Source organism: Microcebus murinus, chromosome 32 (assembly GCF_040939455.1).
Source record: "Microcebus murinus isolate Inina chromosome 32, M.murinus_Inina_mat1.0, whole genome shotgun sequence".
NCBI classification, from domain to species: Eukaryota; Metazoa; Chordata; class Mammalia; order Primates; family Cheirogaleidae; genus Microcebus; species Microcebus murinus.
In genome coordinates this window covers 4,480,535-4,552,623 of record NC_134135.1, presented here as the reverse complement: position 1 = coordinate 4,552,623, position 72,089 = coordinate 4,480,535, and the positions used below count along the sequence as shown (strand labels likewise).

Sequence of the window (72,089 nt, the reverse complement as noted above, 5' to 3'; positions counted from 1 at the left end):
CCACCAGCATTCTTTACAGATCTATAAAAAATAATTCTTCACTTTGTATGGAACCAGGAAAAAACTCGTAAAGCCAAAGCAATCTTAAGTAAAAAGAACAAACTTGGAGGCATCAGTCTTCCTGACTTCAAGCTGTACAATGAAGCAATAGTAATTAAATCACCCTGGTATTAGCACAAGAACAGAAGTATCACTATTTGGAATAGGACTGAGATTTCAGAGATGAAACCATCTGCATATGGTAACCTAATCTTTAATAAAGCAGACAAAAATATACTATGGGGAAAAGATACTCTCTTCAATAAATGGTGCTGAGAAAACTGGATAGCTACATGCAGAAGAATGAATCAGGATCCCTACCTCCCAGCTCTCACAAAAATCCACTCAAGATGAATAACATACTTAAACCTAAGGCATGAAACCTTAAGAATCCTAGAAGATGATGTTGGGAAAACCTTTTCAGATATTGGCCTAGGCAAAGAATTCTTGAAGACCCCCAAAGCAATCGCCGCAGCAACAAAAATAAACAAACGGGATCTGATCAAATTAAAAAGCTTCTGCTTGGCCAAGGAAGATATCATTACAGCTAACAGACAACCTACAGAATAGGATAAAATATTTGTTTTCTACACTTCCGATAAAGGTCTGATAATTAGAATCTATCTATCTAGAACTCAAAAGAATTAACAAGAAAAAAATCAAACAACCCCATCAAAAAATGGGCAACAGAAATGAACAGAAACTTTTCCAAAGAAGACAGAATAATGGCCTGCAAACATATTTAAAAAATGCTCAACATCTCTAATCATTAGAGAAATGCAAATCAAAACCACAATGAGATATTAACTAACCCCCGTGAGATTGGCCTGTATCAAGAAATCCCAAAACAAATGCTGATGAGGACATGAAGAGACAGGAACACTTTTACACTGCTGGTGGGACTGCAGATTAGTGCAACCTTTGTGGAAAAGAATTTGGAGATACCTCAAAGAGGTAAAAATAGAAATACCATTCGACCGAGCAATAGCATTACTAGGCATCTATCCAAAAGAGCATAAGACATTCTACTATAAAGACATTTGCACCCAAATGTTTATGGTGGCACAATTCACTATTGCAAGGATGTGGAAACAATCCAAGTGCCTGTCAATTCATGAGTGAATTATTAAAATTTGGTATATGTTTACAATGGAATATTACTCAATTCTAAGAAAAGACAGCAAGTTAGCACTGCTTATATTATCCTGGATTGAGTCTAAGCCCATGATCCAAAGTGAAGTGACACAAGATCATAAAAATGGACTCCACATGTACTCACCATCAAATTGGTACTGACTAACACTATGGTGCTCAAAGGGTAGTGGTGTACACCAGGGATTTGGAGGTTAGGGGACTAGACCCACATCTTAGGGATGTGGTGAACATTGTAGAGGGGAAGGGCATACCTTTAACCCTTGCTAGGAAGAGGCAAAAATATAAAATGTAACCAAAAAGTTAAAAACACATTTATTGGCCGGGCCCGGTGGCTCATGCCTATAATCCTAGCACTCTGGGAGGCCGAAGTGGGCAGATTGCTCGAGGTCAGGAGTTCGAAACCAGCCTGAGCAAGAGCGAGACCCCGTCTCTACTATAAATAGAAACAAATTAATTGGCAAACTAATATATATATAAAAAAAATTAGCCAGGCATGGTGGCTCATGCCTGTGGTCCCAGCTACTTGGGAGGCTGAGGCAGCAGGATTGCTTGAGCCCAGGAGTTTGAGGTTGCTGTGAGCTAGGCTGACGCCATAGCACTCACTCTAGCCTGCGCAACAGAGACTCTGTCTCAAAAAAAAAAAAATACATTTATTGGGTGTCAGACAGGTGAGGGGGGAGGGATGAGTATATACATACATAATGAGTGCCATCCACAGCATCTGGGGGATGGACACACTTGAAGCTCTGAAGCTCGGGGGGGGGAGGCAAGGGCAATATACGTAACCTTAACATTTGTATTTGCTGAAATAAAAAAAAAAATACACATCAGTATACAGACATACCTTGGAGATATTGTGTGTTCAGTTCCAGACCACTGCAATAAAGCAAATATTGCAATAAAGCAAGTCATGCAAATGTTTTAGTTTCCAAGTGCATATAAAAGTTATGTTTAGACTACATTGTAGTCTAGTAAGTGTTCAATAGCATTACATCTAAAAAACAATGTACACCATTAAAAATACTTTGTTGCTAAAATATACTAAAAAATAAAATAAAATAATCCTAGCTGGGCACGGTGGCTCACGCCTGTAATCCTAGCACTCTGGGAGGCTGAGGCGGGAGGATCGCTTGAGGTCAGGAGTTCGAAACCAGCCTGAGCAACAGCGAGATTCCATCTTTACTATACATAGAAAGAAATTAATTGGCCAACTAAAAATATATTTAAAAAATTAGCCAGGCATGGTGGTGCATGCCTGTAGTCCCAGCTACTCAGGAGGCTGAAGCAGAAGTATTGCTTGAGCCCAGGAGTTTTAGGATGCTGTGAGCTAGGCTGACGCCACAGCACTACAGCCAGGGCAACAGAGTGAAACTCTGTTCCCCCAAAATAATGATATGTTGAGGTTGCTAATATCTATAAAAATAAACCTCTACCTCTATGTATTGTGAAGAAAAAAGAATTTTTTGCTAATTTTAGTATCACACCTCAAATTGCAACACTATGGCTATATACATATGGTCTGGTAGCATCCATGGTGTCAGGAATCCACTGGGGTTCTTGAAACATATTCCTCATGGATAAGGGGGCACTACATTTGTAAGGTTTCTCTCTATCATGGATTTTCTGATGATCTCCCAGGCTTGAGCTTTGAATAAAACCATTATCACATGTACCAGATTCATCCTGATTCTTTTCAGTATGTTTTCTGGTGTTCAGTAAGATGTAAAAGTTGCATAAAGGCTTTACCACATTCATTACATTTATAAGATTTCTCTCCAGTATGGTTTCTTTTATGTTTAGTTAGGCTTGAACACACAGTAAAGGCTTTGCCACACTCATTACATTTATGAGGTTTCTTGCCAGTATGTATTCTCTGATGTTCCACAGGACTTGCATTTTGGATAAAACCCTTACCACATTCACTACATTTGTGTGGTTTTTCTCCAGTATGAATTCTCTGATGTTTCATAAGGCTTGAGATTTGAATAAAAGCTTTGCCACACACATTATTACATCTGTATGGTTTCTCTCCAGGGTGTACATTCTGATGTTTGGTAAGGTGTGAGCACTGCTTAAAGGCTTTGCCACATTTTTTACATTTATAAGGTTTCTCCCCTGTATGAATCCTTCAGTGAATCCTGAGGGTAGACCACTGTCTAAAGACCTTGCCACATTCAATACATTTGTAAGGTTTCTCTCCAGTATGAATTCTCCCATGATCCCACAGATATGAGCGTTTGGTAAAACGCTTACCAAATTCATTATATTTATAAGGTTTCTCTCCAGTATGTATTCTCTCATGATGCCAAAGGTCTGAACATTTCATTAAAGCCTTACCACATTCATTACATTTGTGGGGTTTCTCTCCAGAATGAATTCTCCAATTATTCACAAGGTGAAAATTTTGATTAAAGTCCTTGCCACACATATTACGTTTACATGGTTTCTCTCCAGAATAGATTCTATGATGTCTTGCGAGGTTTGAGAACTGCTTAAAAGCTTTACCACACTCATTACATTTGTAAGGTCTCTGCTCAGAATGAATTCTCTGACAACTCATAAGAACTGAATATTGGCTGAAAGTCTTCCCACATTCATTACATTTATATGGTTTTTCTCTGTGTTTTCTGCTGCTGAGTAAAGATTGAAGTATTCACAAAAATCTTCTCATATTTATGACAAATGTTGGTTTTGACACTAGGAGGAAATCTTTCAAGTGGTGAAACTGAGGAATAATCTTTAATAAACTGCTCAACTTCATTAAATTTATAAATTTTCTCTTAATTTTGAAAACTCTGCAGATGTGACTGATAGCTTAATCCAATCCTATTTTCAAAACATTTCATATACTTGTTTCCTGCACAGACTATGTTATTTTTTATTTTTAACAAATTTTTTAAATATGACTTCCCATGCTTATAATACAGAGTTGTAGTTGTTTTAAAGGTAAATTAATCCATGATTTGCTGTCTTGATGATCTTTTCTACCACTCAGGTTTATGTTATCAGTTGTGAGCATTCCTTTGGGATTTCCTTCCTCATACCCACACTTATTCTTAAATTCATACATATTTACCCAAGCTTCCTTGAAGTCAAAATCCTCAGTGTAATGGTTTTCATGTCTCTCCAAGAGAACTGGATGATATAATTCTCCTTTATTAATATTCTCTTTTGCTAAAAATTCCTTGATCACAAATCTAGCAGAGATATCTGAGAGATAGAAAGAACCACAGGCTTCAAATTAAGTTGTAAGATAAAAATCACACTAAAAGTAATAGTTATATTAAAAAGACATAAAGGTTCTTGAAGTCTACAAATGTTTAGGAATATATAATGAATAGAATTCTTTAATTAAGGATGATTATGTGTATTTCAAATTACCTTAAGGAAAGTCTACCTTCAAACAACATATAACCAAACTACTCATATAAACCTTGAAAACTCACATCAAAATGTACCAATTGGCAGTAGGTAAACAGGTGTCCCATATTTAAAGAAAAACTTATAATACAAATGCATACTTACTGCATTATTATTACCTGCAAATAAATGCTACAGTACAGTATTATATGAAGTAATAGTAAATAATTCTCCAAAAAGTTACATAATAAGATAAATATGGGAGGGGGGGGAGGATCAAGATGGCGGACGAGAAACACCACCAGACAAAGTGTCTCCGCAGAAAAGACAGATTCTAGCAGAAATTAGAAAAAAGAAGCAAGAAGACTAGCATACAGAGGACGAGAGCCGGAAGGAGGGGTACCTGAGACCCTGGGAGACTCCACGGGAGGAGGTTGCGGAGGAGAACTGGAAGCTGAGACTGCCGGAGCAGCCCGGAGAAAAGTGGGAAGGGTAGGTGGATAGGCTGTTTCCCCTCCCCTGCATCTCAGACTGCTGGTGGGCTGGCCAGCAGGTGGAGAGACCTGCAGACACCAGCCCAGAGACGGTAACCGACACCGAGTGCTAAGCCAGTAGCAGACGCGGGACCAGGCTCCCAACTCCCTCCCGGCACCTCCGTGTGCACAGACCCCAGCCACACGGCAGGTGCCATATTGCCTGCTTCACCCCTCTGCCGACTCTACCCGTGGCTGCCCAGAGAGACAATATAGCCACCAGACAGAGGCACCTTCAGAGAACAGGACCTTTCCTTTTGGGAACCCACAGCTGACTAAGGGGAACTCAGACAGTGAGCTCCCTAACCGCCACCCCTCCCAGGTGCTGCTGGCACGGTGATCCCAGGAGAACGGTGCAGACCCTGAGGCTGAGACATAGACCCAGCTTGGGCTCCCTGTGGGTGAATTGGGACCGGCACTCCTCTCCCTGGTGGGGATATACTTTGAACTCTGGGACCCAGAGGTCAGACCTATGACCAGATCCTGTGCACCGAGGTCTCACATTGCCCGGGGCACAGAAAGGATATACGTGAACAGCCTACTGAAGTGTGTGTGCCTTCAGGGGTAGATCAGCGTCCTAGAGAGTAACCCTCCTCCCAAAAGGAGGCCGTATACCCAGCCCAGGTGGTGTTCCTGCGCAGGGAACCTCCCCGTCAGCATCACAGTATGGGAAGGCCTGGTCCCGTGTGGTCTAGCCTGCTGACAGAGGCCCAGGAGTAGCTGCGGAGTTGGGGAGGGTGGAAATAAGCGAGGCTCGCTCCAGACTGCTGGTCTCAGACAGCCCTACCCCCACATTCAGACTTTCTGGCTGAGCGGGGCCATTCCAGCCCCTCCCTGACAGCTTTTCCTGGAAGCAGAGAACAGAACTTTGACCCCTGCTAACAGCATTGGTGGTGCCTGAGGGCAGGCTTACCCAACCCAGCTCCGCCCAGACTCTCTCCTAGACCAGTCCTCACTGAGGGGGAGGAAAGGACACACCTAGAAGTCCCAGGGCCCCACCAACCACCTGAGGCACTAGAGTGCCTCCTTACAGGAACAAGAGCTGATAACAGGACACAAAAACAACAGCATAGCCTGTTCCTCTAAGCAAGCGCCACCTACTGACAGGGAGGACATCCTGCAAAGCCTTCTCACAGCATCTATTGACTAACTATACAGGGAATGGTCGAATCTCACCCGCAGACACCACCCACCGGCTGAGAAACTAAATAAGGTATGTGAATACCCAAACAAAAACCTAAAGGAAAGAAACAACAACTGATCGACGTGGGAGGAAATCAGCGAAGGAATTCAGGAAATATAAAGAACCAAACGGAAAACACACCCCCAAAGAGGAGCACCAGCCCCCTAGAAACAGACACCAACCAAAATCAGGCAACCAAAATGACAGAAGAGGAATTTCGTATGTGGATCATAAAAACACCGAACTGCAAGAACAACTCAATAACCAACACAAAGAAACCACAAAAAGCCTCCAGGACCTAGAACAAAAGTTCAATAAATATATAGACACAATGAAGAAAAGTTTAACCAAATTCCTGGAAATAAAGAATCAATTCAGAGAACTACAAAATACAGTGGAAAGTCTCAAATACAGGGTAGATCAAACAGAAGAAAGAATCTCAGAGCTTGAAGATAACACCTTCCAGCTAAATAAAACCATCACAGAGACAGAGCAGAGAAACAAGAGAAAAGAGTAAAGCCTACAAGAGATGTGGGATTATGTGAAGAAACCTATGTGAGGGTCATAGGGTTACAAGAAGGGGAAGAAGACAACACTCAAGGGTTGGACAAGCTGTTTGAAGATATAATAGAGGAAAATTTCCCAGGCCTTGCTCAAAATCTCGATATACAAGTTTAAGAAGCTCAGAGGACCCCTGGGAGATTCAACGCAAACAGGAAGATGGCACGACATGCACTCATCAGACTGACCAAAATATCAACTAAAGAGGCCCTTCTAAGAGCTGTAAGACGAAAGAACCAAGTAACATACAAGGGAAGGCCAAATTGAATAACACCAGACTTCTCTAATGAGACTTTACAAGCAAGGAGAGACTGGGGCTGCATTCTCACTCTTCCGAAACAAAACAATGCCCAGCCTAGAATATTATTCCCTGCAAAACTAAGTTTCATATATGAAAGAGAAATAAAGACATACTCAGACAAGCAAAGGCTCAGAGAATTCACCAAGACAAGACGAGCCCTACAAGAAGTACTCAAAACAGTGTTACACACGGAACACCATAATAAAAACGCATGAATATAAAAACAACCCAAACGCAAATATTAAAGGCCAGATAATACAATGGGTCAAGAGAGAAATCAAAGCAACAACATCCAAACCAACAGAATGAACAATAATCTACCTTACCTATCAGTTCTCTCAATAAATGTTAAGGCTTAAACTCTCCACTCAAGAGACATAGGCTGACTGAATGGATAAGAAAATACAGGCCAAGTATATGCTGTCTTCAGGAAACACATCTAACCTGCAAGGATGCATATACACTAAAAGTAAAAGGGTGGAGATCAGTATTCCAGGCAAGTGGAAGCCAAAAGAAGGCGGGCGTGGCAGTTCTAATTTCAGACGATTTAGTTTTTAAACCAACAAAAGTAGTGAAAGACAAAGAGGGTGATTATATAATGGTGAAGGGCACAATTCAAGAGAGATAACAATTTTAAATATATATGCACCCAACTTAGGTGCACCCAGATTCATAAAGCAAACCTTACTGGAGCTAAGCAAATGGATTAATAGCAACTCCATAATCACTGGAGATTTCAACACCCCACTGATGACATGAGAAAGATACTCTAAACAGAAAATTAATAAAGAAATAATGGACTTAAACAAAACTCTGGAACAATTGGGTCTGACTGAGATTTACAGGACATTCTACCCAAAATCCACTGAATATACGTTCTTCTCATCAGCTCACGGGACATACTCTAAGATTGACCATATCCTAGGACACAAAGTAAACCTCATGAAATTTAAAAAAAAGAGAAATCATACCCTGTATCTTCTCAGATCACAGTGGAATAAAAGTAGAAATCAACCCTAACAGAAACTCACATTCCTACACAAAAACGAGGAAATTAAACAGCCTCCGACTAAATGATTACTTCATAAATGAAGAAATCAACATGGAAATTTAAAAATTCTATGAAGAAAATGACAATGGAGAGACAAGTTATCAAATACTCTGGGAAACAGCTAAAGCAGTTCTGAGAGGAAAGTTTATCTCCATAAGTGCCTATAACCAAAAGTCAAAAAGATCACAAAGAGACAATCTAATGAAACGACTCAAAGAGCTGGAAAAAGAAGAAAAGACCAGCCCCAAACTCAGCAGAAGGAGTGAAATCAACAAGATCAAATAAGAACTAAATGAAATTGAAAACAGGGAAGCTATTCAGGAGATTAATAAAAAAAAAAGTTAGTTCTTTGAAAAAAATAAACAAAATTGACATGCCATTGGCTAAGCTAACGAAAAGCAGAAAAGAGAAATCTCTAATAAGTTCCATCAGGATCAAAACAGGAGATATCACAACTGATCCCAAAGCCATACAAGATATAACTTATGAGTACTACAAAAATCTTTATGCACACAAACTGGAAAATGTAGATGAAATGGACAAATTTCTAGAAAAATACAGCTGTCCTAGGCTCAACCAGGAAGAAATAGATTCCCTGAACAGACCAATCTCAACAGCTGAAATAGAAACAGCAATTAAAAATCTCCCTAAAAAGAAAAGTCATGGTCCAGATGGCTTCACACCTGAATTTTACCCCACTTACAAAGAAGAACTAGTACCTATCTTGCAGAAACTATTCCACAACATCGAGAAGAACAAAAACCTCCCCAACACCTTTTATGAAGCGAATATTACTCTGATATCAAAACCAGGAAAGGATGCAACAAAAAAAGAAAACTACAGACCAATATCCCTAATGAATATAGATGCAAAAATTTTCAGCAAAATCTTAGCTATCTGAATCCAGATACTTATCTGAAAAATAATCCATCATGACCAAGTGGGCTTCATCCCAGGGATGCATGGATGGTTCAACATACATAAATCTATAAATGCAATTCACCACATAAACAGAAGCAAAAACAATGACCACATGATTCTTTCAATAGATGAAGAAAAAGCTTTTGACAAAATTCAACACCCTTCCATGATACAAACACTTAATAAAATAGGCATAGAAGTAACATACCTAAAAATAATACAAGCCATATATGATAGACCCATAGCCAACATGATACTGAATGGGGAAAAATTGAAATCATTCCCACTTAGAACTGGAACCAGACAAGGCTGCCCACTATCTGCACTTCTACTGAACATAGTGCTGGAAGTCCTGGCTACAGCAATCAGACAGGAAAGTGGAATTAAAGGTATCCAAATAGGGGCAGAAGAGATCAAACTTTCACTGTTTGCTGATGATATGATATTATATTTAGAAAACTCCAAAGATTCAACCATGAAACTCCTAGAAACGATCAATGAATTTAGTAAAGTCTCAGGATACAAAATCAATACACAGAAATCAGAGGCATTCATATACGCCAACAACAATCAAACTGAGAACCAAATCAAAGACTCAATTCCCTTCATAATAGCAACAAAGAAATTAAAGTACCTAGGAATATACTTAACTATGGAGGTAAAAGACCTGTACAGAGAGAACTAAGAAACAGTGAAGAAGGAAATAGCAGAGGATGTAAACAGATGGAAATCCATTCCATGCTCGTGGATCGGCAGACTCAACATCATTAAAATGTCTATACTACCCAAACTGATCTACAGATTCAATGCAATACCTATTAAAATCCCATCAGCATTCTTCACAGATATAGAAAAAATAATTTTATGCTTCATATGGAGCCAAAGAAGACCTCGAATATCAAGAGCAATTCTAGGCAACAAAAACAAAATGGGAGGTATTAATATGCCAGATATCAACTATACTACAAAGCTGTAGTAATTAAATCAATCTGGTATTGGCACAAAAATAGGAATATTGACCAGTGGAACAGATCTGAGAATCCTGATATAAAACCATCCTCATATAGACATCTAATCTTTGACAAAGCAGACAAAAATATATGCTGGGGGATAGAATCCCTTTTCAATAAATGGTGCTGGGAAAACTGGATAGCCACTTGTAGAAGGCTAAACCAGGACCCACACCTTTCACCTCTCACAAAAATCAACTCACGCTGGATAACAGACTTAAACCTAAGGTATGAAACCATTACAGTTCTAGAGGAAAATGTTGGAAACACTCTCCTAGACATTGGCCTAGGGAAAGAGTTTATGAAGAAGTCCCCAAAGCCAATCACAGCAGCAACAAAAATAAATAAATGGGACATGATCAAACTACAAAGCTTCTGCACAGCCAAAGAAACAGTCATGAAAGTAAACAGACTACCTACAGAATGGGAGAAAATTTTTGCATCCTATGCATCCGATAAGGGACTGATAACTAGAATATACTTAGAACTCATGAAAATCAGGAAGAAAAAATCAAATAACCCTATTAAAAAGTGGGCAAAGGACTTGAAGAGAAACTTTTCTAAAGAAGACAGAATGATGACCAACAAACATATGAAAAAATGCTCAACATCTCTAATCATCAGGGAAATGCAAATCAAAACCACAATGAGATATCACTTAACTCCAGTGAGAATGGCCAGTATCAAAAAGTCTCCAAATAACAAATGCTGGTGTGGATGCGGAGAGAGAAGAACACTCCTACACTGCTGGTGAGACTGCAAACTAGTTCAACCTCCGTGGAAAGCAATATGGAGATACCTTAAAGCAATACAAGTGAATCTACCATTTGATCCAACAATCCCATTACTGGGCATCTACCCAAAGGATCCAATGACACTCTACAAAAAAGACACCCAGGCCGGGCGCGGTCGCTCACGCCTGTAATCCTAGCACTTTGGGAGGCCGAGGCAGGCGGATTGCTCAAGGTCAGGAGTTCGAAACCAGCCTGAGCGAGACCCCGTCTCTACCAAAAATAGAAATAAATTAATTGACCAACTAAAAATATATATACATAAAAAATTAGCCGGGCATGGTGGCGCATGCCTGTAGTCCCAGCTACTCGGGAGGCTGAGGCAGTAGGATTGCTGAGCCCAGGAGTTTGAGGTTGCTGTGAGTAGGCTGACGCCACGGCACTCACTCTAGCCTGGGCAACAAAGTGAGACTCTGTCTCAAAAAAAAAAAAAAAAAAAAGACACCTGCACTCGAATGTTTATAGCAGCACAATCCATAACTGCAAGACTGTGGAAACAGCCCAAGTGCTGACCAATCCAAGAATGGATTAATAAAATGTGATGTATGTATTCCATGGAGTACTATTCAACTCTAAGAAACAACAGAGATATAGCACATCTTATATTTTCCTGGTTAGAGCTGGAACCCATACCACTAAGTCAAGTATCCCAAGAATGGAAAAACAGCACCACATATACTCACCAGCAAACTGGTGTTAACTAAGCAGCACCTAAGTGGACACATAGGTACTACAGGAATAGGGTATTGGGCAGGGGAGAGGGGGGCGGGTATATACATACATAATGAGTGAGATGTGCACCATCTGGGGGATGGTCATGCTGGAAACTCAGACTTGTGGGGGAATGGGGGGAAAGGGCATTTACTGAAACCTTAAAATCTGTACCCCCATAATATTCCAAAGGAAAAAAAAAGTTTAAGTTAGGTTAACCACATTTGTCTTGCTGATCAGTGGGGAGAAACAATTCAGTAATGCTTGATAAGCAACAGCACAGGAATTTGGAGGGTCTGTCTTTGTGAACAAGAAGGCTGTCCCTCGACATACTGAAGTACAGTGAAATGTGGTTCTTTTCAGTGAGCTGTTTCAAGAGAAACAAAAGGTGGTTGGGAGGAAGGGGGGCTGTGGTAATTCTTTTAACCTTTCCTATTTCCTAGGATTATAGGGGTTGAGTAAACTTCAACATATCACCATCTACTGTAACATGAAGCAAAATTCACGTTATAGTTGACAAACAGAACATGAGAAAACATAAACTAATAGTAATAGCAACAAACATGCCCCATGCCTCAGTCTTTGAATGGCACTGAAGGGCCCTGAGTGTTCATTTGTCTCTGTGGTGTCTGTTCCCATCACACATAGGAGGCATCATTAATTGTTAAAAGATGCAGCTGTAAATCTCCAAAGTCAGGGGGCGGCATGACTGTTAAATTGAAAACCTAGGATTGTATTAAGAAAAATATTTTTCTTTTCCATTTTCCTGCTGATCATAGAAAAAATACATTCACACAGTTTCATGAATTTACTCATAATTAGACAATACCAGCAGTAATCAAAATGTAACATCCGTGTCATAATCCAAAATTAATCTAAATTTTCCTGACATCCCCTCTACCAGCCAAACCCCGTGGAAGACCACGAAGAGGGGAAGTTTTCTATCTCAGAGAAATAAGCTGATGAAAATAAAGTATCTTTATAAACATGATGAAAGTTCTGTTGTTTTCTGCGACCTGGGAACAAAAGTTGTAGATGAATTCACAATTCAGATTAGGTATATAAACAATGAATATAGATGTGAATGAATATATATTACTTTAAAATTTTTTGTATCCACCAACCTGGTGAAAGGTCTTCATATAATCACTCCATGAGGGATTAACTATTAACTAGGAGTTAGTATATCTAGACTACCAAACACAAACTAGTAAATCACAACCTGATAATATCCAGTAAATTACCCAAGAAATGATCTTTATTTCATTTCAAAAATTTTGGGAAAATATAATTTTTAAAAAAATCTACAGCCGATCCAAAAATCCTCTACACAAAAGTAGTGAGGAAAGAAAACAATTTTATTAATGAATAAGCATTAAGCCAGAATGTGATGGGCAAGAGAGACAATCTGCTAAGAGCTGAAACAGGAAGAAACCTAAAGCTTCTGTACAACCCATTACGCACTTTTTTCAAGATAAACACTAAACTTTAAGTAAGAGGACTTCACAGCACCCTTGGGCACACATAGTTCATCTTGACTCTATCTGGTAATTGGGGTGACTGTCTATGTTAATTAGCTTTGGCCAGAAGGATGGGGAAAAACCTTGACCTACATGTTTATGACAGGTGGTAGGTTTCCAACTTGGAGCCAGGTGCTCACTCTAGTTCGGCTCCTACAATCCCACAGAAACTGACAGTTACAGTGTTATCTCCTTTGATGTTGACATATCAAATCGATGGCCTTTGGGCCCTTCAGAAAGACATCCCCAGGTTATTAGGCTCAAGAAGATTCATTTAGTTCCTAAAAATAGATATTTCATGAGAAAGTACTCACATTTACAAGTTTTCTCAGGTAAATGTTCTGAGAAAGAGGAAAGTGTCTTTCCTCATTTTCAAAGGAGGACTGAAGCCTCTTATTTGTAATTTGACTTGTCCTGAGGATGCACACATAGAATATTTATCGATGACCTTAATGTAGGCCAAAACAAAATTTCAGCTCATGGAAAAATTAAGTGCCACTCAAATTTATTTCAAAGACATAGGAATGTATCATTTCCCTCCAGTGTGAAGCAAGGAGCTTTGCATTCCACCCACTAGTTTCCATCCTGTGCAGACCACTCAGGACCTTGCTTAATTAAATGAGCTCTTGTAATTGCCAGTTCCCAGAGGCAACCACCGCCCCACTGGGACCCTTCACTGACACCACTGCACCCCCTCCACCCCCACACCCTACCCTGGGAAGAGTCCTACTCATCTCACCTGTTGGACCCGTCTTCACCTTCTCACAAAAGGAGCTCTTCATCAAAACTGTTTTCACTTTCATTGGAAAAAATAGCTCAGCATTTAATATAACCGGACCTTTATAACTCTAATCTTTGCCTTTCACTTGTTTGAAATGTTAACTTAAATAGGCAGTAAGGCTGACAGAGGAAAGACCTCTGAGGATGGGGGCAGAGGGAGCCCTGGCCCCAGCCCTCCCCAGGCCCCACCCTGACTGCTGCTTTCACACCATGCCAACCCTCCATTTGCCCAAGGTTTAGGCCCCACCCTTTGCTGGCCATGGCCCTGCCACGGATCCATCCCCCAGTACTGCCCACAATTTTCTACAGAGCACAGAGCTCATTCAATGTGTGTGGGTTTCAGACTTTGGGGCTCAAACCCACGCTTTGAAGCACCCTCGTCCAACCACACCTGGAATCCACGTTCCTCCTGGACATTGTAAATCCCCACTGGTGCCTGTTAGGGATCAAATCTGCAGGTGGCAGGCACAGGCCAGGAGGGCAGTTCCTAGGAACAGAAAAGCCAGAGGCCAACCAGGGAAAGTGCATGAACGAAAATGCACACCTGACAATCATGTTTTTCAATCATCTGATAATATCACACATTCCCCGCAACCCCATCCCCAAACCAGGTCAAAAGGAAACCACCTGGGAGACCTTGATGTTTTTCTGCACACGTGGAGACTGACCCAATTCTCTCTGGAACATATTTTTCACTCTGTGTAGCTTTCTTCCTTCTTTTCTATAATGAAAGTTGTTTGTATGTTTGCTTCTTGTCTAAGTTCACTTCGTTGCACCTGCCCTGCTGGCAATTCTTCCAAACAATGGAGAAAGACATGAAGACACATTTCATGAATGCAGACACGCAGGGCTAATGTGCAAAGGAAGTGATTTACAACATTGCTATGTCAGGTGTCAGTAATCAGTATTTTCTGCCTCTTCTATGTGGATCCATGTCTGTCTTCAGAAATAATTTAAAATAAGGCACTCCTACCAAACACTCCAATGTGTAGTAGGTGATGTGTCTTAAGAGACTTGTAATTGTTTCTACAAAGTCAGTCAATGGAATACAAGTTTTTAAAATATACTTCACTCAAGTTTGCGTTGTCATTATCACTACTGATGAGTTAAGTACAGGTCTGTGAATTTTGACTTATGACTCACAAACTTGTATGTCAGGGACCATCCATATTTACTGCAAAAATTGGATAATTATTCATGTTTTTTGCAGTGTTTAGATGACTTCAGAGCATTTCCTACAGGGCAGGACTAGCAGTGACAAATTCCCTTAGAGTTTGCTCGTTAGGGAAAGATTTTATAGCTCCATCATTTGTGAAACTTAGTTTTGTAGGATATAAAATTCTTGGCTGATATTTATTCTGTTTAATACTAAAGATGGCACACTTTCTGGATTGTGAGGTTTCTGCTGAGAAGTCTTCTGTCAGTTAGATGGGTTTTCCTTTTTAAGTTACTCGATGTTTTTCTCAATCACCTTGTAGGATTTTCTCCTTTACCCTGACTTTGGCTAGAATGATGACTATGTGTGGTAAGTCTTCAAGGAGTTCACTGACATTCTTGTATCTGGATGTGTAAATCCCTACAAAGACCAGGAAAGTTTCCTCCGTTATTCCCTCAGACAGACTTTTCCACGCTTTCTGTATTTCTTCTCCTCCCTTGGGAACACCTATGATTTTTTTATGTTTCGGGTTTCACAGAATCACATATTTCATAGACATCCTTCATTTCTCTTAATTTTTGTTCATTTTTCACTGTCAGGGGTAATTTGACAGCCTTCCCTTCAAGCTCTGAAATTCTTTCCTGTGCTTGCTCTAGTTTGTTCTTAAAACTTTCCACTGTATTTTAAAATTCCTTCACTCTTCATTTCCACAAGGTCTATTATGTCTTTTAAAGCTTTATCAATCTTAGTAAATTTCTGAATTTTTTTTCTTTTTGGGTTAGTTTTCAACTTTCACATTGCACTTACTTGCCATTTATAATTTGAAATTCATATTTGACATTTCTTTGGAGGTGTCAAAGGATTCTGTTTTTTCACATTGCCCCAGCATTCCTATGCTATGCTGGTTCCTTCTGATCAGGAATCTTCCCTAAGCTCAAAAGATAGGTTTGCAGTACACCAGTACTCTGTTCCTCAGTGTAGAGGTGCACTGCCTTTTTGTTCATACTGGTCAATATCCACTGCAGTGTTGCTGCCAACTTGGGATAGTGAAAGTCAGACCTCTGGGAGGGTGTGCAAGTGGCAGTGGTGGTGGATGAGACTAGGTAATCCCGTTCCTGGGTCCATGGATGGGGTTCTTCCATCCTACTGTGGAAGAATGCTCAGGCACTATGTATCTGTAATACTGGTGCTCTCCGGCATCTCCCCATTCTCCTGTGGTTGTCACAGTCCAAGCAGGTGCTAAAGGAAGTTGCAGAGGCAAGTTGCTTCCTAGTCCACTGCTGAATACCCATGCAGGGTCAGAGTGAGTCGCTCTCTGAAGGGGCAGTGGAGGTGAGGGGCTCTGGGGGTTTGATGGATGCTGGGTACAGGGTCAGAAGCAGCAGCAGCAGCAGCAGCAGCAGGAACAGGATACATACCCCAGTGGCAACAAAGAGGTACCGTGATAGTGGGAGTTTGTCTCCATAGGTATCACAGTGGCAGAGGCAGCAGCTGTTCTAGGCCCCAAACATACAGAGTGGCCATCCTCTGTACTTAATCTTTGGCCCAACAGAGGTGATGAGCAGGTAACACTGGCAGAGCTGGCCCCCAAAAAGACACGGCGCTCTAGGGCTAGACTCTCAGGATGATGCCAGGTGCATCACTCAGGGCTTGGCAGCTTGTGGGACACCGCCGTGCCACTCTCTGATGAAATGATGCTGTGCAGCCTCTAGGCAGCTCCCTGGGTTTATGTGGAGGCCCAAGGGGGTAGAGGAGGAGTGTGGAGCCCTAAAGGCCTCTCACCCCCCCCCCTTCCTCACATGAGGGAACCACCCTGGCTACCGCTGATCCAAACAGGTTGCCTTGCTGCCCTCGCCTTTGCTTTTGGTGCCTCCCACACTTCTTTATTAAATCCCAGTGCTATCATACATGATATAGTTGAAAGGAAACATCTACTCACCATTTTAAATCCTCTCCCTGAGACAGGCATGTGCCAGTTGATTCTAGTCCACCAATCTGTCCCCTCCCCGACATCACTTTTTTTCCTTGAGACAGGGTTGCACTATGTTGCCCGGGATAGTTTCTAACTCTTGGCCTCAAGCCATCCTCCTGCTTCAGGCCCCCAGGTAGCTAGGATTATAAGTGTGCCACTGTACTCAGCTTGAAATTATTAAAAGAAAATGTATTTATTAAGTATTTTTAGATGCGAACAAACCTATCGGCTATTAGTATTCATGGTAACCCAAATATGTTTTCCTGCAAGATTCTCACTGTGAATAGAAATGACAGCCAGTGGGGGGGGGGGGCACGATGGCCTCCAGCAATTCAGCAATAGAGATTATCTCCTTGTCACAAAGTAAAGGTGAATCCTGGGTGATTTCCCCTCTTATTAAAACAGTTCATTTACCTCTCCAGATGCCAATTAACTTCCATGTTTGATTTTGAAACAACTGATCTTACATAACTCCCCAATTAAGAGATTTCAGTTTACCATTGTATTGTCCCAGCACTTTCACTAAAGACTTACAGGGGCAATGTGTTTACATATTTATAGAGATCATAGTTTTTACCACCTACTGTCCTATATGTATACACAAGTCACTAAAATGTGTCTGCAAGCAATACCCCCCATTTAGATAACCCCTAAAGTAATCACTAGAGTAATACAGGGAAGAAATATATTAAACATACACACTGGCCTACAATGTATAGAAGATGAAAGAAACTGCAAAAAGTAATCATATAGGAAAACAAAAAATAATGACACTTGAAAATGAACCACAGTATATATTAATACCATAAATCTGAAAATAGCATTACCACTGTTGTAAAATTGCTCTTCCAGTAAAATTCTTACTCATATTTATTATATATTAATCATTTCCACACAATTTCATTCAGCTACTATAAAAAATAGTTTAAGCAATGTAACTAAGTAGTATTTCACAAATATTTTCAACACTCAACAGTCACATTTTGTGATGCGACTTGTGAGTGCATCAAAAAAAGGAATGTACTAAGATATTAACAAGAGGAACGCTAGGGTCTTTCCCAACGAACTCAGGAGTTTCAAGAGAAAACAAGCAGTGTTGTACTAAAGAGTCAGACTATGTTATGTGATACTTTAATAAAACTTTTCACATCTCTTCATTCCCTCTTTCTATTCTGCTCACCTGGTCAAGCAGACAATAAAGCCTGAGTGTTCCCATCTTTGGCACCATCTGGAAGTTCAAACCACATGTGTATACCCCACATGAGCCCCAGCCTTTAACAATCATAACAACCCAAGCCAGTCACATATACCAGGTCACTCAAGCCATTTGGGGGCCAGCTGTGGAAGTCAACTATGCTTTCCTCAGAAAGTCTCACTATGCAATTAACATTCTCCTAACACTTCAGTGTATACATCATCATTCCCAATATCTAAACGTCAGGTACACTTCAATCAAGTTCCAGTAGGGCAGTGATGTTACCAGGGTGACTATAATATTGTAGTTTTTAGTTTATCTAGCAAAACAAAACAAAATTCCCATTCTCTATGTTTGTTCATAAATAGAAATGCATAAACATTACAATTTTGAATTATGTCACTTACTGCAAGGAAAAAATACATGGTATTATTTTTATCCTTATACCCACATATTCTTTTCACAATTTCCATATATTGCTATATGTGTACTTTTCTTATAAAAATGAAAATACATGCCATGGGTCCTATTTAGCATATGAGAGAAGCATGTAGAACTATAATATAGTGCATGTACATCAATAATAACATACATTTGAGGTTATAAGTGTGTGAACTTGTATTGCTATGACATTTTCACTGTACTCACATATGTACCCTACAGCAGCATGTACAAAGAATGATTCAAGTACTAAGAATGATTACCAAAAATCATACTTACCTAAGTATATGCACCCAAAAGTGTATGTTGTTTGATTTCACCAAAAAAATCCTTCTAAATGGATCAACCTTAAGGGCCTAATGGTGCATTATTACTGTCTGTTATGAAGGATCCTCCTGAGGTGGAATAAAACAATGTTGGGAGAAACAATGTGATTCATTTATAGTTACATTACTACAAAACTAATAGTTAAAAACATTACATTTTATTCGTTAAAATTGAGAACTATGATATATTCTGAATAAAACACTTGAACATTATTACAATGCTAATAGGTAAATGTGAATCATGTGGAAGAACAGTCTATAGTGGTAGCTTTCATTAAACTCTTTAATACAACTTTTCTCTCTTTAACTTCAAAAACAGGACTCATTTTTCATCAATCCTTGCTAAATAACTACTACCATTGAAAAAAGAAAGTGATTGCCATTTCCCATGCATTATTTCCACCACATCATTAGTCACTAATAACCTATTACTAACTTCCCATAAAAATTCCAGTGTCTCTAGATTGTATCCTGATCTATTTCAGTGAATCAGTGGGATATTTCTTTCCTGTAACCCACTATGTCCTTCTTTCAGGAGAAATGTGAGCTGAATGTGTTAAGAATGATGACTGATATCATAGTTTTGTTATTCTCTGCCTGCTGTCATCCTCTCTGTATCAGTAAATATTTACTCTCAGAGAAGACATGGTAGCTCATATCTACATACCAGCACTATGGAAGACAGAGTTGGGAGAAATGCTTGAGTCCAAAGTTCAAAACTAGCCTGGCAAACATATTGCGACCTCATCTCTAAAAATAATTTTTTTTAATTAGCTGCACCAGGTGGTGTGTATACCTGTTGTGCCAGCTATTGTTAGGGACCGACCTTTTACAGCCCCACCGGACAGAAAAGCAGAGACATCGAGGATGTAATTACACAAGAGGAGGTTTATTTTTTGGCTAGCCAGGGTCCAAGCCCCAGAGCACCAACGCAGTGGTCACTCTTGCAGGCAAGGACCCCGACTGGGGTTGCAGCGTGCCTTTTATCCCTATGGTGCATACGCTATGCAGTGGCTGATCACGCGTGGTCATGCATTGACCTTTAACATGATTGGTTGGCTGGCAGCCCCACTATACAGGGGTCCGAACAACGCAAAGTTGGCACAATCAAGCAAGCAAGCAACGGTTTCCATGGCAAGCAAATAACAATTTCCAGAAGCCGGATGTTAGTTTCGGCTTCACTGGGGTGTGGGCCTTGCAGGTGTGCAATGTCTCGACCCCTCACACTATCCTCAAGAAAGACAGCTTCAGCCTTTGAGTGTGCAATGAGCTATGATCACATCGCTGCACTCCCTGGGCAACAGAACAAAACACTATCCCCATTTAAAAAAAACAAAACACAACACATACATACATGAAAGGACTGTCGGAAAGTACTCATCCATTATTAATATAATGAGAACATATTACATGGCTGGATACTTTCCAGACAGACCTTGCATTTATCTCAAAAGATAAACAGGACACAAATGATCCTCAGTAATCAATTCAGACCCCCCCCCCTCAAGACACTACAGTGAAACCTCGGTAAGGAAAGCACAGGAAGAGGTTTGAAAGTTCAGGTTGAAAAGTCTTAAGGAGTCAAGCAGCCTTTTGAAAGAACCCCAAATAATCACATATTGCATAAACTAAATACAACAAACCATTTGCACATGTCCTTTCACCTTTGACATACATCCTGTTGCAAGAGGAAACACATTTGACTTGTAATTATTCCCCAGCAGGTAATATCATGGATTATTTCTTGTATAAATCCTTGATGTTCTAAAGCAATGGTCCATGGGTATTAGTATTTGCCTCACCATAAACATTCGCATGGTTTCATTCAAGATGTACATTTTGATGTGTAGTAAGTGGTGAGGCATGGACAAGAGCCTTTCCCAAATGCATTTCATTTCTCTTTAGTATATGTTCTGTGATGTTGGTTAATACTAGCACTCATGATGAAAATCTGTCATACTCCTGAGCTTGTAAGGATTCTCTCATAAATGAATTCTCTGATGCTGTGCAAGGTTTGAACTATAAGTAAAAAGCTTACCACACACATTACATTTGTCAGGTTTCTCTCCAGTATGAATTTTCTGATGAACTGTAAGGCACATCTTATACCTGAAGGCCTCTCCACATACATTACATTTGTAAGGTTTCTCTCCAGTATGAATTTTCTGATGAACTGTAAGGGATATCTTTTGCCAGAAGGTCTTGCCACATTCATTACATTTGTAAGGTTTATTTGTATTATGGATAACTTTATGGATATCAAGGCTTCAACGCAAATTAAATGCTTTGCCACATCCATTACATTTGTAAGATTTCTCTCTATTATGAATATTCCGATGTCATGCAAGCTGTGAACTGCACCTAAAGACCTGGGCACATTCATTACATTTGTAAGGTTTCTCTCCAGTATGGATTAGCAGATGAGTAGTGTGGCTAAACCGTGTACGAAATGCTTTGCCACATTCACTACATTTCTAAGGTTTCTCTCCAGTATGAATACTGCAATGTTTTGCAAGATATGATTTCACCCTGAATGCCCTGCCACATTCATTACATTTGTAAGGTTTCTCTCCAGTATGAATACTGTGATGGTTTGCAAGGAGTGATTTGAGCCTGAAGGTCTTGCCACATTCATTACATTTGTATGGTTTCTCTCCAGTGTGAATATCGCAATGTTTTACAAGATTTGATTTCAGCCTGAAGGCCTTGCCACATTCTCTACATTTGTAAGGTCTTTCTCCAGTATGAACGGTCTGGTGTGATGCAAGGGTTGTACTATATTTGAAGACCTTGCCACATATATTACATTTGTAAGGATTCTCTCCAGTGTGACTTCTGTGATGAACTGTAAGGGATATTTTGTGCCTGAAGGCCTTGCCACATGCATTACATTCGTAAGGTTTCTCTCCAGTGTGACTTCTCTGATGAATGGTAAGGGATGCTTTGTGCATTAAGACCTTGCCACAAGCATTACATTTGTAAGGTTTCTCTCCAGTATGAATTTTCTGATGACCTGTAAGGGATTTCTTGTGCCTGAAGGCCTTGCCACATTCGTTACATTTGTAAGGTTTATCTGTATTATGGATAACTTTATGGATATCAAGGCTTGAACGAAAACTAAATGCTTTGCCACATTTACTACCTCCATTATGAATACTCTGATGTCGAGTAAGGTATGAATTGCAACTGAAGACCTTGCCACATTCATCACATTTGTAAGGCTTCTCTCCAGTATGGATTAGCAGATGAGTAGTATACCTTGAACGTGCACAAAATCCTTTGCCACATTCGTTACATTTGTAAGGTCTCTCTCCAGTATGAATACTCTGATGTCGAGTAAGGTATGAATTGCAACTGAAGACCTTGCCACATTCATCACATTTGTAAGGTTTCTCTCCAGTATGGATTAGCAGATGAGTAGTATACCTTGAACGTGCACAAAATCCTTTGCCACATTCATTACATTTGTAAGGTTTCTCTCCAGTATGAATACTGCAATGTTGTGCAAGAGCTGATTTCACGCTGAATGCCTTGCCACATTTGTGACATTTGTAAGGTTTCTCTCCAGTATGAATGCTGTGATGCTTTGCAAGGTGTGATTTGTCCCTGAAGGCCTTGCCACATTCATTACATTTGTGAGGTTTCTCTCCAGTATGAATACTGTGATGCTTTGCAAGGTATGATTTCCGACTGAAGGCTTTGCCACATTCATTACACTTGTAAGGCTTCTCTCCACTATGAATTCTCTGATGTTCTACAAGGGTTGAATTGCGTCTGAAGGCCTTGCCACATTCATCACATTTGTAAGGTTTCTCTCCAGTATGGATTAGCAGATGAGTAGTATACCTTGAACGTGCACAAAATGCTTTGCCACATTCGTTACATTTGTAAGGTTTCTCTCCAGTATGAATACTGCAATGTTGTGCAAGAGCTGATTTCACGCTGAATGCCTTGCCACATTTGTGACATTTGTAAGGTTTCTCTCTAGTATGAATGCTGTGATGCTTTGCAAGGTGTGATTTGTCCCTGAAGGCCTTGCCACATTCATTACATTTGTGAGGTTTCTCTCCAGTATGAATACTGTGATGCTTTGCAAGGTTTGATTTCCGACTGAAGGCTTTGCCACATTCATTACACTTGTAAGGCTTCTCTCCACTATGAATTCTCTGATGTTCTACAAGGGTTGAATTGCGTGTGAAGGCCTTGCCACACTCGTTACATTTGGAAGGTGTTTCTCCAGTAAGCATTACTGGATCAATATTAAGGCTTGAAGACACAATAAAGGCTTTGCCATGCTCCTTACTTCTGTAACGTTTTCCCCTAATGTGTGCTTTCTGTTCTTGTGTAAGTAATGGAGAATCAACAAAACCATTCCTATGTTTATTAAATATGTGGGTTTTGATATTAAAAGGAATGCTTTGTAGAGGTGAAAATAAGGAAATATGGTTGATAGACTCCTCAACTTGATTACATTCATAGATTTTCCGTTCAGAATGAAATAGCTGCAATTTGGGGAGATGGAACTGAAAGCGTAATCCAACTTGATTTTTAATAGGCTTGTTTCCTGCATTGCTTTCCAACACACAGCTCCTCCCTGGGAAAAAAAGAAGAGAATGGAACTTGAATTTATGAATCTGTCATGTCTAGGGCCTGGGAGAAAAGACTAGAATCTACCTCTCCTCACTTGGACACTGCAAACGGTATCAGCACATTTTGTTTATCACATAGGCAGTAGTGAAAATGAGGTGAGGTGAGGCACTGGAACAGTGGGGGTCTCCAGGAGCCAGGAGGATAAAGGGTCAGAGGATAAAGGAGAGATTATAAGCATAGAGATAGAAGATAAATCTAAAGCTTCTGAAAAAAGAAAAGCACAGTTCAGCCTCTCAAGGAAAATAAGACATTTAAAGGAAGCTTTTTAAACATCAGTAATAGAACATCAAAAAAGCCAGGGAAGATACACCCCTAGAAAAGGAATGGGTGCTCTTTGATCCTTTAAAATAGGCTCGGAGAGGTGGCTGTTTTACCAATACCCAAACCTAAACTAAAAATTGCAACATCTACAAAAAGACAGGGAAGTATAGCCAAATAAAAGAAACAATGCAAAACAAAAACTAGTGTAAAATATAATTTCTGGAGCTGCAATACAATAACTGAATTAAAGATTCACCAGGGGTTCAACAGGAGACTGAAAAAAGCAGAGGAAAGAATGAGCATATTTGAAGATACTTTATTCAAAATTATATTCTCCAAAGAGCAAAAAGAAAAGCTCATGATGAAAACAAACAAATCTTAATAGATTTCTGGGATACTACCATATAAAACAATATACAAACTATGGGAGTTTCATAAAGAGGAGAGAAAAAAATCAGAAATTGCAACTGAAGAAACAATGACCCAAACATCCCAAATTTTAGGATAGAATTGGATATACAAATTCAAGAAGCATCATCATTATATCTGAAAGTACCCAACAACACTCAAAAGAGACACGTTATGAATAAATTATCAAAAGTTAAAGAAGAAACAATCATGAAAGTAACAAGAAAAAAGAGACTTGTCATATATAAAGGAAACTAAATAAGACTGCATTTTTCAACAGAAACCTTGCCTGCTAGAAGACCAGGGGATAATATATTTAAAGTGCTTTTAAAAACTGGCAAGCAAGAATATATATTTAGTGAAACTCTCATGCAAAAATAAGAGAAATTTAAAATTTCCTAGAGAAATTGCTGAGAGATTTCATCAGTACTCTAAACCTGTTGCTCAAGAAATGCAAATTTGAGTCCTTCAAGATCAAGGAAAAGGTCCCCAGAAAGTACCTCTAACCCTTATGAAAATATAAAGTTCTCCATTAAAGGTTAATAAAAGATCAAATACACAAAGAGGTAGCAGTGTACTTTTCACTTGTAAATTGACATTTAATATTTTCCTAGTATTTGAAAGATAAAATTATGTATTTATATATTAATTTATATAAGTATAAATAGTAACATAACATATAGAAGCAATTCTGACAGCCATAATGTGAGAGCAAAGCTGTAAAAGAATGCTATTGTACATAACTGAAATTAAGCTGTTAACATTTTAAAATTGAATGTTATAATTTTACCATGTTATGTGCATCTGCAAGGGTAAATATAAAAAAAACTATAGAAAATACATTTAAAAAAGGTGAGATAGGAATCAAAGCATGTCATTATGAACAACAATCAACAAAAAAACACAGAAGGCCATAGGAAGAAATGAAAGACAAAAAAAATCTAGATGTTACAGGATGTACAAGTAATATGTGACAAATTAGCACTAGTAAGGCTTTCACTATAACCAATTACTTTAAATCTAAAGGCGTTAACTTTGCAATCAGAAGAAAACAGGATCCAACTAAATCTTGTCCAAAAGAGACTCCCTTAGACTATAAGGACATACACAGCCTGAAAGTGAGAGGATGTAAAAAGATAATTCACGCAAATGGTAACCAGCAGAGAAGTAAGGTGGTCACAGTAACATTAGAGAGGATAGAGTTTTACTAAAAGACAAAAGTTATAAAACAATGAAAGGGTCAATTCACCCAGAAGATATAACTATTATAAATATATAGACATTAAACATCAGAGCCCCTAAGAATAGAATGGAAACACTGACAAAATTCAAGGGAGAAATAGACACAGTCACAATATACTAGTAGACTTCAATACCCCATTTTCAAAATGGATAGAACCAAAAACTAAACAGAAGAAAACATAGGACTAGAATACCTTTGTGGACAATTGGACAAAACAGACTCACAGACAACACACTACCTAATAACAGCCGAATATAAATCTCTCTAAAGTACCTGTGGAACAATTTCCAGAATACCCCTCATGTTAGGACACAGAACAACTTTTTAACAACTTAGACTGAAAGTATTTGAATTCATTTCCACAGTAATGAAATAAAACTAGAAATTTAAATAAGGAAAACTAGAAAAGCCATATACGTACGCAAGTTAACCAACACATATAAAAAACCTATTTGTCAAAAAAGAAATCACAGAGGAAATTAGGAAACAGCTTGATACAAAGGACAAGGAAAACATAACATACCACAACTTATGAAATACCACAAAAATCGCTGGGAAAGATATTTATAACTATCTATGCTACATTAAAAATAAACAACATTCATATATAAATAACTTTATACCTCAATGCAATAGAAGAACGAACTAAACACTATGGTAGAAGAACGGAGGAAAGAGTAATGATTACAAAACAAATGAAATAGAGAATCCAGAAGCACTAGAGAAAGTCACAAAACAAAGAGATCATACTTGAACAATGAAAAGACTGACAAACCCACAGCCAGATTAACTAAAAAATAAAAAACCAGAAGACTCAGGTGACTAAAATGTAAAAAAGGAAACATTACAGTCAATTCTGTATAAATGAAAAGGAAATTAAGGGAGTAAGACTGAACAACTGTATGACAACCAATTTGATAACCAAAAACAGAAAAGGATCAATTTCTAGAAGTATACAACTTACCAAGACTTAAGCACAAAGATGAAAATCTAAACACACTAATAACAAATAAGGAGACAGATTCAGTGATCAAATACCTCCCATCAAAGAAAAGCACTAAACCAGATGACTGTAATGTAAAATTTTACCAAATAGTGAAAAAAGAATTAACACCAATACTCCTTAAAATCTTCCATTAGTTGACAAAAAGCAAATACTTCTAAACTCAATCAATAAGGCTAGTATTACTTTGACAGCAAAGATAAAGGCCCTAAAGAAAAGCAAACTATAGAGTAATATTCCTAAATAATCTATTGCAAAAATCCTCAACAAAATGTGAGCAACACAAATTCAGCAGTACACTGAAATGGATCAGGCCGGGCATAGTGGCTCACGCCTGTAATCCTAGCACTCTAGGAGGCCGAGGCAGCTGGATCATTTGAGCTCAGGAGTTTGACACCAGCCTGAGCAAGAGCAAGACCCCGTCTCTACTAAAAATAGAAAGAATTTAATTGGCCAACTAAAAATATATAGAAAAAATTAGCCAGGCATGGTGGCACATGCCTGTAGTCCCAGCTACTCGGGAGGCTGAGGCAGAAGGATCGCTTGAGCCCAGGAGTTTGAGGTTGCTGTGAGCTAGGCTGATATCACGGCACTCTAGCCTGGGCAACAGAGTGATACTCCGACCCCTAAAAAAAGGAAAAGGATCACACATCACAATCAAGTGTGGGAATATATGCGTCAACTGATGTTCAAAAAGGGTGCCAAGACCATGCAAAGGGGAAAGGGTAACTCCTCAACAAATAGTGCTAAGGAAATTGGATATTCATATGTAAAGGAAGAAAGGTGGACCCTTACTTTACGCCATATGAAAAAATTAACTTATCATGGATTCATGACCTAAATAATACAAGAACTAAAATTTAAAACTCTTAGAAGACATTACACATAAAGAGCTTTATGAGATTGGATTCAACTGATTTCCTGGATATAACACCAATACACAGAAAACAAGGTAAAAATACTAAGGCATTTATTTTCAAAAATAATAAAAAAGAACATCAGAAAAGAAGTGTTGGCGAGAATACAGAGAAATAAGACTTGAGCCCTGTTGGGAATGTAGAATGGTGCAACCACTATACAAATAAGTATGACATTTCTTTGAATAATTCAAAATTGAATTATCATATGAGCCAACAATTCCACATATAGGCATATATTCAAAACAACTGAAGAGAAATGCATCAACAGATATTTACAAACCCATGTTAACAGCACCATTAGTCAAAATAACCAAAAGGTAGAAGAAAGCATAAAGAAAATGTGGTATGTACATAAAAATGAAATGTATTCAGTCCTAAAAAAAAAGAAAGAAAGAAATTCCATTACATGCTACAACAAGGATAAACCTAGAAGACACTACGCCAAGTGAAATAAACCAGATGTTAAAGACAAATACTGTATGATTCCAGTATATGAGAGACCTAAAATAGTCAAATTCATACAAGCAGAACAGAATGAGGAGGGGCACAGAGGAAAATGGGGTGTGGGAGAAGTGAGTTCAAATATTTGTGGTAATCAAACTGATGTAAATTTAAATAATATGAAAAACATGATCTATTTTAGCTCTGCTATGCTCATACAAAGTAAAATATGATAAAATTTCTTTGACAAACAAAAGGACATGATGTCAGGAATCCCACTACTTTACATATTAGTAGATGCAGAGTTGTGTTTGTGAATGAATGAAAGCGTATGTGCACATATTTAAAGTGAATAAATTTGATTTCATAATTATCACCAGAAGAACACAAATAACCTGAGCCACAGTGGACACGGCTCGTACTGAAGGGCACTGTTAGGAGCAGCAAAGAGCAGAAACATTTCCTGGCAGTGGTGTGAACACCCATGGACAAGGTCATTAGCAATATAAGCAGCAAATAAGAGCCACAGCGCAGCAGGACAGCACCAGGCTGTGAGTTACCAGGGATCAGGTGAACATTACAGGAAATTCACAAGGAAAGACGGGGAACAAAACAGTCCTCATATGTTAACTCAAGAAAGTAACTCCCAGAATGTTAGAAATTTTGCAAAGTAAAGGTGATCTAAAAAAGGACCACAGGATATTCGACAAAGGACTATGTTGCAAGAAATTGGGAAAGTTTCCAAAAAGAATGCTATGACATATTTAAAAATTAATTTGGGGCCGGGCGCGGTGGCTCACGCCTGTAATCCTAGCTCTCTGGGAGGCCGAGGCGGGCGGATTGCTCAAGGTCAGGAGTTCGAGACCAGCCTGAGCAAGAGTGAGACCCCGTCTCTACTATAAATAGAAAGAAATTAATTGGCCAACTAATATAGAAAAAAAAAAAAATGAGCCGGGCATGGTGGCGCATGCCTGTAGTCCCAGCTACTCGGGAGGCTGAGGCAGAAGGATCGCTTGAGCCAGGAGTTTGAGGTTGCTGTGAGCCAGGCTGACGCCACGGCACTCACTCTAGCCTGGGCAACAGAGTGAGACTCTGTCTCAAAAAAAAAAAAAAAAAAATTAATTTGGTATACCAAGTTGGACACGAGTGTGTGTGTGTGTGTTGTCATGTATGGTTTCTAACTTATTAAAGCCAGTCAGTCAGAGTTCCTGAAGGCTACCCTTGTGAGTGCTGACTGAAGTGGGTGGCAGTCTTGGAGACTGAGCCCTCAACCTGTGGGACTAACACCATCTCCAGGTAGAGTGACAGAATTCAATTGAACAGCATCCAGCTGGTGTCTGCTGCAGAACTGATTATTTGCTGATTGGTGGGGAGAATCCTTTGCATTTGGTCAAAAAGTATTGTTCTAACTGTTGTTGTGTGGTGGAAGATGGAAGAGCAGAAGAAGACACAGTTTGAGTTTTTCCCATCAAATGTAATAAATTATACTAAGTCAATTTTAATGATATTTCTGGGACTAAGAGATAAACAATTTTGAAAGCATATATTCTTGGTATTAACAATTCCCAATGTAGGCCGAGCACGGTGGCTCACGCCTGGAGGCCGAGGTGGGAGGATCACTCAAGGTCAGGAGTTCAAAATCAGCCCAAACAAGAGCGAAACCCCATCTCTACTATAAATAGGAAGAAATTAATTGGTCAACTAAAAATATATAGAAAAAATTAGCCGGGCATGGTGGCATATGCCTGTAGTCCCAGCTACTCAGGAGGCTGAGGCAGGAGGATTGCTTGAGCCCAGGAGTTGGACGTTGCTGTGAGCTAGGCAGACACCACGGCACTCTAGCCCGTGCAACAGAGTGAGACTGTGTCTCAAAAAAAAAAATAAATAAAAATAAAAAGACAGAAGTATACTTTAATACTGGGTATGAAGTCAAGTAAAACAAAAGAAAAATATTTACATTATTTATTCAAAAACTTTTGTAGTATAGGTTTTAGAGAAACTGCTACTGGGCAACACTCTCTGTAGTAAACAATGAAATGTTCTAAAACATGTAAATCAATAGACATTCTTGGACACGACAGCCCCACACACCACAGACAGGAAAAAATGAACACAAAGAGTATCATAAAAAATAGGGAATGTATAATTAATAAATAAACACAAACTGAGTTCATTTATAACATGGAAATGTACAAGATGAAAGTTGCAGTGGCTTGAACAAGCCATGTTGGACTTAAAACCAGAGATATCACTCCAGTGAGCTGTGCTCCCACGTGCAAGTGGGGATCCCATAAAGCATCTTGCTGCTGACTCTACTGAGACAACTGACTCCTGTCACATACATGAGTAAAGTTGGATAAAACAGAATTGAAGAAAGGCCGAGAGACCTTGTGAAATAAGAAGAAATACATACACTGGTCTCCTCCCCAGATTCTGACACAGACTCCTAATAACTTGGAATTTCCGGGTTGAGAGGCCTCGATGGAAGCTGGTCACCAGAAAGACAAGGCAATGATTAGAAGCCTGAAACTTTAAGCCCCAAGCACCATTTTCCAGGAAGGGGAGAGGGACTGAAAACTGAGTTGACATCCATCATGCCTACGTGATGAAAGCCCCATGAAGAACCCTGAATGATGGGGCTATGACAGCTTCCAAATGCTGAACACACAGATGTGCTACAAGGTGGCACACCAAGTGAATCTTCCAATGCGCCTTGCCTGCCCTGTGATTTCTTCATCTGGCTGTTCATCTGTAGCCTCCGAAATATCCTTTATAATGAACCAATATACATAGAAAGGGTTTCACAGAGCAAATTAATCAAACCTGAGTGGGAGGGCCAAGGAACCCCCAATTTATAGCTGGTTGGTCAGGACATGTGACAATCTACTACCTGTGATCAGTGTCTAAGGTGGGGGGCAGGCATGGGGACGCAGCCCTTAGCCTGTGGGATGTGCCTCTAACTCCAGGTAGACAGGCTAACAAATGAATTACAGAAAACACATTTGATGTGCCCTGAAAATCAGCTGTTGGTGGGGAGAAATCCCTACACATTTTAGTGACCAGAAGTGACGCATTCTGTGTTGAATGGCAAGTGAAGGAGGAAAAACACTTTGCCTTTTGTTTATCTCAAAAAGAACTAAACAGGCAGAGAGGGCTGGAGACAGCTCCATGCAGTTTCTGGGCCCCAGATGCAAAGGAAGAGCAGCCAATGTTTTCCGATCACCTGATTAGGTCTTCCAAGTACAGAAAATGGGGTGGAACCTGAATAGCTCAAGGTGTCAGGTCTATGGAGGCCTCAGCTCTGACCTATACAGAGAACTGAGCACCAGATGGAATTAAGTACAGGAGGAGACACCGCAGGAAAAAGAGAACCCTTAGAAATGTGCCACACAGAGTGAGGGGACCAAAAAGTTCACAGAAGCCAGGTGACAGGGTGTTGTCTACTCTGATAAAGACTTTGCTTTTATCTTTGTTTGAGCTGCAGCACCACTGGAGGGCAACAGGAAAAATTATTAAAAATCAAAAGAACAGAATGGTAAGTGGGGGCAAAGAAAGATTTCCATTCAGGGCTCACAGTCCTTAACACTTTTCATTGACCACAGAACTTCCCCGCTTGCAGAGTTTCCCACACACTGGCTAATGGTGCTGCTTCCACTGTGCCCACCTGAGCTCTTACCTGAGTTCACACCTTTGGTCCATTGCCCCCCATCCGGGTTTCTTGCTGTTTTCAGTTCACTCTCCACAGTCCAGGGCTCTTTCCCTTGTTCGAACATGGAGATAACACTCAGGTCAAGAAGAGAAAGTCCTGCTTATAAAAAGAAAGACTCAAGAAGTGCTGTGGCTTTTCCTAAATCTAAGGCCTATATTTAGGTAGGAAAGAAGATATTATAAATGGACCAAGAAAAATATTTCACATATAGTACCACAAGATGTACCACGAAGGGGGCATAGTATTTGATGAAAGGGGACATTTAAAGTCCAGAAAGCATCATGGAGCTTTCATTTCTGAGGCAATAAGACTTCCATCCCAGTCAAGCAATGCAGGGGCTCCCAAGGAGCACACAGAGAAAAAGCAAAGACACACAAGGCAGATCCCGATGTCAAGAGCCACGTTATCCTCACCCAAGGAGACCAGGTTCCTGTAGTTCTCCAACATCACGGCCCTGTATAAAGCCCTCTGAGCAGGGTCCAGGCATTTCCACTCCTCCTGAGAGAATTCTATGGCCACATCCCTGAATGTCAAGTGTCCCTAAAAGGAAAAACATATTTCACCAATGGGATATGAAAAGAATTCTTTACCTCACACAAAAGAGAAGAGAGTTTTAAGGATTGATTCATTTGAAATGAGCATTCTCACAGATCCACATTAATGTATTTTTTGAGCTAGTTATGTGTCTGTAATTGTGGTTTTTTTTTTCAAGCTTTTTCCTTTTCCTTTTTTTTTTTTAAGAGCAGCTCAATGATTTGGGGGGTTGGTTAATACAATACAGAGAACATAAGGGAAGAGTACAAAATGGCACTTAACACCAATGCCAGTACTTATCTCATTATGGTTATAACTAAGGATATTATTATTTTTTGTATTTGCTTTTCTTTAGAACATAAATCAAAGCCATTAACTTGAACGTGAGGTATATACACAATACATACACAACCTTATACAAAATACTTTTCATAAGTAACATTACATTTTAAAATATTGGAAACTGAATATCTGTGCTGATTTGTATTTTGACTTAATGGAACAAGAGAACATTCAACTAGGGAGGGTTATACTGATAATAAAGCTCTTAGTTCAAAATGTCTTCCTCTCCCTTTTACTTACCATTGGCTACACAATGTCCTGAGAGGATTCATTATGAGAAAAATTTCAATCACAGCTTTAATAACTTACTTTGGAAGGAACTAACGAGAAAGCAAATTGGAAGGTGAGACTTCATCTTTGATTTCAAATAAGTGGTCTTAATTTTTCTTCTTATAGAAAAAGTTTAAATCAGTTTATTATAAATATATCTAAACCATTAATTTTTGCAGCTTTCAGGTAAAGTCCAGCACTTCGTTTATACAAAGTCTATGAGAAGAGGTCAGTAGAGATCATCTAATTTTTTTTTTTTTTTAAAGTTTTACTTTATTTATTTATTTATTTATTTATTTTTTTTTTTTATTTTGGCATATTATGGGGGTACAGATTTTAAGGTTTCACTAAATGCCCATTCCCCCCCTCCCCCCAAAAGTCTGAGTCTCCATCATGACCATCCCCCAGGAGATCATCTAATTTTAAGTCGTGACATAATCCATTCAAGTCCTTGGCACAATCCTTCGCCAGTAAGAGCACAGCATGCCTGGATATGCCACTGGTGATCTTTGATAGAAGTTAGCTTCAAAAACTGGGAGATTTCTGCTACAGTCATACATTCTTTAACATCTTGTTTATTAGCAAAAATCAGCAACCCAACTTTCCTTAGGTCCTCATGTGCTAACATTTTATAGAGTTCTTCTCTAGTTACAGAAATCCTTTCTCTGTCTGTACTGTCCACAACAACTATTACAAACTCCGTGTTAGTATAGTAAGTGTCCAGGAAGAACGAAGAGATTCTTGGCCACCAATATCCCACATTAGGAAACGTGTATTATTAACCACTATCTCTTCTACATTACTTCCTATCGTGGGGGATGTATGCACAACTTCATTCATAGAAAATTGGTAAAGTATAGTAGTTTTCCCTGCATTATCCAGCCCAACAATGATAACTTTGTGCTCCTGGTGACTGAACAGTCTCCATATCCTGGTGAAGAGAATTCCCATTCTGGGGCAGCGGACGCCCCTCCAGCCGCCCGGGCCGCCTGGCCTCCCCGGCTCAGGCTGAGGGGGAGGAGAGAGACGCGCCGGAGCCTCCGCCTCTGCTGCTACTCCCGCGCTGGCGCCGGCCGCTTCCAGGGAACCCGAGGGAGGCGAAGCCCGGGCCGCCCTGCCGCGCGCGAGGCCCCGCCGCCGCAGCACTCGCCGGGCTCGCGGGCATCGCCCCGCGTTGTCTGCAATGAGCCTCGCGGGCCACCGTCCTCCCCAGCTCTTCTCGGCGGCGGCGGTGGCCTGTGATTGGGTTTTATTATAATTTTCCACAAGATATTATGATATTCTCTAAATTAGTGTGGATTTCTCATTTTTGTGGACATTAGAAAAACAAAAATATGAAAAGTTAACACAGGCGTGTCTCTTCATCTCCATAGAGGTGTTAGACATTCTGTTTGAAACACAAACAACATTCAGTATCTCTCTGAACTGGAATATCAGTGGTATGTTCCAGACGACTGTGTCCACAGCGGCTTTAAAGAAAGATCAGGGCCGGGCGCGTGGCTCACGCCTGTAATCCTAGCTCTCTGGGAGGCCGAGGCAGGCGGATTGCTCGAGGTCAGGAGTTCAAAACCAGCCTGAGCAAGAGGGAGACCCTGTCTCTACTATAAATAGAAAGAAATTAATTGGCCAACTAATATACAGAAAAAATGAGCTGGGCATGGTGGCGCATGCCTGTAGTCCCAGCTACTCGGGAGGCCGAGGCAGAAGGATTGCTTGAGCCCAGAAGTTTGAGGTTGCTGTGAGCTAGGCTGACGCCAGGGCACTCACTCTAGCCTGGGCAACAAAGCGAGACTCTGTCTCAAAAAAAAAAAAAGAAAGATCAGAATCTAAAAACTGATGATGGCAACAACAGCCATGCCAGAATTTTTTTGAACACTTAAAATATGCTAGGAATTATTCTAAATGCTTTATATGTACTACCTGCTGCAACAACAGCCCATGAGAGAAAGAAAGATCTGTTCCCATCTAAATGAACAGGCAACTGTGTCTCAGTCACTCCATGAAACTGGCATCAGGTCTAAGGGCTAAAAATTCCAGAGTAAGCACCAGATTCTAGTTGTCAAGATACCAGATTCCAGTTGTCAAGATACTAGATTCCGGTTGTCAAGATATAACAATCAAACCAAAAGGATCAAACAGGCTGGGTGTGGTGGCTCACGCATGTAATCCTAGCTCTCTGGGAGGTCGAGGCGGGAGGATCACTCAAGGTCAGGAGTTCAAAACCAGCCTGAGCAAGAGCGAGACCCAGTTTCTACTAAAAATAAAAACAAATAAATTGGCCAACTAAAAATATATAGGTCTCAGCCGCCGCCACCGGCCAAGCCCCACCGCTCCCGCGGCCGCCATGCAGTTTATGTTGCTTTTTAGTCGTCAGGGAAAGCTTTGATTGCAGAAATGGTATGCCCCGCCATCACACAAAGAGAAGAAAAAGATTACAAGAGAAATTGTTCAAACCGTTTTAGCACAGAAACCGAAAATATGCAGCTTCCTTGAGTGGCGCGATCTGAAGATTGTTTACAAGAGATATGCTAGTCTGTATTTTTGCTGTGCTACTGAGGATCAGGACAATGAACTAATTACCCTGGAAATAATTCATCGTTATGTGGAATTACTTGACAAGTATTTTGGCAGTGTGTGTGAACTTGATATCATCTTTAATTTTGAGAAGGCTTATTTTATTTTAGATGAGTTTCTTTTGGGAGGGGAAGTTCAGGAAACATCCAAGAAAAATGTCCTTAAAGCAATTGAGCAGGCCAACCTACTGCAGGAGAAAACAGAGAATATGCATCATAGCAAGAGTTTCATTGGGTGTAAGAAAGCGTACTAGAATACGTGCTAGAGTACAGACATGCATCAAAATGTAGTAGGATATATGAATTCAGTTTGTAATATTATTTTGTCAAGTTTGTTATTTATGTTTTAGCATTACCTGAAAAGTCCATAATTACATTAAATCCCAAGGGATCATCCCAGTTACTTCATTAAATTGATGTTTTCATAGGGAATTTTGCTCCAACAATGATCCATCATCGGGGCTTATAATTTGTTTTTTACATACAATATTGAAATATGTTCAGAGGTTCGTTGACAAAAAAGTACTCATTAAATACTGTGAATTGCTAATACCATTGATAAAGAAGTAGAATTTTCCTATGAAAATGAGAGCTTCTGTAAGAGAATGAAGCATTTGGGAGTTTAATTTATTATTAATAGCATTATTTTAACTTCTTCATTCCACTATAATTTATTCTGAGAAGGGAAGAAAAAGGGCAACTGTCTCTTTTAAAATGTTTGGGAATTACTGAAAGGGTACTCACCCTAACAGTTATCTGAGGATTAAAATTTAATTGACTTTTTTCCTCAGATACTTTTGTATTTAATGGTTGTATAAGTTTAGCGATCTATTAGATTTGGGGGGTTTTTTTTGGAACAGTTTATGTGATTTTTTAGCTCAAAATTTAAAAGTTGCAACTTGAATAAATATTAAAATGAGAATACTTTTAAAACACTCAAATAAGCAGTTTTAAACTTTTGGAGTCACAAACCTTCTGGTTTGAGGGTTATAATTCCTTTGAGAGTCTCAAGGGTGACAAGCCCTCTCCGCAGGAAAATTTATACGTAATTTTGCCTCAGATTTCAGGGAATTCTTGGAGACCATAGAAGTATATCTGTAGACACTCTAGGGTCACCTTACCAACCTCACCTCAGGTTACATTTTCTTCCTTGTTGATATGAGAAACATCTTGTTAGATATATTTGTAGGCATAGACATTTAACAAATCTGTTTGGAGAGTTCTTTAAAATCTATGTTGAGGATTTTACAAAAAGTAATATCCTTAGTCTCAAAGTCACACTCTTTGGATTTTTGGTTTTTGTAGCTCTAAGTGAACAGTTAAAAACTTTCATTGCTACTCAAAGTACCACATGGGTGACTACTTCCACTTTTTCTCTAGCATCTCTATTTCATGTAATAAAATCCTGATGAATGTAATATTCATCAGGTGGAAGGGAATATTCTAATTGAATTTTCAGTTAACTCAATACTGACCAGATAACTTACACTGAAAATCTTTTTAGAATGTTTTTAGTAAATACAGTGTTTCAGGATTTTGTAGGATTTTTGGAGGACTTGGGTCATCATTTTGTTGACCCTCATATACAGGAAAGTTATAAAAGATGAATCTCAACTCCTGGGCATTGTCTAGAAGTAAAATATTCAGTTATAAACCAAAGAACAAAAGCAAACAAAACCTTAAGCTTTATGTAACTTTAGGTACTGTGAACTAAATGTCCTAGAAATTTGATTGTATCTATGTCAGCTTGTACACTGTGTGTAAGAATATATGTATTTCTTTTGTAGCCACATCATGAATATTTTAATGTCCCTGTGTACTAAATGACTACTCATCAAGTATGCAGAATTTCACAGAGGAAATAGAGTGCTGATATGCATATGAAAGAAAATGTCCTCAGCTTGGTGACCGATTATCTTGTATGATAATAACAGAATATTTCAGAACCAGTAAAAAAAAAAAAAATTATATATATATAAATTAGCCGGGCATGGTGGCGCATGCCTGTAGTTCCAGCTACTCAGGAGGCTGAGGCAGGAGGATCGCTTGAGCCCAGGAGTTTGAGGTTGCTGTGAGCTAGGCAGACGCCATGGCACTCTAGCCCGGGCAACAGAGTGAGACTCTGTCTCAAACAAACAAACAAAAAAGGAAATTGACAGAGAATTATCTCACTGAGAAAAGTTGAAACCAGTTGAAGGACAAAAACATGCAACTGCATAAAAAGGTCAGGTATATACATGTATGCTGGTAATATGTTACTATTCCTACTATCAATGAACTAACATTACAGTGTAGCATAATTTTAAGGTCATGGAAAATACGTAAAACTGCAATTAAAAATAATAAATATATTTTCTGATTATTATCATGAGCTATAAAACAAATCAATATCAGATATTCTCCCAAATAAATTTTCAGGATTCATTTGGGGCAAAAAAAAAAAATTCCTATGAAATGATAATGTGCCTTTGATAAGAACCACAGGCTTGCTCATGCATGCCTGCCTTCACACACATCACACATACACACCTATACATGTATGTGTATACTGATACATATCCACCATATATGTATACTGATACATATATGTGTATACTGATACATGTCCATAGGACATGTCTCTGTGGAAAGAAGGTCCTCTGCTGCCCACTGCACTAGGAGGTTTCAGGGAAAATAAACTCCTAAAGGAAGACAAACTAGTGAGTCTATGACCCCTTTCACCAGAACTCGCTCCCCTCCTGGTGAAGCCCACACTCACGCCGCAGCAGGGGGGAGCTGGGCTGGGCGGAGCTCCCCTCCAGGGCACAGACCCACCCTGACCAAACCTGATGCAGAGCACAGCCCCCCTCACCCCTCCGTGGATCACAGACAGATCTCAGCCCTCAGCAACGGAGATACCATATGTTAAGTACTAAATGCTAGACAAAGATTAGTGTGGAATCCCTTTTTTGACAGGGATATGTTCCAAGAGCCACAGACCATATCTGAATCCGCAGTTAGTACTGAACCTTATGTACTATGTATGCTGAATATCAATACAATATTAAAAAGAAAAAAATAGATGGTTTGCTAAATGACACATAAACCTATTATGACATTATTACTTGTAAACATAGGATCTTTTTTTTTTTTTGAGACAGAGTCTCGCTTTGTTGCCCAGGCTAGAGTGAGTGCCGTGGCAGCAAACTCAAACTCCTGGGCTCAAGCAATCCTCCTGCCTCAGCCTCCCCAGTAACTGGGACTACAGCCATGCGCCACCATGCCCAGCTAATTTTTTCTATATATATCAGCTGGCCAATTAATTTCTTTCTATTTATACTAGAGACGGGGTCTCGCTCTTGCTCAGGCTGGTTTTGAACTCCTGACCTCGAGCAATCCGCCCGCCTCGGCCTCCCAGAGAGCTAGGATTACAGGCGTGAGCCACCGTGCCCGGCCTAAACATAGGATCTTGAGCTATAAAATATCACAAGAAAACATTTACTGATGAACTTTTGCCAGCCAGGCATGGCGGCTCACACCTGTAATCCCAACACTTTAAGAAGCTGAAATAGAGGGTCGCTTGAGGCCAGGAGTTTGACACCAGCCTGGGCAACACAGTGAGACCCCATCTCTACAAAAAAAAAAAAAAAAAAAAGGCCAGGCGCGGTGGCTCACGCTTGTAATCCTAGCACTCTGGGAGGCCGAGGCGGGCGGATTGCTCAAGGTCAGGAGTTCAAAACCAGCCTGAGCGAGACCCCGTCTCTACTATAAAAAATAGAAAGAAATTAATTGGCCAACTAATATATATATATAAAAATTAGCCGGGCATGGTGGCACGTGCCTGTAGTCCCAGCTACTTGGGAGGCTGAGGCAGTAGGACTGCTTAAGCCCAGGAGTTTGAGGTTGCTGTGAGCTAGGCTGACGCCACAGCACTCACTCTAGCCTGAGCAACAAAGCGAGACTCTGTCTCAAAAAAAAAAAAAAAAAATTAGCCAGGCCTGGTGGTATGTGCCTGTAGTCACAGCTATTTGGGAGTCTAAAGTGAGAGGCTCATTTGAACCCAGAAAATGGAGGTTGGGGGCCAGAAGAAGGCGTAATCTTAGGGGAGAAAAAAAAGAAAGATTCCCTGCAGGAACACCACAGTTTGCAAAATCCATATACTCAGAATGGCTGAATGAATCTCCTACTATCAAACATCTATGTTGACTTCTTATTTTAACATAGATGATGGAATAAAACAATCTCTCTCACAGATGTCTCTCTGTAATACTTCATTCTATTTCTAGTCATTAAAAATTTGGCATCAGAAACACAGTGATTCACTTGTTTAACTTCAAATGCAGTATAAAATCAGGCAGAAAAAAATCTCCCCATATAGGTCTCCTTTTCCAGAATTTAGCAGAAATCAGTGCATGTTAACCTGAGACGTCCACGTGCAGTGTCTCTAATCCTGGTCTACAGAGAGCTGACAATACATCCAGACATGGCTCTAAACAGTCCCTGCTGCCCAAGAGCAGTGATGCCACAGGGCCACACCTGTCTCCAATCCACGTCTGGGTGCAGAGCCCTTCCCTGGACCATGTCCAGTGGAGCCTCTTTCCAAGGTCATGTCACTGGGTTACCAGGAGATAGAATCAAAGTGGAGATGAGAAGAACTCACCGAAGACACGGGAGAGTGGGAGCAAACATGTCAGACAGGACACCTCAGAGTCGGAGAAGACCAGCAACTCCAATGCCCGGCATTTTCTGGAATGAAAAGGAGACTCACAACTTCCACTTAGAACATCAGTTTACCTGAGTAAGATCCATCCCTGACTTATTTCCTTTCCTCCTCCTCCTCTTCTGGGTTTCTTCCTCACCCAGCATGAGTCTTCAGAAGTCAATCCTGAACATCAAAAATATGTTGTTCAATATTGAGAATCAACATACTCCCTTTCATGCCACCATTACATGAAGAAGAAAGACTTCCATGTAAAAGACAGTCCTCTGCTGTTCATAACACTAGATGAGATGTAGGGACAATAAACTTCTACAGGATGAGAAACAAGTATGTTTTAGACCTGTTTCATCTGAGTTCACCCCCTTCCTGGTGAAGCCCACACACACACACACACACACACACACACACACTCACACTCACACTGCAGCAGTGGGGAGCTGGGCTGGACTGAGACTCCCTCAAGGGCACAGACCCACCCTGAAAAAACCCAATGCATAGCACAGCCCCCCTCACCCCTCCACTGATCATAGACTGAGCTCAGCCCTCAGAAATCAAAGGCAGAACCTTGATACTCCACCCTGAAGACAAAATAATATCAACTCTAAATATTACTGAGCATGGGCCCAACCTGTCTATGTGAGTGGGAATCTCTGGTCAGAGGGCACCAGAGATGTATTTGCAAAAACCCTCCACTCAGAGTGGAAGTCCAGCACACCTTCCACCTCCTATTCCCTCGGGCACATCTTGTTACCAGTATCTAGACCTTGGAAAGTGGAAGAGGAGAAAGGAACATGCAGAGCAGCCAATATGGACCAGAGTTAAGGGTGTGAGTGTAGCTGGAATGTTACACGGAGGTTAGATAACAGAAGGCCCCACCTAGAACAGGGTATCAGAACAAAGACCTGGGGAACAAAAGATACTTGTTACCTACAGCTGAGGAGCCAGAGAGTTCTAGAAGACAGACAGCCCATGTGGAAGCCCTGAGGCAGGAGCCACCTTGGCCCCAGGAAAAGGGAAGAGGCCTGTGCGCTGGAGCAGAGCGAGGACACAAGCAGGAGATGAGGCCAGAGAGGTCCTGGGGGAGCAGAGCAGGGAGGGCCAGGTCTGCACACGTTTCTCTCCCACACCTCAAGAGAAGTTTGGAAATGATGCACTTCCTCACCCTTTAGGTAAACTTTAGGTAAACATGTAATTTTTTCTTTAGTTTATACATGAACACATTAAAAATATAATTTTATATATATTAAATATATGACAAGAAGTCCCGCAAAGCACCAGGAATTACAGGGCTACCCCCACCTGAAAGGTGAGGACTGCAGGGAAACTCATTTGGGGCAGTTCAGAAAGTCCCTTTTGGACATATGAAGGTGGAGACGCCTGTTGGACGGCCCAGCATAGACACGAGGACACAACAGGACACATGATTCCAGGCTTTGGGGGAGAGGTCTACAGAGAAAATGGAGACATGTTGGTGGGATTCAACCCGTAAAATGAAATGATAAAGAAACACGGTGGGTGTGGACAGAGACAGAAGAGGATCCAGGACTTAATGGTGAGACATGGCACCATTCAAGAAGACACCTCTCAGGAAACACCAGCAAAGAAAACAGGCCACACAGGAAGATGCTGACAAAAATTTAAAACACAGCAATTTTCAACATTTAGAAAGATGTCCTCCAAGCCAAGAACAAAGGGAAGGAAATGATCAGCTGTGCAACAAGCTGCAGACAGGAAAAGAAAGACGAAGACGGGAAATAAAAAATTGAATTTAGGCCGGGCGAGGTGGCTCACGCCTGTAATCCTAGCTCTCTGGGAGGCCGAGGCGGGCAGATTGCTCGAGGTCAGGAGTTCGAAACCAGCCTGAGCAAGAGCGAGACCCCGTCTCTACTATAAATAGAAAGAAATTAATTGGCCAACTAATATATATATATACACATATATATATATATATATATATATATATATATATATATATATATATAAAAAATTAGCCGGGCATGGTGGCGCATGCCTGTAGTCCCAGCTACTTGGGAGGCTGAGGCAGAAGGATTGCTTGAGCCCAGGAGATTGAGGTTGCTGTGAGCTAGGCTGACGCCATGACACTCACTCTAGCCTAGGCAACAAAGCGAGACTCTGTCTCAAAAAAAAACAAAAAAAACAAAAACAAAAATTGAATTTAGAAATGGGGAGGTCACTAGTGACTCTGAATAGACAGGATCAGTTGACAAGGTTGACCAGAAGGGGCAAATAAAGAACTGGAGGCAAGAACTAAAGACAGAGAACAGAAACAAGATTTTAGGGTTTGTGCTCTTAAATAGAACATAGAAGAGGGCTACTTACTATGGGGGGAAAATGTAGTTATCAGGGTACTTTTTGCCTGAATGATGAAAAAGTAGAAGGAAAACAAAGACTTTAGAGTATGTCAGTGCATGTGTTTTAAAGGATAATGCAACAATTAGGATACGCTGATGGAAAAAATTTCTTAGAAGGAAAATGGGTGATGCAGCATAGGAAGAATGTCATGCCATGCTGACACTATCAGTGGTGCACAATCACTGGGCCAGTGATAGCCAAGAGCAGGGACAGACCATTCCCAGTCACTACTTATTAGAGATCACAGGCCCTGAGACAGGGGCATGGAGCTGTTGTGAATGTCTTCCATTTATTGTTTGAGATAGGAAAACTCTACTCATATTCAATAAAGAATATTTCACCTTTAGTCACCAATGTGTGTGTGGTTTTTCCCACATTCACCAGGTTGCTGGGACACCCACAGTTGGATGGCATAGAATTTAACTCAATTTTGATGCTATAATATCTACCTGCCAATAGGGTCAGACTCTCCTGAAGGACTGAGTCCCAAAGACTGTTCCTCCCTTCACATGTAGACAAAAATAGTGGTTTCCAAAACCCTCTTCTAGGTTTTGATTAATTTGTGAGAATGGCCCCTGCTTCTGGCTGTTCATCTATATCCTTTGCATAATAATATCCTTCATAACAAATGAGGAAACCTAAATAAAATATTTCTCTGAGTTTGTGAACAGGTCTATTAAATTCATAAAAAGTGAGGAAAAGGAAACCCCCAATTTATAGTTTTTCCGTCACAAGTTCAGGTCCCGACTTGGGACCTCGGACTGGCATCTGATGCAGGGCAGTCTTGTGGCACTGAGCCCTAACGCTATGGAGCTGATCCCATCTCCATGGAGACGAGGTCAGAATGGAGTTAAACTACAAAACACAGGTGGCGTCTCATGAAGAATGGCTTATTAGTGAAGAGTAGTTCCCACACGTTTTGGTGACCAGAGGAGAAGTATTCTGCTTTGAGTGTTCACCAATATATTGATTGTAGGAACAGGAAAAACACTTTGGTTTCTCGCATGCACTGCCCTACACCCTACCCCATCCCAGGAAAAGGGAAGAGAGTGACCCATAGTTGAATGAGCCAACTCACTGCCACCTGGCAGAATAGGGACGGCAAACAGAAGCTAGCCCCGTGATGCCAAGAATTATAAAATGAACCAGCCCCACACACAGGAGTTTGGCGATTCTCAGCTTCATCTGTAAATTGTCAACAAATGTTAAGTTTATTAGATTATAAATAGAGAAATCAAAATGCACATCCCTCTGTTCATCATATCTAATCATCTCACCATTTATCTGGACCCAGGTCCCCTCTTTGTTCTGTACATAGTTCTCATTCCTGCCTTCTCTAAGCTTCTTTTTGCTCCACTCTGCTCATTTGTGCCCCTCTCCTCTTACTCATTTTTCCCCTCTTCCCTCTATTCCTTCTGTTACCCCCGATCTACTCCACTCTGGCTACTTGTTTCACCCCACTGCTCTTTCTCCCCAATCTTTGCATTTACCCAGTCTCCAAAGATTTCTGACTTTCTTCCCCATCTCTGCTTCCCCTCTGTTTTCCCTGTTAAAGTCCCCTTTCCCTGTTACACCTCCTAGTGCCCATTCTCTGGCATCCCCAGGTCACTAAGTTTTCCTCCTTGCTGTGGTTCCCTCTCTGCTCTCCTTGTCACCAGGTGCCCCCTCGGGCTGTCCCAGCACCTGGCTGCTCTGTCTGCCCTGGCTCCAAATCATCCATCTCCTCCCCTCCTCTCTGAGGTGCCTCCCACTTTGCTGCCCCTCTCCCTATTTTACTGTCCTTCATTTTCTTGGACATTAACCTTTTCTCTTAATTTCTCCTGTTCCTTTTCTCCACCTGCAACTTTTTCAATCCCTTCTTTCACTCTTACTGAGTCTTTGCAAATCCCTCCCCCATCCGCCAATGTATATCTGCTTATAGGTCTCCCTAATTCTTTTGTCTTTCTCAATTTTTCTATTTCCTCTCAGTTGCTCTGCGTCTCTCTCTCTGCACACATTCACAGGAAGGGGAGCGGAATAAGATGCCGACCTCGGGAAGAGCACATTTTCCAGTGGGAAGGAATTAGGTGCAGAAGAACACTGGATGTCACAAGGCAGGCCCAGGTCACCTCCCCCAACGCGGGATAAGGAAAAAGCGGTGACTACGAAGGTGAGGACTGGGGAGCAGAAGGGCCCGGCCCCACGCGGACAAGGACGGGATGGATTAGGGGAGGGGAGGGCCTGCAGAATCCCAGGGGCGGGGAGAGGTCCGGCCTCTCCCGACTGGGGCTGCGGCGCTGCCCTCCAGGGGCCGACGAGACGAGGCTTGTGGGAATGGAAGGGTCGAAACCCACATCGCAGGCGGAGACTTTACAAGGCGTGCGGCGAGTACAGGAGTCACCGACGGGTTTTAAATATAAGACCCCAAACTGGCCTAACCAGCTCTCCGCTTCTATAACCACGCTTGCTTTTAAAAAACCAAGACCCCACACCCCTTCTGTCCTTCCAGTAAGTAGCTGTTGCAAGTTCCCAGAACTGAGTGCAACCAGTTGTGCAAGACAAGACCAATAAAATTTCCCTACCCTAAACTCCCTAACCACCGGCGTGCGGTTTTAGCCTATAAAAAACCCCTAAGCTTGAGAGTCCGGGCGGCAGCTCCCCTAGCTCAATATGCTGGCCCCTGCGCTGCGCTAAAAATAAATCCTCCTGCTCTTTTACATCAAGCCTCTAGACTCTGAGTCTTTTTGGGCGGTCGTCTCTCTCCCAAACGGGCTATACATTTCTACGGCCCAACATTTTGGGGGCTCATCCGGGATAGGAGAGGCGACCCCTCTTAAAAAGACCGGTAGCACCAGGCTTGGAGGTAGGCAGACTCCAGAGTCATCCTTTATGTTTGTCTCTGTGTTGTATGTGATGTGTCAGTTTTAAAGTTTAAATTTAAAACGACAGGATACTAACTCCATAAAAAAAAAGTTCCTCTAGACCAAGATAGGGTTCTTGGCCAGAAAAACTGTCGCCCTAAAAGACGCTCCAGGGATTAGGGGTGACCAGGTGGCCTTGGTCGACTCCATTTGTTTGCCTGCAAGTCGTTGCAGGATTGGGCAAGATAACCCTAAGATAAAATATTGTCCTTTATCTATATTTTTGTGCAAAAGCAAGTGGCTTCAGTGTTTGTCTGCTGTCTGTGTTGTAGCTATTTTCTCTTTAATTCTCCTTTTTACTCATCCAAAAATTATGGGCCAAAAAAAGAGTACTCCTCTTTCCCTCACCCTGACACATTAAAAAAAAATATGAGACCGGGCCCACGACCTGTCCGTCATCATCCAAAAGGGCCCCTGACAGACGTTTTGTGCCTCTGAGTGGCCCTCCTTCGGTGTGGGGTGGCCCTCAGATAAAACTTTTAACCTTTCTGTTATTTCTGCAATAAAAAAAAAATCTTTACACCACACCCCCAAGGACACCCAAATCAAGGTCCCTATATCATTGTCTGGCAGGACCTCGCCCAAAACCCTCCTTCTTAGATAAAGATGCCGGTGCCTCAGCCTTCTCTCGCCCTAATGGCCCAGACGGCTCCATCAGATCCAGCTCAATAACCTCTACCCCTTCAATGAGGCTAAAGGTAGAGAGCGTCTCCGGGTCTACCGCCAGACTCTGATGGCCGGTCTCCATATGGCGGCACAAAAGCCAACCAATTTGGCCAAGGTAAAAAATGTTCGTCAGAGGCCAAAAAAGAGCCCGGCAACATACTTAAAAAGGATCATGGAGGCCTTCCAGCAGTACACCCCCATAGATCCCACTATAAAAGAGAGTAAGACAGCTGTTATAATGGCATTTGTCAATCAGGCGGCCCCCAACATTAGGCACAAGGTGCAAAAAATAGATAAATTGGGCAAAAAGACTCTACAAGGACCTGTTAAAAGTGGCAAAAAAGGTCTATAACAATAAAAAGACACCAAAAAAAAGGTTAAAAAATATCAGGATAAAAAATAAAAAATTCCAAGCTAAAAAAGCACAAAAAGCAAACAGAGGGACGAATAACACCGCCAGACAGAGTGTCTCTGCAGAAAAGACAGATTCTAGCAGAAATTAGAGGAAAGAAGCAAGAAGACGAGCATACAGTGGACAAGGGCCGGAAGGAGGGGTACCTGAGACCCCGGGAGACTCCACGGGAGGAGACTGCAGAGGAGAACTGGAGGCTGAGACCACCAGAGCAGCCTGGAGACCAGCGGCAAGGGTAGGTGGATTTGCTGTTTCCCCTCCCCTGCATTCGGGACTGCTGGTGGGCTCCCCAGTGGGTGGAGAGACCTGCGGACACCAGCCCAGAGACCGCCGCCGCCTGCCAACGGTGAGCCTGTAGCAGACGTGGCACCAGGTTCCCAACTTCCTCCGGGCACCTCCGTGTGCACAGACCCGAGCCGCGCGGCAGGCGCCATATTGCCTCCCCCTCCCCTCCGCCGACCCTACCCGCGACTGCCCAGAGAGACAATACAGCCACCAGCCAGAGGCACCTCCGGGGAACGGGACCTTCCTGTTTGGGACCCCGCCGCCCTCCCAGGCGCTGCCGGCACCGTGTTCCCAGGAAAAAGGTGCCGACTCAGAGGCTGAGAGACATAGACCCAGCTTGGGCTCCCTGTGGGTGACTTAGGACCAGAAATCCTCTCCCTGGTGGGAATACAGTTTGAACTCTGGGTCCCAGAGGTCGGACCTGCAGACCAGATCCCCTGCACCGAGGGCTAGCATTGCCCGGGGCACAGAAGGGTTATACGTGAACAGCCTACTGAGGTGTGTGTGCCTCCAGGGGCGGATCGGCGTCCTAGAGGGCAACCCTCCTCCCAGGAGGAGGCCGTGCGCCCAACCCAGGTGGCGCTCCTGTGCAGGGAACCTCCCCGCCGGCATCACAGTCCGGGGAGGCCTGGTGGCTTGTGGTCTACCCTGCTGGCAGAGGCTCAGGAGTAGCTGCGGAGTTGGGGAGGGTGGAAAGAAGCGAGGCCCGCTCCAGTCTCAGACACCCCCGCCCCCACACACAGACTTTCTGGCTGAGCGGGACCATTCCAGCCCCGCCCTGACACCTTTCCCTGGAAGCAGAAAACAGAACTTTGACCCCTGCTAACGGCCTGAGGGCAGGCTTACCCAACGAGCTCTGCCCAGAACAGAATGAGAGCTGATAACAGGACTCAAAATCAACACCATAGCCTGTTCCTCCAAGCAAACACCACCTACTGACAGGGACGGCATCTTGCACAGCCTTTCCACGGCACCCACTGACTCAATATACAGGGAGTGGTCCAATTTCACCCACAGGCACCACCTAACGCCTCAGAAACTAAACAAGGTGTGTGAATACCCAAACAATAACCTAAGGAAAGAAACAGCAACTGATCGACATGGGAAGAAATCAGCGAAAGAACTCAGGAAATATGAAGAACCAAACGGAAAACACACCCCCAAAGAGAAGCACCAGCCCCCTAGAAACGGACACCGACCTAAATCAGGCAACCAATATGACAGAAGAGGAATTTCGTATGTGGATCATAAGAACACTCACCCAGCTGCAACAACAACTCAATAACCAACACCAAGAAACCACAAAAAGTCTCCAGGATATGAGAAAAGAAATAGACACATTGAAGAAAAGTGTAACCGAATTCCTGGAAATGAAGAATCAATTCAAGGAACTACAAAATACAGTGGAAAGTCTCAAGAACAGGGTAGATGAAACAGAAGAAAGAATCTCAGAGCTTGAAGATAACACCCTCCAATTAAATAAATCAGTCACAGAAATAGAGCAGAGAAACAAGAGAAAAGAGCAAAGCCTACAAGAGCTGTGGGATTATGTGAAAAAACCTAATGTGAGGGTCATAGGGTTACAAGAAGGGGAAGAAGACAACACTCAAGGGTTGGACAAGCTGTTTGAAGATATAATAGAGGAAAATTTCCCAGGCCTTGCTCAAAATCTTGATATACAAGTTCAAGAAGCTCAGAGGACGCCTGGGAGATTCAACGCAAACAGGAAGACGAGACAACATGCAGTCATCAGACTGACCAAAGTGTCAACTAAAGAGGCCCTTCTAAGAGCTGTAAGACAAAAGAAGCAAGTAACATACAAGGGAAAGCCAATTCGAATAACATCAGACTTCTCTAATGAGACTTTACAAGCAAGGAGAGACTGGGGCCCCATTCTGACTCTTTTGAAACAAAACAATGCCCAGCCTAGAATATTATTCCCTGCAAAACTAAGCTTTGTATATGAAGGAGAAATAAAAACATTCTCAGACAAGCAAAGTCTCAGAGAATTCACCAAGACAAGACCAGCCCTACAAGAAGTACTTAAAACAGCCTTATGGACGGAACATCATAATAATAACCCACGAATATAAAAACCACCAAAACCCAAAGATATTAAAGGCCAGATATTACAATGGCTCAAGACAGAAATCATAGCAATAACATCCAACCCAACAGAATGATCAGTAATCTACCTTACCTATCAGTTCTCTCAATAAATGTGAATGGCTTAAACTCTCCACTCAAGAGACATAGGCTGGCTGAATGGATAAGAAAATACAGGCCAAGTATATGCTGTCTTCAGGAAACACATCTAACCTGCAAGGATGCATATAGACTAAAAATAAAAGGGTGGAGATCAATATTCCAAGCAAATAGAAGCCAAAAGAAGGCTGGTGTGGCAGTTCTAATTTCAGACGATTTAGTTTTTAAACCAACAAAAGTAGTAAAAGACAAAGAGGGTCATTATATAATGGTGAAGGGCACAGTCCAACAAGAAGAGATAACAATTTTAAATATATATGCACCCAACTTAGGTGCACCCAGATTCATAAAGCAAACTTTACTGTAGCTACTCCATAATCGCCGGAGATCTCAACATTCCACTGACGGCACGAGACAGATCCTCCAAACAGAAAATTAATAAAGAAATAATGGACTTAAACAAAACTCTAGAACAATTGGGTCTGACAGACATCTACAGAAAATTCTACCCAAAATCCACTGAATATACATTCTTCTCATCAGCTCACGGGACATTCTCTAAGATTGACCATATCCTAGGACACAAAGAAAATCTCAAGAAATTTAAAAAAATAGAAATCATACCATGTACCTTCTCAGATCACAGTGGAATAAAACTAGAAATCAACCCTAACAGAAACACACATTTCTACACAAAAACGTGGAAATTAAACAACCTCCTACTAAATGATTACTTCGTAAATGAAGAAATCAAGACGGAAATAAAAAAGTTCTATGAAGAAAACGACAATGGAGAGACAAGTTATCAACTCCTCTGGGACACAGCTAAAGCAGTTCTGAGAGGAAAGTTTATCTCCATAAATGCCTATAACCAAAAGGCAAGAAGATCACAAATAGACAATCTAATGAAACGACTCAAAGAGCTGGAAAAAGAAGAACAGACCAACCCCAAACCCAGCAGAAGAAGGGAAATCAACAAGATCAAATCAGAACTAAACGAAATTGAAAACAGGAAAGCTATTCAGGAGATTAATAAAACAAAAAGTTGGTTCTTTGAAAAAATAAACAAAATTGACATGTCATTGGCTAAGCTAACGAAAAGCAGAAAAGAGAAATCTCTAATAAGCTCCATCAGGAATAAAAAAGGAGATATCACAACTGATCCCAAAGAGATACAAGATACAATTTATGAATACTACAAAAATCTTTATGCACACAAACTGGAAAATGTGGAGGAAATGGACAAATTTCTAGAAACACACAGCCTCCCTAGGCTCAACCAGGAAGAAATAGATTCCCTGAACAGACCAATCTCAACAGCTGAAATAGAAACAGCAATTAAAAATCTCCCTAAAAAGAAAAGTCATGGTCCAGATGGTTTCACACCTGAATTTTACCATACTTACAAAGAAGAACTAGTACCTATCTTGCAGAAACTATTCCACAACATCGAGAAGAATGGAAACCTCCCTGACACCTTTTATGAAGCGAATATTACTCTGATACCAAAACCAGGAAAGGATGCAACAAAAAAAGAAAACTATAGACCAATTACCCTAATGAACATAGATGCAAAAATTTTCAACAAAATCTTAGCTAACCGAATCCAGACACTTATCAAAAAAATAATCCACCACGACCAAGTGGGCTTCATCCCAGGGATGCAGGGATGGTTCAACATACGTAAATCTATAAATGCAATTCACCACATAAACAGAAGCAAAAACAAAGACCACATGATTCTTTCAATAGATGCAGAAAAAGCTTTTGACGAAATTCAACACCCTTTCATGATACGAACACTTAAGAAAATAGGCATAGAAGGGACATACCTAAAAATGATACAAGCCATATATGATAGACCCATAGCCAACATCATACTGAATGGGGAAAAATTGAAATCATTTCCACTTAGAACTGGAACCAGACAAGGCTGCCCACTATCTGCACTTCTACTGAACATAGTGCTGGAAGTCCTGGCTACAGCAATCAGACAGGAAAATGGAATCAAAGGTATCCAAATAGGGGCAGAAGAGATCAAACTTTCACTGTTTGCTGATGATATGATATTGTATCTAGAAAACCCCAAGGATTCAACCAAGAAACTCCTGGAACTGATCAATGAATTTAGTAAAGTCTCAGGATACAAAATCAATACACAGAAATCAGAGGCATTCATATACGCCAATAACAATCTAAATGAGAACCAAATCAAAGACTCAATTCCCTTCACAATAGCAACAAAGAAATTAAAGTACCTAGGAATTTACTTAACCAAGGACGTAAAAGACCTCTACAGGGAGAACTATGAAACACTGAGGAAGGAAATAGCAGAGGATGTAAACAGATGGAAATCCATACCATGCTCGTGGATTGGCAGACTCAATATCATCAAAATGTCTATACTACCCAAACCGATCTACAGATTCAATGCAATACCTATTAAAATCCCATCAGCATTCTTCACAGATATAGAAAAAATAATTTTACGCTTCGTATGGAACCAAAGAAGACCCCGAATATCAAGAGCAATTCTAGGCAACAAAAACAAAATGGGAGGCATTAATATGCCAGATATCAAACTATACTACAAAGCTGTAGTAATTAAAACAATATGGTATTGGCACAAAAACAGGAATATTGACCAGTGGAACAGATGTGAGAATCCTGATATAAAACCATCCTCATATAGCCATCTCTTCTTTGACAAAGCAGACAAAAACATACGCTGGGGAAAAGAATCCCTCTTCAATAAATGGTGCTGGGAAAACTGGATAGCCACCTATAGAAGGCTAAAACAGGACCCACACGTTCACCTCTCACAAAAACCAACTCACGCTGGATAACAGACTTAAACCTAAGATATGAAACTATTAGAACTCTAGAGGAAAAAGTTGGAAACACTCTCCTAGACATTGGCCTGGGCAAAGAGTTTATGAAGAAGTCCCCAAAGGCAATCACAGCAGCAACAAAAATAAATAAATGGGACATGATCAAACTACAAAGCTTCTGCACAGCCAAAGAAATAGTCATGAAAGTAAACAGACAACCTACAGAATGGGAGAAAATTTTTGCATCCTATGCATCCGATAAGGGACTGATAACTAGAATATACTTAGAACTCACGAAAATTATGAAGAAAAAATCAAATAACCCCATTAAAAAGTGGGCAAAGGACTTGAACAGAAATTTTTCTAAAGAAGACAGAAGAATGGCCAACAAACATATGAAGAAATGCTCAACATCTCTAATCATCAGGGAAATGCAAATCAAAACCACAATGAGATATCACTTAACCCCAGTGAGAATGGCCTTTATCAAAAAATCTCCAAACAATAAATGCTGGTGTGGATGCGGAGAGAGAGGAACACTCCTACACTGCTGGTGGGACTGCAAACTAGTTCAACCTCTGTGGAAAGCAATATGGAGATACCTTAAAGCGATACAAGTGAATCTACCATTTGATCCAGCAATCCCATTGCTGGGCATCTACCCAAATGATCCAGTGACACTCTACAAAAAAGACACCTGCACTCGAATGTTTATAGCAGCACAATTCATAATTGCAAGGCTGTGGAAACAGCCCAAGTGCCCATCAATCCAAGAATGGATTAATAAAATGTGGTATATGTATACCATGGAGTACTATTCAGCTCTAAGAAACAATGGTGATATAGCACATCTTATATTTTCCTGGTTAGAGCTGGAACCCATACTACTAAGTGAAGTATCCCAAGAATGGAAAAACAAGCACCAGATATATTCTCCAGCAAACTGGTATTAACTGAGTAGCACCTAAGTGGACACATAGGTGCTACAGTAATAGGGTATTGGGCAGGTGGGAGGGGGGAGGGGGGCGGGTATATACATACATAATGAGTGAGATGTGCACCATCTGGGGGATGGTCATGATGGAGACTCAGACTTTTGGGGGGAGGGGGGGATATGGGCATTTACTGAAACCTTAAAATCTGTACCCCCATAATATGCCAAAATAAAAAAAGGAAAAAAAAAAAAGCAAACAAAGAGATGGCTAAAATCCTGTTAGCCGTCACAAAAAAAAAAAAAAGATAGGGTCAAAAGATAAATAAAAGGCCCTGGCAAAAAAAGCTAGGCAAAAATCAATGTGCCAATTACAAAAAACATAGACATTGGGCCTAAAAGTGCCCCAAAAGAAAGGGGGGCAAAGACTTAGAGGTCCTAAAAAAGTCACAGTTACAAGACAGATAATAGACAAATAAAAAAGATGGGGTTTGGTCCCCCTCCCCAAACCTAAAATAACTTTGCAAGTGAAGAGGAACCCAGTCAGCTTCCTCATAGATACAGGAGCAAAACATTTAATACTAATAAAAGACACAAAAAAATTGTCCAGTAAGACCAGTTGGGTGCAGGGGGCAACAAGAGCCAAACTATATCAATAGACCATGTGGCAGAGATTAGATTTGGGTTCAAGATAAACTTGCCTACCCTATTCAACAAGGCCCTCCATAATGACCTTAAATTTTCAAAAAAGGCTCGACCTCTATATAAAAAATATAGGGCAAGACAAGCATAAAAATAGACTATACAAATAAAAAACGCTTTTCAGGCCCTGAGGGCAGCCATGCTAAAAGCCCCGGCCCTAGCACTCCCTGATCCTACAAAAGAGTTTCACCTGTTCATAGACAAAAAAAAAAAAAAAAAAAAATAGTCAAGAAAATACTCACACAGGCCCTGAGACCCTAAAAGAGACCGGTGGCATACTTGTCAAAAAAACTAGATCCGGTGGTGGTGGGGTGGCCAGTATATTTGCAAATTATCACGGCCAGGGCCCTGTTGGCTCACCCTAGGGCAGCGGCTACAGATCACCACCCCACACGCCATAGAGGGGGTTCTGAAGCAGCCACCAGGACGGTGGATCACAAATGCGAGGCTGACTCATTACCAAGGATTTTTGCTGGACACACCCCAAATCAAGTTCCGGGCCCCTGCCGCCTTAAATCCGGCTACGCTTCTACCAACCCCCAATGCAGCCACACCTAAACATGATTGCCTTGAGATCCTAGCCAAGACCCAGACGACCCATAGAGACTTAAAAGATCGCCCCCTTCCAGATAGCGACCTGACCTGGTTCACAGACAAAAGCAGTTTCATCCAAGACAGACACAGAGGCTGTTTTGCTGCCAAAGGCAGTGGCGGTAGTCCATACCCCAGGACACCAGAGCGGGGATTCCATAAAAGCACGGGGCAATCAGAGAGCAGACGCTAAAGCTAAAAAGGCTGCAAAAGACACTCCACAGCCAAACATCCTACACCTTAGCCTGCCACCCCCAGGCATGAGACGGTTGCCTCCTCTGCCAGACTATTCCAGTATAAATGAAGTCTGGGCCTCAGAGCAGCTACATAAAGATGGCTAGTTACAAGACAAAAGACATTGCCTAATAGTGCCAAAACTCTTAAGACACCACCTGTTAAAGCACCTGCATCAGACCACACATCCAAAAAAAAAAAAAAGATGCTGCAACTGCTAGACACTGCTCAACTAAGGTTCAAGTCACAAGGATGGGTTCCAGATAATATCGTCAAAAATTGCCGAGCCTGTCAGGTCATGCACCCGGGGAGGACCAGAGGGACCCACACAGGTACAAAAAAATGGGGGAGGCAGCCAAGACTATTTTAAAAAATAGATTTCACAGAGGTCAAGCCTAAAAAATACAAATACTGATATTTACTGGTCATAATAGATACATTTTCCAAATAGATAAAAGCCTTCCCTACAAAAAAAAAAACAGCTTTGACAATAGCTAAAAAAATATTTAAAAAAATAGTCCCCATATAGACTGCTAAAAGAGATAAGATCAAATAATAGACCTACATTTGTCAGTCAAGTTAGTCAAGGGCTGGCCCGGGCTATAGAGATAGATTAAAAATTACATTGTGCATATAATCCCCAGAGCTCTAAACAGATAAAGCAAATAAATAAAACAATAAAAAAAACCCTGACTAAATTGGCCCTAGAGACTGGCAAAGACTGGGTGACCCTCCTTCTCTTCGCCCTGTTCCGAGCCCAGAACACCCCTTATCACTTAAGTTTAACCCCTTTTAAAATCATGTACGGCACACCCCCTCCTATAGTTCCTAAAATGAGCCCTGAGGCTCTTCCAGGACATCCCAAAAAAGTGTTACAAGCGGTGCAGGCTCTGCAACATGTCCACAGTCAAGTATAGCCGGCCCTCCATGCTATCTACCAGCCTGAGGAGAAGGGTGCCAGACACCCGTTTCACCCACACCAGCCGGGGGACTGGGTGTGGGTGAAACGGCATAACAACAAAACCCTCGAGCCAAAATAAAAAGGCCCCTATCAAATTATTCTTGTTACCCCCACTGCTCTTAAGGTCAATAAAATAATAGTGACCTGGCTACACCACTCCCACGTGAGACCTGCTAATAAAAAAAAAAACACCAGGAGCGGTGCCAAGACCAGTAAAAAACAACTACAGACCCAAAAAATCCTCTAAAGACCAGACTGACCCGAGTGGCGGCGACAGCCCAGGACCGCTAACACAGACTTAGACTGGTGTTGTGGCATCTAAAGATTGACTGAGTGACAAACATAGACGGGTCACGGTGGGGGGGTTAGTTATTGTGTTTTGGAGATGTTATGTTTTTGGTCCAATATTTTTAAAATAAAGACCTACAGCTATACTTACCGCCCCAAACCCCCACCAACAACCTTACATGGGTCTAAAAATTACTATATAATGGTGTTAATATTCCCAAAAATAATATACCACACTAAAAAAAACAATATATAAGGGCATAATAGGGCAAAAAGTCACCAACCTAATTTTTTTTAAAAAAAAAGAGAGCCCTTCACAGCCATAACCCTAGTTACTCTTTTAGCTTAGAGACAATAAGAGCAAAAACTAGTATCTCTTCTCTGGCAATGCAGCAAAGAGGGTTTAATACTCTGAGGGCAGCTATTGATCCAAAATAATGCTCCAGAACCAGAGGGGGTTAGATCTAATATTCCTCCAATAAAAAAGACTATGTGCTGCCCTCAAAAAAAAACGTTGTTTCTATGCAGACCATACAGGAGTTGTTAAAAAATCTATAGCTAAGGTCAAAAAAGGGCCTGCCCGCCACAAACAAAAATATAAACGGCAAGCAGGTTGGTTTGAGTCTTAGTTTAACAGTTCCCCCTAGTTAACTACTTTACTCTCCACTTTGCTAGGGCCCCTGCTTATACTCATCTTGCTCCTAACCTTTAGGCCTTATATACTCAGCCAACTAGTGACATTTGTCCAAGAGCAGGTCGGCACAGCTCAATTAATGGTTCTACAACGACACTATCAACCTCTTGCCAGAGATAAAGGCCTATAGTTTCAAGATTAAAACTTTCCAAAAGAAAAAGGGGGGAATATAAGACCCCAAACTAGCCTAACCAGCTCTCCGCTTCTATAACCACGCTTGCTTTTAAAAAACCAAGACCCCACACCCCTTCCGCCCTTCCAGTAAGTAGCTGCTGCAAGTTCCCAGAACTGAGTGCAACCAGTTGTGCAAGACAAGACCCATAAAATTTCCCTACCCTAAACTCCCTAACCACCGGCGTGCGGTTTTAGCCTACAAAAAACCCCTAAGCTTGAGAGTCGAGGCGGCTCCCCTAGCTCAATATGCTGGCCCCTGCGCTGCGCTAAAAATAAACCCTCCCGCTCTTTTACATCAAGCCTCTAGACTCTGAGTCTTTTCGGGCGGCCGTCTCTCTCCCACACGGGCTGTACATTTCTACGGCCCAACGAAACAGGAAAACGGCGCGAAAGGACGTGTCTCCAGGGCCGTATGGCCGAAAGACGGGGACAGAACCAGCCTCCGAGCGATTTAACTCAGAGGGAAGCGACCCCGGACTCTCACCGGGACGTCTGCATTTACTCGGGCGTGAGGAGCGGTGCGAGGGTTTCAAGGCCCTGCGGCCGCCAGATCCCGGGCGCAGCAGCGCTGAGGAATCGCGAGGGTAGACGCAATCTAGACTGAGGAAAACTCACCCGCCACACCTCGGCCCCCGCTCCACGCGGTCCGCTTCCGGGTCTGCGGAGAGCTGCGCGCGCAGGAGAGGCCGGGACCGGGCGGGCGTGGGCGGGGCCCGAGGGTGGGCGGGGCCCGAGGGTGGGCGGGACCGGGCGGGCGTGGGCGGGGCCCGAGGGTGGGCGGGGCCCGCGGCGGGATCTGGGCGGGGCCTGAGCTTAGGTCCAGGCGCGTCTCTGTTTTCAGGGTTTAGGGGCGAGACCAACCGGTGAGGCTACGTAGTTTTCTTACACGTGCTACTCTGTTTTACACTTGAGATGAGTTTACCTCAAAAACCTTTGAGACAAACGTTGTTGACATCATAAGGACACACTGGTCTGAGAATCGGAATCTCTCTGGAAGGGTCATCAGTGGTTGGTGACTGGATCCAGGAAAGTCTCAGCAATTAAAATTAATTTTAGCAATTTAACTTAAAAGCCCTGGAACCGTCTGTGAAGGAGACGGTGAATTGCACCGTGAACTGCAAAACCCTGCCAGGGTGGAAGGCGCTTTTCACACTGACGCCCAACAGGATAGAAAAGAAATCCTTAACACTTCTATTCCCAATGACACCCGGGGGTGAGAGTTGTTGACCCTGTGCTCAGTTTCAGAAACTTTCATAGGGACGACACCTGGGACGTAGAGGGCGAATGCCACTGATAAGTTAGGTCACCAACTGTTGCTTTAAAGAAAGCAATAACTTTTTAAAAATAGATACAAATTACCTAGTTCTTTCTTACACCTGCTATTCTGTTTCACATTTGAGTTAACCTCAAATACCTTTGAGATAAACCTCGTTGACATCATAATATGCTTACTTCAATAATTTCTAAATCTAATGTAATTTCAAAGTCACTTTACATGCATACTGAAAGTAACTCGAAAACGTACATTTTGTTTAAAATTGTCATCCATTTTAGGTGTTTTCTCTTCCTCAATGTCCGTCAAGTGTAGGTAACAAAGACTGTTACATCATCTTCAGAAGACAATTGGATTTATTTTCATCTGAAGAATAATTTTGCAATAATTCTAAGGTTATTTGGTGGGTAAGTTGTGCTTTTTCATATGAACCCTGAAGAAAGTAAAATGAGATTATCAAATTTTAAATAACCTCATTTCTATCAGCGGTAGTTTTATGGAAATATTTATGCATTAACATGTATTAATATGTATGTTTTGCTCTCACATTTTTATTTTTGGAAGCTTCTATCCATTTTGAAGTGGTAATCAATTGAAATAGGATCATGTTTAGACATGAAAATTAGCATATTTAAAATATTAGCAAGTTAAAATGAGCAGAGTGTCCTGGCATGGCACACAGATGGATATAAGAAGACATGTCAGTATATCTTTTAAAGATGCAGCATCTGGGATAGCTTTGGAGATCTTTAGAAGACAGATTTCTCCATTATTCAATATTGCCAAGTAGCTATGTTGCCAAGAAACTACTGTTAGCCTGGACTTCTCTGATCAGAAGCAAGGAAATGAGTTGATTGTGAAGCATTTCATTAAACTCAACAGTAGTGAATAAACTGATTATAGCTGAATGTCAGTAATCCATTTTGAAAATGGGGAGTTTGTTGTTACTAAAATTTTCAAGGGATTCTTATAGGCATATTTATTCATGATAAATAAAAAACAAACATTAATCACAGAAAACAACCCTTAATCACAAAATTTTGACATATATCTCCCTGTAATATTATTATAAGACAGATGCAAATTATTAAGGATTACAAAAAATTTTTAGAGTAAGAACTACTTCCAACTATTGATTGTATATTATAGCCTGTGCCACAAAAGCAAGAGAATATATATATAGTATATATATATATATATATATATATACTAGATATATGTTACTATATATATGTATATATATAACAAGGAGGATATTCCAGAAACTACTTTTCCAAATGTCTGAGAGTCACACAGAAAAGAGCTTTTCTTTTATATGGAAGAAACAAAGCTAGAAAGCACCAGGTATGGGGCTAGGGATGAGCACCTGGCATGACCTACAGGTACTCTGGGAATGTTTTGCTTTAAGATCAGCCTACTCTAAGGAGGGAATCTTAAAGAGGAGAGGATGTTTCCAATTACGATGCTTAAGGGTGGTCCAAACTTCAGGTGACTGGGAGGAGTGAAACTTAAACTAAAGTTTGGTCAAGCTACCAGCACTGTTCCCATTGATCAGCGGGAACAAACAATTCAATAATCCTTGATAAGAAGAAGGATGGGAATTTGGAGGGTCTGTATCAGGCCTCTACTTTTGTAAACAAGGGGTCTATCTTCAGATTTAATGAAGTGCTGTGAGGAATCGGGGTGGTTCTTTGCAGTGAGTTGTTTCCAGGGAAACAAAGGGTTGGCGAGGAGGAAGGGAAGTTGTGCTGGTTCTTTTAACACAACATTGTCACCACCTACGATAACATGATGCAATACTGAAAAAATTATAAATACACATTATATTGAAAAATTGGAAAATTTAACTAATAATATAAACTATAACTGCAAAATACTTGCCCCATACCTCTCTCTTTGAAAGGCACTGAAGGACCACAAGTGTTCATTGTGGCTGTGTGGTGTCCGTTCCTGTCACATACAAGAGACATCATTAATTGCTGAAACACATGGCTGTAAATTTCCAATGTCAGGGGTCTGTGTGTTACATTGACCAAAAATTTAGAGTTGTGTTAAGAAACATAGTTTTCCCTTTTCCATTTCTCTGTTAATCATAGAAAAACATATGCAGACAGCTTCGTGAATTCTTTGGCCACAGTAGGACAATAGAAGAAGTAATTAAAATTCCAGATCCATGTCACACTCAAAAATTAATCTAAATTGTCCTGACATCATCCCCTCTTGTACCAGCTAAGCCCTGCCAAAGACAAGTAAGAGGGAAGTTTGAATTTTCTCTGTAGTTTTCTTTATGAACATGAAGAATGTTGTGTTTTGTTTTTCGGGTTTTTTTGTTGTTTTGTTTTTTTTTTTTTTGGTGACCTGAAAAAGAATGCTGTAGGTAAATTCACATTCATATTGAGTATATAGAGATGTGGAAGTACTTGGTACTGCTGTAATACTTCTCGTGTCCACAAACGTGGTGAGATGCATTCCCTCCTTCAGGACCTATTAGGATTTAGTGTATCTAAACTGGTAAACACAAACTGAACTCAGTTATCTAGGAAGTTATCCAAGAAATGCTCTTTACTTACAAAATGCTGGGAACATGTAATTAAAAACAAAAGAAAAAAATCTTCCTCAACCCAAAAATCCTCTCCATACATGTAGCAGAGAAAGAAAATAAGTTTGTTGATGAACAGGCATTAAACCAGAATGTGATGGCCAATAGAGGCAATCCTCTAAGAGATAGAAAAGAAACTTCACACTTCCATACACCCCATTATGCACTTGTTTTCAACATAAACACTAATTAGCCTCAAGAGGGCCTTTGAGCACACAAAAGTTCATCCTGACTCTATGCAGTAATTGGAGTGACCACCAATGTTAGCTACTTAGCTTTATCCAGAGGGAGGGGGAAAAACTCTCAACCATATCTTGTTTTTTTTTTTTTGTTTTTTTTGAGACAGAGTCTCACTTTGTTGCCCAGGCTACAGTGAGTGCTGCGGCGTCAGCCTAGCTCACAGCAACCTCAAACTCTTGGGCTCAACCAATCCTCCTGCCTCAGCCTCCCACATATCTTTACAAGAGTTGGGAGTTTTACAACCTGGAGCCAGTGCCCACTGTAATGAGGCCACTACAATCCCACAGGAACTAAGAGATACAGGTGTTCCTTTCTGTTGACATTTGAAAGGGATGGCTCCCAATTCCTGCCTTCCATAGTTCATTAATCTGATAAAAGTTTTATTTAGTTTCTAAAAATACATATTTCAGGAGAATGTACTCACATTTACAAGTTTTCTATGGCAAGTGTTCTCTCAGGAAGATGGCACAGGGAATTATCTCCCTTATTTTCAAAAACGAAATGAAGCCTCTCATATTTTTTATTTTAGCGTATTATGGGGGTTCAAGTGTTAAGGTTATGTATATTGTCCACGGCCCCCTCCCCCCTCGAGTCAGAGCTTCAAGTGTGTCCATCCCTCAAACGTTGCACCTCTTACTCATTGTGGCTGTATATACCCATCCCCTCCTCCCCCCCCCACCCTCCCGACACCTGATGTTATTCCCACATGTCCACTTAGGTGTTGATCTGTTAATACCAATTTGCTGGTGAGTCCGTGTGGTGCCTGTTTTTCCATTCTTGAGATACTTCACTTTAGTAGAATGGGTTCCAGCTCTATCCAGGAATATACAAGAGGTGCTAGATCACCATTGTTTCTTAAAGTTGAGTAGGACTCCATGGTATACATGTACCACATTTATTGATCCACTCATGAATTGATGGAAGCCTCTCATGTTTAATTCATGTTTGTCTCTACGACCCACACATAGAATAGTCATCAAACATGACCTTAATGTTGTCCAAAAGGAAATTTCATCTCATTGAAAGCAGTAGATGCTAGTCAACTTACTTTCAAAGAGCTAGGAATTTATAATTCACCTCCAGTGCATAATACAGAGTCTTTGTTTTGTTTTGTTTTTTTGAGACAGTCTCACTTTGTTGCCCAGGCTAGAGTGAGTGCTGTGGCGTCAGCCTAGCTCACAGCAACCTCAAACTCCTGGGCTCAAGCGATCCTCCTGCCTCAGCCTCCCGAGTAGCTGGGACTACAGGCATGCGCCACCATGCCCGGCTAATTTTTTCTATATATATTAGTTGGCCAATTAATTTCTTTCTATTTATAGTAGAGATGGGGTCTCGCTCTTGCTCAGGCTGGTTTCGAACTCCTGACTCGAGCAATCCGCTCGCCTCGGCACTCCCAGAGTGCTAGGATTAGAGGCGTGAGCCACCGCGCCCGGCCCATAATACAGAGTTTTGCATTTCACCTTCTGTTACCTGATGTTTCCTAAAGGGTGAGCGCTTATGAAAGGTTTGGCCACGGTTATTCCATTTGTAAAGTGTCTCGCTAGTATGGATCACCTGATGTTTCCTGGCTTGAATGTTCACCAAAGACTCTGCCGCATGCATTACAGTTGTAAGGTGTCTCTCCAGTGTGGATTTTCTGCTGCCTCTCACGGAATGACTTGAAACTGAAGACTTCATCACATTTATTACATTTATAAGGTTTCTCTCCAGTATGGATTGCTTGATGGTTAGAAAGTCTTGAACAAATTCTAAATGCTTTTCTACAATCACTGCCTTTGTATGTTTTTGGTCTAGTGTGAATTAACTGATGCTTATTCAATCTTGAAAGCCGATGAAAACCTTTGCCACACGTATCACACGTGTAACGCCTCTCTCCAGTGTGGATTCTCCAGTGCCTTGCAAGGCTTGAATTGGAACTGAAGACCTTACCACAGTCATTACATTTGTAAGGCTTCTCCGCAGTGTGGATTATCTGTATAACCTGTATCTTGGTTGGAGTTTTACCACAAAACACATATACACATCATGGGATGTGTAAAGTAAAAGAAATGCAATATTTAATAATATTAATAATTGGTGAAATGAAAATATGGCTCTGTCTTCTCTGATAACCCAAAAGTTCTGCTTATGTCTGAGCATCATTATAATCATTTTTACCTAAAATAACTGCTGCACAGAGTCCCTGCAAGAACATCACAGTTTCCATGAAATGGAATTGCTATGAATGGTTTAAAAAATCTCCTGCTCCTATTTATTTTGATTTCATATTTTACAATGTATGCTGAAATAAAATACTTTATATCACTGATGTCTATGCCTAACTTCCCTTTCTATTCTCAGTCAGTAAGAGTGTGGAGTCAGAAAACAGCGACTCACTCATTTACCTTCAAATGTAGAATAAAATCAGCCAGAACAGATCTCCCCTGATGGGTCTCCTTTTCCAGAATTGGCAGGTATTTGTGCATATTAATACATGACTTGCACATGCAGCTTCTCTAATCCTGGTCTACAGACAGCTGGCAGTGCATCCAGATGTGGCCCTAAACAGGCCCTGCTGCCCAACAGCACTGACGCCACAGGGCCACACCTGTCTCCAATCCACGTCTGCGGGTAAAGCCCCTGTAGCTTCCTCCTTTCTCACTTGTAGTTCCCAAGGATAAAGAATGTGCTGGGAATGTGATATCCTGGGAGGAAGAAACTGACTGGAAAAATCCAGAATCTGTTTCAATCCCTATCAGGAACAGGATGTCCTTCAATGCTTTAGGCCAGTGTGGCATCTGTTCCTGGGGCATAAAACTCAGGGTGAGTTTCTTTCCAAGGTGGCTCAGTTGTGATGCATACAAGTGGGGCAGGTGTGGGTGAGACTCCACCTGACCTTGGTAATTTTCCTGAGCCTTGAGGGGGCAGCACACAATGAATCCTAGGCAGCTATTGTCTAGGATTTGCCAGGCATGGTGGCGCATGCCTTTAGTCCCAGCTACTTGGGAGGCTGAGGCAGGAGGATCACCTGAGCCCAGGGGTTTGAGGTTGCTGTCAGCTAGGCTGATGCCATGGCACTCTAGCCGGGGCAACAGAGTGAGACTCTGTCTCAAAAAAAAAAAAAATTAATTAAAAATAAAATACCATGTTATGAATTCTCAAAAGGGAAAAGTCTAAGAAATATGAGTCAACTGAACAAAACATTCACAGGACGTTTATACTGAAAACTACAAAATGTTGAGAGAAATCAAACATATTCAAATCAATAGACATACAATATCTATTGATTGGAACACTCAACACAGAAATGATGTGAAATTATCACAAACGGATACACAGGGCTAATACATTTTCTATTAAAATAATTTGTAGATACAGATAAAGTTATCTGAAAATTTACATAGAAAAGTAAAGTACTAGAATTGCTAAAACATCTTAAAAGGAAGATGTGAAGTGGTTGAAATAACTCCATTAGAATTTAGTTCTTCTAATATAGTAAAAGTATTCAAAATTGTGAGATAATAGTAGAGTGAGGGACAGATCAATGGAACATAATAAAGAATGCAGAAATAGTCTCCACACATGGACTTCCAACAGGTTTTTGACAAAGATACAAAGGCCATTGAATGAATGAAAACTGTTTTGAAAATGTTCCTGAACCCATTGAGTATTCTAAATAAAAAACAGCCACCACCCAAACTTTGCACCTGTACAAACACTAGCTGAAATCTAACCCTAGTATAAATGTAAAATATAAAACCATAAAAGTTTAAAAGGTAAGAGATACAGGGAAAAAAATCATAAAATAAAATCCTCAGAATCAATCCTTGTATGTTCCATTCATTTATGGTAATGCTTTCAACTTTACCCCATTCAGTATGATATTAGCCTGGGTTTGTCATATATAGCCTTTATTATTTTGAGATATGTTCTTTCTATACCTAGTTTGTCAACAGTTTTCGTCATAAAGAGGTGTGGGATTTTATTGAATGCTTTTTCTACATCAATTGAGATGGTCATATAGTTTTTGTTTTTAATTTTGTTTATGTGTTTAATCATATTTATTGTTTTGCATAAGTTGAACAATCCAAACATCACTGGGATAAAACCCACGTGATTATGGCAGATTACCTTGTTCCTGTGCTGTTGGATTTGATTTGCTTGTATTTTGTTGAGGATTTTTGCACCTATGTTCAGAAGAGATATTGACCTGTGGTTTTCTTTTTTTGTTATGTCTTTTTCCTGGCTTCAGTATTATAATGATACTGGCTTTGTAGAATAATTTGAGGAAGATTGCCTCCATCACAGTATTATGGAATAGTTTCAGTAGGATGAGTACCAGTTCTTCTTTGCAGGGCTGTTAGAATTTGACTGTGAATTGGTCTGGTCCTGGGATTTTTTTTGTTGTTTTTGAGAAGATTTTTCTTATGAATTCAGTCTCACTACTTGATGTCAGTCTGTTCAGGATTTCTATTTCTTCCTGATTCAAGCTTCAGTGGCTGTGTGTTTCCAAAAATATATCCATTTCATCTAGATTTTCTAGTTTGTATGCGTAGATGTCTTCCTCATAGTTCAGATGATCTTTTGTATTTCTGTGGTACCACTTGTAATATCTCCTTTTATATTTCTGATTGAGCTTATTTGATCCTTCTTTCTTCTTTTCTTTGTTAATCTAGTTAATGGTCTCCTAAATTATCTTTTCAATGAAACACTTTATTTCATTAATCCTTTTTGTTGTTTTTTGGTTTAAATTTTGTTTCATTCTGCTCTATTTTTGTTATTTCTTATCTTCTGCTGGCTTTGGGGTTTGGTTTGCTCTTGTTGTTCTAATTCCCTGAACTGTGACACTGTGTTCTTAATTTGTAATCCCTTCATCTTTCTGATGTTGTCATTTAGTGATATGAACTTCCCACTTAGCACTGCTTTTTCTGTATCCTAGAGATATTAGAAGCTTGTGTCCCCATTGTCATTCAATTCACAACATTTTTTGATTCTTTCTTGATTTCATTGTTGGCCAAATGATCATACAGCAGCAGGTTGTTTAACTACCATGTATTTGTATGTTTTTGAGAGATTCACTTCAAATTGACTTCTAGTTTTATTCCACTGTGGTATGAGAAGATACATGGTACAATTTTGAGTTTTGTTTGCTGAGACTTATTTTGTGGCCTAATAGTCTATCTTGGTGAATGTTCCATGTGCTGATGAGTTTCTTGATAGAATGATCCATAAATATCTTTTAGGTCCACTTTACCTAGAGTCCTGTTTATGTCCAGTATTGTTTACTTTCTGCCTTGATGATCTATCTAGTTCTGTCAGTGGTGTGTTGACGTCCCCCACTATTATTATGTTGGTGTTCATATCTTAGGTGTAGTAGCATCTGTTTTATGAATCTGGGAGCTGAGATGTTGGGTGCATATAAATTTAGGATTGTTATATCTTCTTGTTGAAGTGATCCCTTTATCATTATATAATGACTAACTTTGTCATTTCCTTATTTTTGCTGATTCAAAGTCTCTTTTATCTAAGAACCACGACCACTGCTCACTTTTGGTTTCCATGTGAGTAGAATATTTTTTCCAATCCTTTGCTTGACTCTATGCAACTCTTTACCAGTTAAATAGCTTTCTTGTAGACTGCAGATATTTGGGTTTTGATATTTTATCCATTCTATCAATCTGTATCTTTTCAGTGGGGCATTTATAACATTTGCATTCAATCTTAACACTTATAAGTGAGGTATGCTGTTGTTTTTTGATTTGTATTCTCCCTTGTGTTATTGTTTCATTAATATAAGAAGTGTGAATTTTCACTGTCGAGTGTTTTCACTCTGTTACATATTGACCATTATTTTCAGTGTTTAGGCCCCTTTAGAGCATTTCCTGCAGGGCAGGTCTAATGCAGACAAATTCTTTTAGAGTTTGTTTGTTGGGGAAAGATTTTATTTCTCTTTCACTTATGAAACTTAGTTTTGAAAATTCTTGGGTGACAGTTGTTCTGTTTAACCACTTTGATATGAGCATCAACTATAGTCGACAGCCACAGATGAACGCACACAGTGACTTTAGCCAACAGCCATGATATGACTTTTTTAATTTTTCATTTATCAAAATAAAATTGTGAACATTTAAAAATAACGTAATGAAAACATATATGTATATGTTACCTATTCTGATTTACATTACAAGTAAAGCTGCCTATAAAGTAAAACAAGCTTTCAGTGCTTTAAAGCTTTCCTCATCACATAAGATCAAAACGGATTAGTCGTCAATGCACAGCACAAACTATCGTGTGGACTACGAGTGCCGGCTGTGGGCAAGGTTTCGCGGCCGGTGAGCACTGTACAAAGCTTCTGCACAGCCAATGAAACTATCATTAGAGCAAATAGCCTACAGAATGGGAGAAAATATTTGCTCTCTACACATCCAATAAAGGACTGATAACAAGAATCTACCTAGAACTCAAAAAAAATCAATAAGAAAATAAATCAAACAACCCTATCAGCAAATAGGCAAAGGACATGAACACAAACTTTTCAAAAGAAGACAGAATAATGGCCAGCAAACATATAAAAAAAGATCAACATCTCTAATAATTAGAGAAATTCAAATCAAAACCACAACAAGATATCACCTAGCTCCAGTGAGATTGGCCTTTATAAAAAAAAAATCCCCAATCCTAGCACTTTGGGAGGCCGAGGCGGGCGGATTGCTCAAGGTCAGGAGTTCGAAACCAGCCTGAGCGAGACCCCGTCTCTACCAAAAATAGAAAGAAATTAATTGACCAACTAAAAATATATATACAAAAAATTAGCCGGGCATGGTGGCGCATACCTGTAGTCCCAGCTACTCGGGAGGCTGAGGCAGGAGGATTGCTGAGCCCAGGAGATTGAGGTTGCTGTGAGCCAGGCTGACGCCACGGCACTCACTCTAGCCTGGGCAACAAAGCGAGACTTTGTCTCAAAAAAAAAAAAAAAAAAAAAAAAAAAAATCCCCAAACAACTAATGTTGGTGAGGATGTGGAGAGATAAGAACACTCTTACCCTTCTGATGGGACCGTGAACTACTGCAACCTCTGTGGAAAAGAATTTGGAGATACCTCAAACAGTTAAAAATAGAAATACCATTTGATCCAGCAATAGCACTATTAGGCATCTACCCAAAAGAACAAAAGACATTCTATAGTAAAGACATCTGCACCCTAATGTTTATGGCAGCATAATTCACTATTGCAAGGTTGTGGAAACAACGTAAGTGCCCATCGATCCATGAGTGGATTAATAAAATTCAGTATATGTATACAATGGAATATTACTTAATTATAAGAAACGATGGTGATCTAGCACCTGTTATCTTTTCCTGGATAGAGCGTGAGCCCATCCTCCAAAGTGAGGTATCACAAGAATGGAAGAATAGGCTCCACATGTACTTGTCATCAAATTGGCACTAACTGATGAACACTATGGTGCTCATGCAGTAGTAATATTCTTCAGGGAATGGAGGCTTAGGGGTGGGTAAACTCACAACTAATGGACATGATGAGCATTGTAAGGGAGAAAAGGCACGCCTCAAATCGGGTTTGGGTGTGGCAAAAGTCATAACATGTAGCCAAAATGTTTGCACCCCCATAATATCCTGAAATAAAAAAATAAAATAAAATATAAGAATTCTGTTATATGATTTAAAAATGGATGCAAAGCAAACACAGTTAAAATAGACAAAGAAGGCCACTATAAAATGATAAAAGGGTTAATTCAGCAAGTCAGTATAACAATTATAAATATCTAGGCACCCAACACCAGGGCTCCTAAGTATATAAAGCAAAATGTAATAGATCTGAAGGGTTAGACAGCCTGCGTTGCAATAATAGTAGGGGACTTTCACACTTCACTTTCAGTAATGGACAGATCAACTAGACACAAATGCAACAAAGAAACAGAGTGAAACTACACACCAGACCATGTGGAAATCACTGACATCCACAGACCTTTCACCTACTACTTCAAAATACACTCTTTTCATCAGCATATGGAATAATCTCCAGAATAGACCATATTTTAGGCCACAATACATCTAATATTTCAAAACAGTGGACATCATATCAAATGCCTTTTCTGACCACAATGAAATTAAACTAGAAATCAATAACAAGAACCTCAGAAAATACATGAACATTTGGAAATTAAACAACATGTTTCTGAGTGACCAATGGGTCAATAAAGACATTAAAGAAATTTTTTAAAATTCTTGAAATAAATAAAAATGAGAATATTTTTATTGAGAATATTTTTATTGAAATATTTTTAATGAGAACAACATACGAAAATTCATAGAATACAGTAAAAACAGTACCAAGAAGGAAGTTTGTAGTAATAAATGCCTATATCAAAGATGTAGAAAGACAAACTAAAACTACTCATCAGGAACCAGAAAAACAAGAACAAATCAAACCCAAAATTAGTTGAAGGAAATAAATAATAAAGAGCAGAGCAGAGGCCGGGCACAGTGGCTCAAGCCTGTAATCCTAGCACTCTGGGAGGCCGAGATGGGCGGATTGCTTGAGGTCAGGAGTTCGAGATCAGCCTGAGCAAGAGCGAGACCCCGTCTCTACTATATAGAAAGAAATTAATTGGCCAACTAATATATATAGAAAAAAAACTAGCCAGGCATGGTGGCACATGCCTGTAGTCCCAGCTACTCGGTAGGCTGAGGCAGGAGGATTGCTTGAGCTCAGGAGTTTGAGGGTGCTGTGAGCTAGGCTGACGCCACAGCACTCACTGTAGCCTGGGCAACAAAGCGAGACTCTGTCTGAAAAAAAAAAAAAAAAAAAAAAAAAAAGAGCAGAGCGGAAATAAATAAAATTGAGATGACAAAATACAGCAGATCAACAAAATGAAAAGTTAAATAAAATCAGCAAACCTTTAGCTAGACTAAGATTAAAATAGAAAAGACCCAAATAAATCAGAAATGAGAAAGGAGACATAATACCTGAGACCGCAGAATACAAATAATTTTTAGTGATTCATATTTATGAATAAATACGCAGCAACACATTGGAAAACCTGAAAAAAACAGATAAATTCCTAAACACATACAATCTACCAATATTGAACCGTTAAGAAATAAAAACCTCAATAAACCAACAATGAGTAAAGAGATCAATTGGGATTTGGGATTATCCAAAGCTCTAATAAAAGGCTCCCTTTTTTTTTTTTTGAAAGTTCCCTTAAAAAAAAGACAAAAACCTAGGACTTGATAGCTTCACTGCTGAATTCTACCAAATACTTGAAGAAAAACTAAAACGAATTCTACTCAAACTTCGCAAAAAAATGGAAGAGGAGGAACTACTTCCAAATTATTTCTAAGAAGCCAACATACCCTAATACCAAAACCAGACAAGGACACGACAACAAAACAAAACTGCACCCCAATATCTCAAATGAACATACAGACAAAAATCCTTGAGAAAATACTGGCAAACTGAATTCAACAACACATTGAAAAGATCATTCACCATGATAAAGTTGGATTCATCTAAAGGATGGTTCAACAAACGCATTTAATATATTTGATACATCACATTAACAGAGTCAAGAACAAAAAATATATATATAATCACTTCAATAGATGCTGAAAAAACCTTCAATAAAATTCAACATATCTTCCAATAAAGACTCCAAAAAAAACTTAGTGTAGAATGCCACCTTCACTCCATATTACCTCATGATTACATGAGAAGATTTTTTTCTTCACTTTCTTGAACAGTCTTCTTACATTTTCTTACTTTCTCATGTAACATTTTCAATGAGTTCATGCTTAGTTATTTTCTGCATCAATTATTTATGTCTGATTAAGTTGCAAACTCAAAGGCTTCCCCATAATCTTCGGATTGTTTCAGGACCTAATTTTTTTACAGCATGGACTTTGAACCACTCTACTACAGGCATTAAGAAAAGTTCAATGATATAAGTATTTACATAATAATTTCATATTTCATTTGCAATTGTTTTTACTATTTAATGTTTATTATCGGGATGGAAGTTCACTCTGTCTTGTTCACCATTCTCTCATAATTCTGATCATTTTACATTTATACTTACAGTTCTGCAGGGATGGGTGAAGAAACAATGGAATCATCTTCTAAGTGAAGTATCGCAAGAATGGAAAAACAAACACTGCATGTACTCGATGCTAAATTGGAACTAATCCATCAACACTTATGTGCACATATGGGAGTAAAACTCAACAGAAATCAAGCAGGTGGGATGGGCAGGAGAGGATGGGTAAATCCACACCTGATGGATACAATGATCACTATCTGGGTGACGGGCACACCTAGAACTCTGACTCAAATGCTACAAAAGCAAATTATATAAACAAAATGTGTGTACCCCATAATATTCTGAGATTTTAAAAATAAACAACAAATTACATGTTTATGATGGGTTTAGGAGATTTTGTAATCTTTATCCAGGCAAAGGAAAGCCTGGGTTCTCTGGACACACGGCTCATGAGAATGAAGGGACACAGGGTTGGGAAACACACACTGATTAAGGCTGAAGCATTTACTGCTAAAATATTGGGATTATCCAAAAAAACGATACAAACTTGAAGAAGGCAGGAGAGGATGTAAGAAGACACAAACATGCTCACCAGGACGAGGATGCTGTGGGTAGCTCTGGACTCAGGGGAGAATCTGGGGGAGAGATCGTTCTTATGGATGTGTTGGACCTGCTGTTTGTGCCTGAACAGGATGAAAACCATGGAGCTGCTGGCCCAGAGCATGAGCCCCACACAGAACACGTCAGGGATTGACAACATTGGTACACATAGTGACACTGAGATTTCATTATTACCTTCCCCAGAACAGTATCCTAAATCCTTTTTTATTGTGATGTTGGTGTTGCCCCATTTGCTAGTCACATACATGAAACAAATGATATTGACCAGCATGTATGGGACCCAGCACAGGAAAATAGCAAAGCCTGTGTACCTGGGAGCCTTCTCTTTAAGCTCTCCCCACCTGGAGTTCCTGGGGCTGATCGTGATCACCTGGAAGACACTCAGCAGGCACGTGGTGCTGATGGACACACCCCTGCCCACTCTGTGGACATAGAAGACAAGTTTGCATCCAATATCATTGAGGAAAGTGTCAACCCAAAAGCTGCCATGGTCTGGGGGACTCCTCTAGAGAGGAGGGATAAGAAGTTGGCTATAATCAGATGCACAACAATCAAGTCTGTGGACCTCGGCCTACACCCAGTGAAGTAAAGAAAGAGGTAATGGTAAAGAAGAGAGACGTTCCCCATGAGCCCAACCACAGTCTGTGATAAGCACACCACTCCTACAGCCAAATCCCCGGAGGCCATTCTGCCAGTTCCCAGTCACTGATATTTGTCTTCAGAGCCAGAAAATCCTGCATGGAAAAATGAGTCATGAGCTGCATTTATAGTGTCAAATGAAATCCAGTATTCTCCATGTACCACTGGTTTTCTCTAGGAAATACTTAAAGTTGTTCTTTAATTAAGGGGCTTTCAAGAGTTGTACGCATAACCTTTAATGACCATTTACAACAGGGGAATTGCTGCTGTGATGGTCATATATGTGGTAATTTCTTTTTTCACAAATCTGTGAGGCAGGCATTGTAAAGAAGAGGAGGACATAGGCACAGAGAGGTCTTGAAGTTATTTGCC

The 72,089-nt window shown here is 40.6% G+C and overlaps 3 pseudogenes; 1 reads left to right on the top strand and 2 right to left on the bottom strand.

Annotated features, from left to right (window-relative positions):
• Positions 1-32,211: 32,211 nt before the first annotated feature.
• LOC142865764 (ADP-ribosylation factor-like protein 5A pseudogene) lies at positions 32,212-56,968 on the bottom strand (annotated as a pseudogene).
• On the top strand, positions 35,132-35,614 carry LOC142865765 (AP-1 complex subunit sigma-2 pseudogene; annotated as a pseudogene).
• Positions 56,969-70,824: 13,856 nt separating the features above from the next.
• LOC142865747 (vomeronasal type-1 receptor 4-like) lies at positions 70,825-71,765 on the bottom strand (annotated as a pseudogene).
• Between the last annotated feature and the right edge of the window lie 324 nt (positions 71,766-72,089).